The sequence below is a fragment of the Pseudophryne corroboree genome, chromosome 11 (assembly GCF_028390025.1).
Source record: "Pseudophryne corroboree isolate aPseCor3 chromosome 11, aPseCor3.hap2, whole genome shotgun sequence".
NCBI lineage: Eukaryota > Metazoa > Chordata > Amphibia > Anura > Myobatrachidae > Pseudophryne > Pseudophryne corroboree.
In genome coordinates, this window is record NC_086454.1 from 133,103,850 (window position 1) to 133,175,938 (window position 72,089).

Genomic DNA, 72,089 nt, shown 5'->3' on the forward strand with positions numbered 1-72,089 from the left:
ATGCTTTTTGTTTTGTCTGAACCTTTTCAGTTTGCTGTAAAAGCTGGGTAAAGGCTCTGAGAGAGAGATAAGGCGAGTTCTAGACATTGGGCCCAGTTCGGGTCTTTGGCCTCACAGAGGGCTAATCAGGGTTTCAGCTGTGTAAGAGTGATATAGTGCTTCTAACCTGATTAGTATGGGCAGACTGCCTGGGAAGGCTGCAGGATCTGTGTGTGAGAGACACGCTTTCTGATGCAAGTAAGCTATACAGTATGTACTGAAGAACTCTGTGTTTTGTTTAGTGACAGTTAGGAATATCTTATGTTTAGTTAGTGCCGGACAGGCAAGGTATTTTTATTTTGGGGTTTGTTTTATTGTCTGTTTCAATAAAACTGGCCGGGGTCAGTTGTACCAGAAACTGGACTTGTGTTCTTCCTCAGCTGCTGCGTGCCGCCATATTCCCCAGGAAAAGGCACCTTGCACCCCTACAGTGTTACAACTTGGTGGAGAATGCGAGCAGGCCGTTCTGCGCATAAGTGAAAGCAGCAGCTTTGTGAGGCCTGCAGAAAACGGTGGTTTATGCAGATACAGCCCAGTGTGAAGTTACTGAGACTCACCCCTGAGGGTTTGATATATGTCCTGGGTGAAAGCAGCTGCAAAGCCGCCTGAAAAATCTGTTGACATGGAGGATCTGCTTAAAGCCTTGCTGCAAGCTACAGCGGCTCAGCAGGAGGCCAACCGACAGCAGCAGGTGGCAATGGAGGAAAATTGGAGACTACAGCAGGAGGCCAACAGACAGCAGCAGGTGGCAATGGAGGAAAATAAGAGACAACAGCAGGCAGTTGTTGATGAACTTTACAGGCAACAGCGTCAGGATAGAGAGGCCTTAGCAGAAGTGGTGCAGAGACTTGCAGCTCGGGTTGGAGATGTGGCCGTCAGTGCTCCAACCAGCTCTAGTTCTATACGAGCCAGTCACTTCCTGCAGAAAATGACAGAGGCTGATGATGTGGAGGCCTATCTGACCACGTTTGAAAGGACTGCCGAGCGTGAGAACTGGCCGAAAGCACAGTGGGCCAGTCTGCTGGCACCTTTCCTGTCAGGTGAGCCCCAAAAAGCTTACTTTGATTTAAGCCCTGCTGAGGCTCGGGACTATGATAAACTAAAGACTGAGATCCTGACCCGCCTGGGAGTCACGCTGTCAGTACGAGCACAACGGGTGCACCGTTGGCTGTACGCCATGGAGAAGCCTCCGCGCTCCCAGATGCACGACCTTATTCAGCTAACAAAAAAATGGCTGCAGCCAGAGACATTAACTGGTCCCCAGATGGTGGAAAGAGTCGTCATGGACCGCTACTTGAGATCTTTGCCCATGGTCCTGCGCAAGTGGGTGAGCCATGGAAACCCGGGTACTGCTGACCAATTAGTGGACATGGTAGAGAGGTATTTGGCAGCAGAGGAACTACTGATGACCACCCAGCAACCCATAGATCCTCGACAGCGCCCTTCAGTAAAGACTGGTAAGACTGTTCCGTGGGAAAACGTTGCTGGGCGGTTAAGAGAACGCAAGGCTGGAGAGACTGTAAACACTGGCCCTGGAAACAGGCCAATGGGGCTAGAACGGTCTATGCTGCCCAAATGGGTTGATAATCGTGTGGTTAAATGTTTTAGGTGTGGTATGCCAGGTCATGTTATTGCCAATTGCCCAGTCACGCAAGAACCCATGCAATGTGATGCTGCCTTTGAATGTCGCAGAATGTCTTTCTTTGCTAGGTTAGCCTGTACTGTGGTACCTTCACCTGAGCTGGAAAAACAAATGTGTGATGTGTTCTTAGAAGGTAACCGGGTAGAGGCCTTGCTAGATTCAGGAAGTTTAGTTACCCTCGTGAAAGCTGGGTTAGTGAACCCCTTAAAGGTCCAGCAAATACCTATTGGGGTAACTTACATACATGGGGATACCCAATATTATGCCACTGCTGAGGTGAATATAGAAACTTGTTGTGGGTCAGCAATGGTTAAAGTGGGACTGGTCCCTACCTTGGTGCATGAGGCCATAATAGGGAGGGATTTTCCTCATTTTTGGAAACTGTGGGAATCACGGTTATCAACAGATGTGAGAAGTAAAAAGCCAGTTGATAATACCGGTGATTTTTTGGATGTACGTGGGTCTTCGGAACTTTCTGGCCCTTTGCCTTTTGCTAGTTTGGCTGGGGAAGTGACAGATGGGGAGTCCAGTGAGGACCCTCTTGCCGGGAACAGAGACATAGTAGTTAGAACTGAAAGCGTGCCTGACCTGGAGGTAAAGAAGGATCTGTTTGCGTCTGAACAGTTAAAGGATCCTACCTTAATAAAGGCTAGAGAGAATGTTAAGATTGTTAATGGGGAACCTGTGGTACCAGGTGACAGGGTTACGTATCCCCACATGGCCATCTGTAATGAGCTCTTGTACCACATTGTCAAAAGGGGTGAGGATGTGGTGGAACAGCTGGTAGTTCCCCAGCCTTATCGGAGAACGGTACTAGATTTAGCTCATAGTCACGTTACCGCAGGACATTTAGGGGCAGAAAAAACCACTGAAAGAGTTTTACAAAGGTTCTTTTGGCCAGGGGTTTATAAAGAAGTGTCTGAATATTGTTCTTCCTGTCCTGAATGCCAGTATCATGCCCCTAGACCCCATTTCAGGAGCCCACTAGTTCCCATGCCTATTATAGAGGTCCCGTTTGACAGAATAGCCATGGATCTCGTGGGGCCCTTGTTAAAGTCTGCTCGGGGCCATCAGTATATCCTGGTAATTATGGACTATGCCACTCGATATCCTGAGGCTGTCCCTTTACGCACTATCACCACCAAGGCGATAGCTAGGGAGCTGGTGCAGGTATTTAGTAGAGTGGGAATACCAAAAGAAATTTTGACTGACCAAGGTACTCCATTTATGTCAAGGATCATGAAAGAATTATGCAAGTTATTTAAGGTCACTCACCTCAGGACGTCCATCTACCATCCCCAAACTGACGGGTTGGTGGAAAGGTTTAATAAAACATTAAAAAGTATGTTAAAAAAGGTTGTTGAGAGAGATGGGAAAAACTGGGATTGTTTGTTGCCCTACTTGTTAATGGCCATCAGAGAAGTTCCTCAGTCCTCTACGGGGTTTTCTCCATTTGATTTGTTGTATGGTAGACACCCCAGAGGGCTGTTGGATGTTGCCAAAGAGACGTGGGAAGGACAGCCCACTCCTTATAGAAGCGTTATTGAGCATGTAACACAAATGCAGGATAGGATTGCAGCCGTGGTACCTGTTGTCAGAGAGCACATGGAACAGGCCCAAAGTGCTCAACAGAGGGTCTATAACCGGAGTGCCAAGATACGGGAATTTGCTCCTGGAGATAGAGTTCTTGTTTTGGTACCCACTGTGGAAAGCAAATTCCTAGCTAAATGGCAGGGTCCATTTGAGATTAGGGAAAAAGTGAATGAGGTTAATTACAAAGTATACCAGCCGGGAAAGAGAAAACCCGAACAGATCTACCATGTTAACTTAATTAAACCATGGAAAGATAGGTTGTCTCTGTCAGCGGAGCCTTGCCCTTCGGTGTCTTCACCCCGGTTGCTTCCCGCAGTGAAGGTGTCAGAGACATTATCAGCTGATCAGAACAATCAGGTTAAAGAATTTCTCATCCAAAATAGGGAGGTATTTTCAGAGCTGCCTGGCCGAACGACCATAATAAAACATGACATTGTCACAGAACCAGGGGTCAGGGTTCATTTAAAGCCATATAGGATTCCTGAAGCTCAGCGAGAAGCTATTTCTAAGGAAGTTAAAACCATGTTAGAACTTGGAGTCATAGAGGAGTCTAACAGTGAGTGGTCCAGTCCCATAGTGCTCATCCCGAAGCCCGACGGTAGCATACGCTTCTGTAATGACTTTCGTAAGTTAAATGAGGTGTCCAAGTTTGACGCATACCCCATGCCCCGTGTGGATGAGCTTGTAGAAAGGCTGGGAACAGCCAGGTTTCTCACCACATTGGACCTGACCAAAGGTTACTGGCAAATACCTTTATCTGATAGCGCCAAAGAAAAAACAGCCTTTTCGGTTCCGGAGGGGCTGTACCAGTATAAGATGTTACCCTTTGGGTTGCATGGGGCTCCAGCAACCTTTCAACGGGCGATGGATAAAATTTTGAGGCCCCATAAAAAAATATGCAGCTGCCTATTTGGATGATGTGGTAATTCACAGTACAGACTGGGGGTCACATTTGGTTAAAGTACAAGCAGTACTGGACTCAATCAGAGAGGCAGGGTTAACTGCTAACCCAAAGAAGTGCTGCCTCGCAATGGAGGAGGTCAAATACTTGGGCTTCACCATAGGCAGAGGTCTGATTAGGCCCCAATTGAATAAAGTTGATGCTATTCAAAACTGGCCTCGTCCAGTGAATAAAAAACAGGTAAGGGCTTTTTTGGGAATTACTGGGTACTATAGACGGTTTATTCCTAATTTTGCGACCACAGCGGTGCCGTTGTCAGACCTTACCAAAGGGAAGCAGTCAAATGTGGTGAAATGGAACCCTGATGCAGAAAAGGCGTTCCAAGCGTTAAAAGTGGCTTTGTGTTCACAACCGGTGTTGATAACACCAGATTTTTCAAAAGAATTTGTGGTACAGACAGATGCCTCAGAGGTAGGGATAGGTGCTGTGCTGTCCCAAACCAGAGATGGGGACGAACACCCTATCATTTATTTGAGTAGGAAACTCAATGAGCATGAAAAAAGGTATGCCATTGTGGAAAAGGAGGCTTTGGCCATTAAGTGGGCACTAGATACCTTGAGATATTACCTCTTGGGTAGACAATTCAGACTAGTGACAGACCATGCCCCTTTAAAATGGATGTATGTAAATAGAGGCAAGAATGCTCGTGTAACTAGATGGTTTCTAGCGTTGCAGGACTTTAAGTTTACTGTCGAACATAGACCGGGAACACAATTGGCCAACGCAGATGCATTGTCTCGCATCTTCTGTTTGGGGGCTACAAGTGTTCCGGCCCCTAGGTCGAAACAGGGGAGGGGGATATGTGACAAGAACACTGGGATAGTGTTTGAGGGCAGGTATATTTGTCCCAGGTTCTTGTCTTACATGTTTTAGAAAATGTTAACTTCTAGGAAAAATGCTTTTTGTTTTGTCTGAACCTTTTCAGTTTGCTGTAAAAGCTGGGTAAAGGCTCTGAGAGAGAGATAAGGCGAGTTCTAGACATTGGGCCCAGTTCGGGTCTTTGGCCTCACAGAGGGCTAATCAGGGTTTCAGCTGTGTAAGAGTGATATAGTGCTTCTAACCTGATTAGTATGGGCAGACTGCCTGGGAAGGCTGCAGGATCTGTGTGTGAGAGACACGCTTTCTGATGCAAGTAAGCTATACAGTATGTACTGAAGAACTCTGTGTTTTGTTTAGTGACAGTTAGGAATATCTTATGTTTAGTTAGTGCCGGACAGGCAAGGTATTTTTATTTTGGGGTTTGTTTTATTTTCTGTTTCAATAAAACTGGCCGGGGTCAGTTGTACCAGAAACTGGACTTGTGTTCTTCCTCAGCTGCTGCGTGCCGCCATATTCCCCAGGAAAAGGCACCTTGCACCCCTACAGTGTTACAGGTGATAAAGCTAAAAAGAACAGGTGTTTTCCAGTCCATAAGGCATTGAAAGATGTTGTGAGTAAGGAGTGGAAAAACATTGATAAAAGGCTGGGTAATACTAAAAGGCTTGATCGTATGTTCCCAGTAGAGGATGAACAATTTACTAATTGGTGTGCAATCCCCAAAGTTGACGCGGCAGTCGCAGAGATGGTGTCAAAAACCACCATTTTGTTAGAAGACGGTGCGGTCTTGAAAGATGGAATGGATAAGCGCATGGAGAGTGCGTTAAAGAAATTGCATATGTCTTCAGCAATATCGTTAAATCCGGTGTGGCGGTAGCGTCTGTCTCTAGAGCATTGAGAGTCTGGGGGTCGGTGTTGTCGACTGATCTAGAAGAAGGTATTTCGAGGCAGTATCTGCAAAGAAGTCTGAGCATAATGTCTAAAGGGATCGAGTATATCTGTGAAGCCTCTTTGGATGCTCTAGATTTTGCTGCGAAGTCTATGGCAGCAGGTGTGATGGCAAGGAGAGCTTTGTGGCTTCGTTCTTGGTCGGCGGATATGCACTCCAAGAATAGGTTGGTGTCCTTGCCATATGAGGGCTCTCTGCTGTTTGGAAATAAGTTGGAGGCCATCATACAAAAGATGTCAGGAGGAAAATCGGCCAAGTTACCTCAAGACAGGAGGAATAGATTTCCAATACCTTCCTCTAAGCAGCAGTTTAAGGAGGCAAGAGGATATTGACCAGGCCGCATTTACTCAGGGAGGTACTCCTCAGGTACTAGTAGGCAGTCCTTTCGGCAGGCCTATAGGAGAGGTGGTCGAAGAGCATGACCATTACAGGCTTCCGGTATCTTTCCCAGTAGGGGGCAGGCTTCAGGAATTTGTAGGCTGTTGGATGGAGTCTGTACAAGATACGTGGGTAATAGATGTCATATCCCAAGGATACCGGAGAGAATTTTCAAAACTTCCAGTATGGGACAAATTTCTAAGTTCAGAGACACCAACTACAGATCTAGAGTTAAGAGCCATGGAGGACAGTTTAAGGAAACTGGTAGAAGCGAGAGCCGTAGAGACTGTCCCTTTTCTGAAAAGAAAGAGTGGTTTCTATTCAAGACTGTTTCTGGTGAGGAAACCTTCCGGCGAGTTCAGAACTATCTTAGATCTAAGACAGCTCAACAAGTATATAGAAACAAAAAGATTTCGTATGGAGACTTTAAAGTTCATTCTGTTAGGCGTAAGAAAAAAGGACTTTTTGGCCTCTGTAGATCTAAAGGATGCTTATTTTCATGTTCCCATTTGCAAGCGGCACAGGAAATACCTAAGGTTTTGTGTCCTCGGCAAGCACTTTCAGTTCACTTGCCTGCCGTTCGGGCTAAAGACGTCTCCGAGGGTGTTCACCAAAGTTCTGACATCACTGATAGCCATGATAAGAAGTCAAAAAGTAGCAATATGGTCATACCTGGATGACCTGCTGGTGTGCGGAGAGTCAATAGAGAAAGTGGAGATAGCGTTAGGTGTGACGCTACAGATTCTGCAGGAACATGGCTGGCTCATAAACTGGGAAAAGAGCAGACTGTCGCCAAAACAAATAATACAATTTCTAGGGGTGCAAGTAGATACCCTCGACTATACGATAAGCCTTTCAGAAGAGAGGTGTCTAAAACTTCAAAGTCTAGCTACCCTCATAAAGGGGTGCAACATTGTGAAGATTCATCAGGGAATGCATCTTTTGGGGATGATGTCATCCACCATAGATGTAGTTCCTTGGACGAGGTGGAGGATGAGAGATCTTCAAACGGACATCCTGAACTACATCCGAAAAGGGTATTCTCTAAATTACCGTATGAGACTAAGTTGGAAGGCAAAAGAATCTTTGACCTGGTGGACGGACGAATGGCGGGTCAGCAGGAAGACGTCTTTGTCGGACCGTCATTCCCTGATTCTGACAACAGATGCGAGCACAAGAGGTTGGGGTGCACATCTGTTGCACAGAAGCTGTCAGGGTACATGGAGCAAGGAGGAAACACGTTTGTCTTCAAATCACAGAGAGATGAGAGCAGTGTGGAATGCCATACAGCATTTTCAGGAACAGCTGCAGGGAAGGCATCTCAAAGTTTTCTCGGACAACGTATCTGTGGTGGCGTATCTCAATCGCCAAGGGGGCACCAGGAGTCGAGTACTGATGGAGGAGGTGTCGAAGATATTGAAGTGGGCGGAATGCCATCTCAGAACTCTGGCAGCTCTACATGTTCCAGGGGTGAACAATGTGGTGGCAGACTTCCTCAGCCGGCAGGAAGTATTAGCAGGAGAGTGGGAGCTGAACGACGTAGTTTTTCAGCAGATCATACAGAAGTTCGGAAGGCCTCAGGTAGATTTGATGGCTACACACGTCAATGCAAAAGTACCACTCTTTTTCTCCCGATATCATCTCCCAGGAACGGGGGGAGTGGATGCTTTCTTCCTTCCTTGGACATTCAGACTAGCGTATGTGTTCCCTCCGTTCCCCATGATTCCAAGGACTCTCAGGAAGATCAGGGAAGAAAAGGCACAAGTAATAATAATTCTTCCTTACTGGCCGAAGAGGGTTTGGTTTCCTTCGGTGCTCAGGATGGCGGTGCAGGGTCCTTGGTGGTTGCCGTTGAAGAGAGACTTGCTGCGTCAGGGACCGTTGTATCCGAGTCTGCAACAGCTTCATTTGACGGCATGGAAATTGAGCGGCAGTTATTAAGAAATAGAGGCCTATCTGAGCAGGTCCTTAATTTGCTTATTCAGTCAAGGAAAAAAGTGTCCTCTAGTGTTTACTATAGGGTCTGGAAGAAGTTCATCTCGTGGTCTGGATCAAGATTTAATCCATTGGAAGCAGAAACATCTCAAGTCTTACAATTCCTGTTTGAGGGCTTTGAGAAAGGATTGGCAGTGTCCACTATCAAAGTTCAAATATCAGCCCTGAGTATTCTATTAGAACGGAGGTTGGCTGAGGAGGACTTGGTTAAAAAGTTTTTTCAGGCAATTAAAAGAATAAGACCGAGTTAGGTCAACTCTTGCTCCTTGGGACTTAAACTTAGTTCTCAATGCTTTGATGCTGCCTCCGTTTGAACCTATGCAGGATATTTCGCTGAAGTTCCTAACTTGGAAAGTAGTGTTTCTGGTAGCTATCACAACAGCCAGAAGAGTTAGCGAATTACAGGCTCTGTGGTCGGAAGAGCCTTACCTCAACTTTTTTCCGGATAAAATTGTTCTTAGAACTAATCCAGATTTCCTGCCGAAGGTCGTGTCGGAGTTTCATCTCAGTCAGGACATTGTATTACCATCCTTTTATCCAGATCCGCAGAATGAAGAGGAGCAAGCGATGCATAACTTAGATCTAATTAGAGCAGTTTCAATCTATGTGGAAAGAGTTAAGCAGTTTCGCAAAACGAAGCATCTGTTTGTGCTGCACTCGGGTGTAAAGAAAGGTGAAAATCCTACAAAACAGACCATTTCCAGATGGATAACGGAACTTTTGACGTTTATTTACGAAAGGAGTGGACGTAGAGTTCCAGAAGGTTTAAAGGCACACTCTACCAGGGCCGTGGCAACTTCTTGGGCTAAGAAGAGTCAAGTGTCGGCGAAAGACATTTGCGCAGCAGCTACATGGTCTTCAATACACACGTTCTCTAGTCATTATACATTGAATATTGTTGACACCCACTTTGGGAAACAAGTCCTTCAGGGGGCATTAAAATAAATAAGTATTATTGTTCAGCATCGAAACAAGGCTTCTTGTGTGTTTATATTGCCCTCCCTATGATAAGCGTTGGTATATCCCAGTAGTTATGGCTGCCATGAAGTAGCGTAGAAGAAAGAAGCAAATTATACTTACCGATAATTTCATTTCTTCGAGATACTTCATGTTGGCTGCCAAGATATCCTCCCTTAATTGGTTTTTCTCAGAGAGACTTGTCGTAGGAGACACTCAAAAGACTAAGGAGAAAGGGGTGGAGTGCTGTTATGTACCCATAGTGGGTGGTCCTTAGTGTAAAAATACAAAAAATCAACTCCCTGTCTAAAGTTAGGAATGGGATACAATCCCAGTAGTTATGGCTGCCATGAAGTATCTCGAAGAAATGAAATTATTGGTAAGTATAATTTGCTTCTATATTGTAACTGGATACTGTAACATGTAAATTGTCAATCACAGTGAGATGTTTAACTGTGCACTGAAAAGCCTAATATGGTGCATATATCCAGTAGTAAAGTCTCCACAGACCTAGCTAATTTGTTAAATGAGTGCCATTCCTTAAGTGGTTTTGTACACCTTAAATGAATAAAATAGTTCACAAATGCTGGCCAGCAATAAACAACCCCCTCAGTAGGGAAATATCATATAGCTCCAAATATACTTGTCTGCAGCCACCTGGATACCTGTGAGATGGCTCCGTCCATGCTCCAAGTGGTGAATAAAAGCTGTTAGCACAAGACGTCCCGTGGAGCGGCTATCTCCGTGGCCTGGAAATGAAAGCGGATGGCTCAGATCAGGACTTTAGTTTGCACCGTCAGTGACTCATGGAGCCGCGGTCTTCGTATAGTAGGAGAGCCAGTGCAGGCGGCTCAGATGGAAGTGCTGTGACTGCTTGATGGTATTAGATGATCCTGTGTTGCCGTGATCTCCGTCTCGGAAAGGGCCGGTGCGGGCGGCTCCAGAGGAAACTGCTCAAACCACTCGGTAATAGCTGGTGGATCCAATGGGTGTATATATGAAAAAGGGGGGGATTGTGTCCCCGTGTGCTGACGCGTTTCTCGACCAATAAAGCCTGGTCGTGTCTTCGGAGGAAGAATGTGATGATTTCCTATCCGGTATTCCCTTTTATAGGGACAGGGGGCTAATTATCCCAATAATTGAAAGCACCAGAATTTAGATTTATTAAGACCTAATAGTCTCAAAAGTGTGTAGCCATAGAAAATAAAGGCATTTCTATTTACGAACAGTTCTACAATAAAATACAACAAACAATAAATAATGTAAGGCAGATAAAATAAAAGAAGCATACATACATATGGATGTGGCTAATATTAATAAAAAATGAATAATAATAAATGAAAATAAAAAATGTATAAATTCAAATATTATATAAAAAAATTATATAAAAAAAGACCCATATATATATATATATATATATATATACACACACACACACATACTTGTATCATATAAATAATACAATCACATTAGAGAAGACAGCAGTATCATAATAACATATCCACTATAGTTCCTCCTAATATTTCTAACATTTATAAGTGAACCACAGTCCACTGTGTCCATGTCTAGCACTTCTTTCATTAAGTTCACCCTACATCAAGCTATTCTCTTACCTATGGTTCATTCAACTGTATCATGTATTTTATTGATTTATAAAATAATAACAATGCTGCCTGGCAAATTGACAGTATAGAGAGTAAAAAGTTTTTCATTACCATTGCTATAGCTTTCCTAGTAATCTGACATACTGTATATTGGACAGTGAGTTATAGTAAGTTCACAGGTCAAGTTCTAAATGAATTAGTTTGAACTGCTACTATATAACAGAACCTTGATGCATCCAATGCCCGTGACCAGGGTCGGACTGGCCCACAGGGGTACCAGGGAAACCACCGGTAGGCCCCACTGCCTGAGGGCTCACTCCTACTTCTCGGGATCAGGTTCCAGACTGTGCACTTGTATTATACATGGTCAGAGGCGGATTGGCCATAGGGTCTACAGGGAAGATTCCCGGTGGGCCGACGCATAGGGTGTGTGGGGCTTCGTAAGGGGGCGTAGTCATTTACGCCCCCTGTACAGACTACTGTAGCGCTGAAATGTGAGGTGCGCGATTACGTCATCGCGCACCGCACAGTAAAGGACCTCTCCATGAAGGGAAACTAGACGCGTACGCGTCTAGTTTCCCTTCAAAGCGGCCAGCGGCAGCGGGGGGCACAGCAGCAGCGGATCTTGCCCTGGTGCGGTGCCCTCCGGATGGCGCCCTGCGCCCTCCGGGAGGCTGTGCCCCGGGCAAAAGTCCTGCTTGCCCGTGGCAAGATCCGCTACTGCCGACGCACACGCGGGGCCTGTTTTGTTTGAGGACATGTAGTCCTTTTTATAGACATAATGAATAAGATGCAAAATAATTTGCATAAATGAAAATGACTTTGCCACTTAGCCTGTGATTGCAGATGATCTAGTGTATGCTCTGTCTGCCTGCTTGGCTGACATATAAGATTGAGTGAATAGTGATTGGGATACGTGGTTGGTGTAATAAGTAAGAAAATATATCTTTCTAAAGAATGATCTAGTTTCCTAAATTCTGAAGGTGTATCATATAATGTGCTCATAATATTTAATTTTATTTATTTTTAACTTCCCCCTTGATGCGGGACATCCCCACTATCTGGAAAGTCTTGGGGGGGGGGGGGGGGTGCTGCTGCCATGGCCCATGGCTAGACCTTACACCTCTGGTGCTGCCCATGTGGGGCCACTAGTACAAGTTTTTCCAGGGCCGCTTTTTGTTCCCAATCCGCCCCTGTACATGGTAGATATGTTGCATTACACTGCACTAAACTATTGTGTATTTCAAGCCTCTGTGGAGGCTGGCCACACGCCCTTTGTAGGCTGGCCACACCCCTAAGTATGGGCCGCTGTAACTGTATTACCCCGGTGGGCCCTTCATGCCCCAGTTCGACACTGCCCGTGACTGCTACAGTATGGGAGTTGGTGTTACTCCCCCAGCAACTCGCTGACTAGTGTAATGGCTCAGTGACTTTCAGCCAAGCTTATGTCTGATTGGCATGTGCTACAGTTAGTTGGAAGACTGCAGCTGCTCTGATGGAACAGGTTGTATGTATTTTCTTTATAAAACTTGATTATAAATATAATCATATGGTTTTGCTATTAATGCGCTTAATAGGGATGATAGACTAAATTCTGATGATAGAGATTATAATATCAGTTTTACTTCATTTATGTTATATGCACACAAGTAAATGCAAAAACACCTCTTGTTCTGTTTGTATAAATCCTTTTCTGTGAAGATTACTTATTGAGATGTGCTTATTTGTGCCGCTTTTTAGTGCAAGTTAAATTGAGAAATGAAAATAGCTGATGATTATTATGGTTATACATAAAATGTACACACTGCACTTTAATAATAACAAGCTTTTGTTTTTAACACCTAACTGGCAGCCATGATGTTTCTCCTGCTCCCTCACCCTCTTCCTTTACATTCACTAACAAAAAAATGTTCAGAAATCTAAATTGGGTCAGCGTTCCTTTAATTTGTAGTGCTGAGCCCACAATACTACTACAATACGGAATAATGATTTCTCCTGCTAAAAACTTCCACTACACAATAATCATCATATGAGGTATTATATAACTGTACCATGTACACACTTATAGTCCATGGTTAATTGATTAAATGCCAGTTTGAACATTCACAGTCGGCTGCATTTTGTGTTGCTCTTGTTAATGTTATCGATTTTTTTCTTAGTTTAGCTGTGGCTGAAGGTCTATTTTTCTAAACTAGTCAATATATCTCACTGTGTGGAGTTACATTTTCCACCCTTGTGCCTTTATTAAACACACTGTCTACGTCAACAGACTTCAGCACTCTACTCATATTGAGACACTGTAGAGGAGGGGGCACATATTTGGTTTCTGGTGGAGTCACTGTGTATTTGAGAGACCATGAACAATCAGCAAGTAGCCAGAAGGATCAGACTTTCAGAAACCAGGACATCCTGGGAAGATCAAGGCAGTGCTGAAGTAGCAGCTGGGAAGCTTGAGGTTATGGAGAAGTTCTTTACACCACTGCCCCATTCTACTGGCCGTAGAACAATCAAGGATAGAACACAAAAGGAAGCTAGCTGGGAGGGGATTAGAGATAAGTACTATAAAGAGTGTATATCCTCTTCATCACGCTCAACTACTTCATCTCCATGGTCATCAGAATCTAATTTTGGGGTCCGTGAGCGGTTTTCTGGTTACCATGCTCATGCGACGCATTCTCGCTCATGTAATGATCTATCTGTTGCAAAGGGGAGAGGAACAGATGAGAAAGGGGATTTCCCTACTAAGCAAAAGAATACTTCACATATTAAAAAAGCCATTAGAGATAGCTCAGAGCGATTGTCTCCAGGAATATACAAAGGAGGATCAAGCAAGAAGAGTCACTCTGGACTTGTGAGGGATGTGGGGCCTAACAGTAAGAGTGAAAGAGAGGATGAAAGAAGCTTAAAAAATGGAAGTCGGCGAGCCAAATCCATGGAAGCCCTAGCTGAAAAGGAAACAAGGAAGAGACAAGGTAATGGGCGAAGAGTCACTGAGGAGAAGAAAATGTTCTCTCGTTTTCTAGATGAAATAACTGTCCAGGTGTTAAGTCCTTCAAGCCTGAATTCTTTAGGAGTTAAAGAAAAACAGAACATAGGCAACCGAGAGCAGTGGAAGAACTCCAGTACAGATAGCTCAGGTTCCAGAGGGAAGAGAAGTCAGCCTAGCTCTGCCATGGAGCAGCAAGAGGTTAGACGGAAAGGAAGAGCTCTATCGGCTACAAGGGCAAAGGCAAATGTAGAAACTCCAGGAATTCGGAGAAATAGAGACATGAGTACCAGTCCTGACTCTTTATCTTCCTCAACCTGGCATAGAGGAGAAAGAGAGGATACAAATCTTAGTGTATCATCCCTGAGCCATGAGCCAAGAAGAACAAGCCACAACAGGCTGTCACGTGAAAGAGAAATAAAAAGTAGAAGTCTATATGAGCAGATGGGGATGGAGAAGAAACAACTTTTTGGTGGTGGAGGAGTTATAAAGGGAAAGGTGGGTTGATACTCCGTATGCTCTAGCATTTTTTCTAATTACATGCTATAACAGCTGTTTTGCCTAAAGTATACTACTTATAATATCTACTGTAGAAAGACTCATGTTTTAAGGATTTTGCAAGCTACTGAGGAACTCTATATACAAGAGCAGTCAATTACTTTGATATACTTTTATCATGTAAAAAGAACATTCTAAATATACTTGACTTTTACTATGTTGATAGAACTCCTCATGTAACACAGCCTAATATCATCTGCATATTAAAAGTATATGTGCATACTCCTGTTAAATGTATTTGCATACACAGTGAGTTATAATGTTATCACATACTGTATACTCATTGTCACCTGGTGCCATTACTTAAAAATCTTATTAGAATTCACCTTGGATTTCTGTGCCAGGCATAACATATATTGACCATTACATGGGTAGGGCCCTGTGACTTTCTATAATCATTGAAATACTTTGTGTTTTCTAAACTCTTTATAATGGATCTATAATGGGTGCATTATCCCATATGCAGTGGCTATTAAAGTATTCTATAACTTGTCATTTTGGCAAATTTTCTTATATAATGGAATCACAATGAATTGGTTTCTGCAGTTTTATTACAACTGAACAACACAAAATAATCTGCAATTTTAAATGTGAAAAACAAAAGTTTTTTTCTCATTTTAATAAAATATATAAACAATAGTAAATACCATTTTGCAAATACACCTTAATAAATCCTATTACAACTGTCTTCAGAGGTCAGTCATATCATTAATCAATTGGAGTAGATCTGGAGCACTGTCAAGTTTATAAAATAAAATAAAACACCTGTCTGTACAATATTCCACAGCTGGTCAGTCCAAGAGCTTCATTGTGTAGGTAAAAGCACATTAAAAAACAATTCAAATAAAGGAGGAGTCTGATAAATACTGACCAGGAGCATTTTCATGTTAGATCCTGATTACGATCCCATCAAACCCTAGGCAAAATACTGCTTTGGGACCCCTCAATTTGTCAAGCAAATACACTTTTCTCTAACGTCCTAGTGGATGCTGGGGACTCCGTAAGGACCATGGGGAACAGACGGGCCCCGCAGGAGACATGGGCACTTCAAGAAAGAATTTAGATTCTGGTGTGCTCTGGCTCCTCCCTCTATGTCCCTCCTCCAGACCTCAGTTTGAATCTGTGCCCGGACGAGCTGGGTGCTTTTCAGTAAGCTCTCCTGAGCTTGCTGTGAGAAAGTATTTTGTTAGGTTTTTTTTATTTTCAGGGAGCTCTGCTGGCAACAGACTCCCTGCATCGTGGGACAGAGGGGAGAGAAGCAGCCCTACTCTCTGAAGATAGGTCCTGCTTCTTAGGCTACTGGACACCATTAGCTCCAGAGGGATCGTACACAGGATCTCACCCTCGTCGTCCGATCCCAGAGCCGCGCCGCCGCCCCCCTCGCAGAGCCGGAAGACAGAAGCCGGGTGAGCATGAGAAGCAAGAAGACTTTGAAATCGGCGACAGAAGACTCCGGTCTTCACTGAGGTAACGCACAGCACTGCAGCTGTGCGCCATTGCTCCCACACACCTCACATACTCCGGTCACTGTAAGGGTGCAGGGCGCAGGGCGCAGGGGGGGGCGCCCTGGGCAGCATTTGGACCTCTTGTTGGCAAAAGTGAACATATATACAGTTGGGCACTGTATATATGTATGAGCCCCCGCCAAGAAAATACATATTTAAGCGGGACAGAAGCCCGCCGTCGAGGGGGCGGGGCTTCTTCCTCAGCACTCACCAGCGCCATTTTTTCTCCACAGCTCCGCTGAGAGGAAGCTCCCCAGGCTATCCCCTGCAGATACATGGTAGAAGAGGGTAAAAAGAGAGGGGGGGGGGCACATAATTAGGCGCAAAAATCAATATAAACAGCAGCTACTGGGTTAACATTAAGTTACTGTGTTATTCCTGGGTTTATAGCGCTGGGGTGTGTGCTGGCATACTCTCTCTCTGTCTCTCCAAAGGGCCTTGTGGGGGAACTGTCTTCAAAAAGGGCATTCCCTGTGTGTGTGGTGTGTCGGTACGCTTGTGTCGACATGTTTGACGAGGAAGGCTATGTGGAAGCAGAGCGGGAGCAAATGAATGTGGTGTCTCCGCCGACGGCGCCGACACCTGATTGGATGGATATGTGGAAGGTTTTAAATGATAATGTTAATTCCTTGCATAAAAGGTTGGAAAAAGCTGAAGCCTCAGGACAGTCAGGGTCTCAGCCCGTGCCTGATCCTATGTCGCAGAGGCCGTCAGGGTCTCAGAAGCGCCCACTATCCCAAATTGTTGACATAGATACCGACATGGATTCTGATTCCAGTGTCGATTACAATGAAGCAAAGTTACAGCCAAAATTGGCTAAATCCATCCGTTATATGATTATAGCAATTAAGGATGTGTTGCACATCACAGAGGAAACCCCAGTCCCTGACAAGAGGGTTCATATGTATGGGGAAAAGAGGCAGGTGGTGACCTTTCCCCCTTCACACGAGCTAAATGAGTTATGTGAAAAGGCTTGGGAATCTCCAGATAAAAAAAACTGCAGATTTCCAAACGGATTCTTATGGCATATCCTTTCCCGCCAACGGACAGGTTACGCTGGGAATCCTCCCCTAGGGTGGACAAAGCTTTAACAAGCTTATCCAAGAAGGTAGCCCTGCCGTCACAGGATACGGCTACCCTCAAAGATGCTGCGGATAGAATGCAAGAGGGTACCCTGAAGTCCATTTATACACATTCAGGTACCTTACTGAGGCCAGCGATCGCGTCGGCCTGGGTGTGTAGTGCTGTAGCAGCATGGACGGACACCCTGTCTGAGGAACTTGATACCTTAGACAAGGATACTATATTAATGACCCTGGGGCATATAAAAGACGCTGTCCTATATATGAGAGATGCTCAAAGAGACATTAGTCTACTGGGTTCTAGAATAAATGCTATGTCGAGTTCTGCCAGAAGGGTCCTGTGGACTCGGCAATTGACAGGTGATGCCGACTCAAAAAGGCACATGGAGGTTTTACCTTACAAGGGTGAGGAATTGTTTGGGGAGGGTCTCTCGGACCTGGTCTCCACAGCTACTGCTGGAAAGTCAAATTTTTTGCCATATGTTTCCTCACAACCTAAGAAAGCACCGTATTACCAAATGCAGTCCTTTCAATCACAGAAAAGCAAGAAAGTCCGAGGTGCGTCCTTTCTTGGCAGGGGCAGGGGCAGAGGAAAGAAGCTGCACAATACAGCTAGTTCCCAGGAACAGAAGTCCTCCCCGGCTTCCACAAAATCCACCACATGACGCTGGGGCTCCACAGGCGGAGCTAGGCCCGGTGGGGGCGCGTTTCCAAAATTTCAGCCACAAGTGGGTTCACTCCCAGTTGGATCCCTGGGCAATAGATATTGTGTCTCAGGGATACAAGCTGGAATTCGAAGAGATGCCCCCTCACCGAAACCTCAAATCGGCCCTGCCAGCTTCCCCCCTCGAGAGGGAAATAGTGTTAACTGCAATTCACAAATTGTATCTTCAACAGGTGGTGGTCAAGGTTCCCCTCCTCCAACAAGGAAGGGGTTATTATTCGACCATGTTTGTAGTACCGAAACCGGACGGTTCGGTCGGACCCATATTGAATTTAAAATCCCTGAACATGTACCTGAAAAGGTTCCGGTTCAAGATGGAATCGCTGAGAGTGGTCATCGCAAGCCTGGAAGGGGGGGATTTTATGGTGTCTCTGGACATAAAGGATGCATACCTTCATGTCCCCATTTATCCACCTCATCAGGCGTACCTCAGATTTGTGGTACAGGATTGTCATTACCAATTGCAGACCAGAAAAGGGTTTATCTCCCGATAGAGAAAGCTCAGGAATTCATGACACTGGTCAGAAACCTATTAAAACCGAAACAGGTGTCAGTGCATCACTGCACTCGAGTCCTGGGAAAGATGGTGGCATCATACGAGGCCATTCCCTTCGGCAGGTTCCAAGCGAGGACCTTTCATTGGGACTTACTGGACAAATGGTCCGGATCACATCTTCAGATGCATCGGTTAATCACCCTATCCCCCAGGGCCAGGGTGTCTTTCCTGTGGTGGCTGCAGAGTGCTCACCTTCTCGAGGGCCGCAGATTCGGCATTCAGGACTGGGTCCTGGTGACCACGGATGCAAGCCTCCGAGGGTGGGGGGCAGTCACACAGGGAAGAAATTTCCAAGGTCTGTGGTCAAGTCAGGAGACTTGCCTTCACATCAACATTCTGGAACTAAGGGCCATATACAACGCCCTACCTCAAGCGGAGACCCTGCTTCGCGACCAACCGGTTCTGATTCAGTCAGACAACATCACCGCTGTGGCTCATGTAAACCGACAAGGCGGCACAAGGAGCAGGGTGGCAATGGCGGAAGCCACCAGAATTCTTCGCTGGGCGGAGAATCACGTAAGCGCACTGTCAGCAGTGTTCATCCCGGGAGTGGACAACTGGGAAGCAGACTTCCTCAGCAGGCACGACCTCCACCCGGGAGAGTGGGGACTTCATCAAGAAGTCTTCACGCAGATTGCAAGTCGGTGGGAACTGCCACAGGTGGACATGATGGCATCCCGCCTCAACAAAAAGCTACAGCGGTATTGCGTCAGGTCAAGAGACCCTCAGGCGATAGCTGTGGACGCACTGGTGACACCGTGGGTGTTCCAGTCGGTCTATGTATTTCCTCCTCTTCCTCTCATACCCAAGGTGCTGAGAATCATAAGAAAAAGAGGAGTGAGAGCAATACTCATTGTTCCGGATTGGCCAAGAAGGACTTGGTATCCAGATCTGCAAGAAATGCTCACAGAGGACCCGTGGCCTCTGCCTCTAAGACAGGACTTGTTGCAACAGGGGCCCTGTCTGTTCCAAGACTTACCGCGGCTGCATTTGACGGCATGGCGGTTGAACGCCGGATCCTAGCAGAGAAAGGCATTCCGGATGAGGTTATTCCTACGCTGATAAAGGCTAGGAAGAACGTGACAGCTCAACATTATCACCGTATATGGCGAAAATATGTTGCTTGGTGTGATGCCAGGAATGTCCCTACGGAGGAATTCCAGCTGGGCCGTTTCCTTCACTTCCTGCAGTCAGGAGTGACTTTGGGCCTAAAATTGGGTTCCATTAAGGTCCAGATTTCGGCCCTATCCATTTTCTTTCAAAAAGAGCTGGCTTCTCTACCTGAAGTTCAGACGTTTGTAAAGGGAGTGCTGCATATTCAGCCCCCCTTTTGTGCCTCCAGTGGCACCTTGGGATCTTAACGTGGTGTTGAGTTTCCTGAAATCCCACTGGTTTGAACCACTCAAAACGGTGGAATTGAAATATCTCACGTGGAAGGTGGTCATGCTACTAGCCTTGGCTTCGGCTAGGCGTGTGTCAGAATTGGCGGCTTTGTCACATAAAAGCCTCTATCTGGTTTTCCATGCGGATAGAGCAGAATTGAGGACCCGTCCACAATTCCTGCCGAAAGTGGTTTCATCTTTTCATATAAACCAACCTATTGTGGTGCCTGTGGCTACTACTGACTTGGAGGATTCCGAGTTGCTTGATGTGGTCAGGGCTTTGAAGGTTTATGTAGCCAGAACGGCTAGGGTCTGGAAAACAGAGTCTTTGTTTATCCTGTATGCTTCCAAGAAGATTGGTGCTCCTGCTTCAAAGCAAACTATTGCTCGCTGGATCTGTAACACGATTCAGCAGGCTTATTCTGCGGCTGGATTGCCGCTGCCAAAATCAGTTAAGGCTCATTCCACTAGGAAGGTGGGCTCTTCTTGGGCGACTGCCCGAGGGGTCTCGGCATTACAGCTGTGCTGAGCGGCTACTTGGTCAGGTTCAAACACTTTGCAAAGTTCTATAAGTTTGATACCCTGGCTGAGGAGGACCTTGTGTTTGCTCAATCGGTGCTGCAGAGTCATCCGCACTCTCCCGCCCGTTTGGGAGCTTTGGTATAATCCCCATGGTCCTTACGGAGTCCCCAGCATCCACTAGGACGTTAGAGAAAATAAGATTTTACTTACCGGTAAATCTATTTCTCGTAGTCCGTAGTGAATGCTGGGCGCCCGTCCCAAGTGCGGACTTCTTCTGCAATGCTTGTATATAGTTATTGCTTAAATAAGGGTGATGTTATAGTTGCATCAGGGTTGAACTGATGCTCTGTTGTTGTTCATACTGTTAACTGGGTAAGTTTATCACAAGTTATAAGGTGTGATTGGTGTGGCTGGTATGTATCTTGCCCTGGATTACCAAAATCCTTTCCTTGTACTGTCAGCTCTTCCGGGCACAGTTTCTCTAACTGAGGTCTGGAGGAGGGACATAGAGGGAGGAGCCAGAGCACACCAGAATCTAAATTCTTTTTTGAAGTGCCCATGTCTCCTGCGGGGCCCGTCTGTTCCCCATGGTCCTTACGGAGTCCCCAGCATCCACTACGGACTACGAGAAATAGATTTACCGGTAAGTAAAATCTTATTTTTTTTTTGTTACACTAACCTAGGCCCATTTAAGCACACTTGGTCCCTAGGTGGGAGCCTAGTTTAATTAATGAATAATCCAGCTCTGTGCCATTTCCACCACAGAAAGAAACTGAGCTTTTCTGCGGAAAGAAAAATAATCAGCCAATCAGCTCCTAACTGCCATGTTACAGGCTGTATTTGAAAACTATATGGGAGCGCTAGGTCTACACAACCTAATTCAAATTAATAAGAGGGTCTACCTTGCTGAGACTTGTAGTTCTTCACAGAAACTAAAATGCAGGTGCACACCCTAAATAATACACTGCAATGTCTGGATACTAGATAATGCTAATCAGAATAATTATAATAAACTCTGCAATATAACAGAGTCAATTTGAGGTGCTTAGCATAATTTTGGTCAAAAATATGGGCCCACCAACCGCAACCAGGTGACCTTATCTCATGGGTCCTTAAAACTAAGGTTCAAGTCCAGGGCACCCCCCTTCCCCTTCCCCCGGCCCAGCACAAGCCAACTGCCACAGTAGTTAGAGGTTTAAGTGTGAAAAAGTGTTACATCAGTGTCACGATCGTAGGCAAGGCGATTCCCCAGATACGCCAATCTGTGAATCCCTGCCGCGTGACACCATTACTGGATACCTGAGTGCATGCGTTAATTTCAACACGGTCACTGCCACCAGCCAAAGTACAAACGTTTAGGGTATGACCCAAGGCAAACATGGCTTTTGCCTGCACCCAGTATTATTAATATTTTGGTAACGCCTCTTTCAGAGAGTTGGGTTGGATACACAACAGAAAAACAGAACTAAAATTAGATTTTAATTTAAGTAAAACACTACAAAGCTTATGTTACAGAAAAGAAAGTTACTAGATATAATGATAAAAAGTCAAAGTCACATGAGTAAAGACAATTTCAAGAGAAATAAAAATAGAGAGATAAAACCCACTGATCCAAACACATGCAGAGTTGAACTATGGGATGAAGTGAAGCCTCTTCAGATATTCGGGACATTACAGAGCCAGGATGCTTCTCCTTACTCACTTACTTGATAATGCACACTTTGCAGTCTGTTTCTCCTATTTAAAACTCAGGCTGCCCCTTCAGCCCCCCTCCCTCTGGAGAGTTTGTTTTTAACCCTTCCAAAGCCAGAGAAGGTATTGAGTGTCAGCTCATAATGGGCTTCCCAGCCACTCACTCAGGGGTGAATGGCCTTATCTTCTAATCAGGGACATGCGGTGAGCTAAATGGCTCAGGAGGCACTAGCTAGCACCAGAGCCAGATTTACACACACTATATGAGCCAAAGGGTACATCTGGGCATTATACACAGGTGCAGCAGTATAAATCCCTGGAAATTTTGTGAGTTTTGATCTGAGAGGTGCAGAAAAGATTGCAAGGTGAGGCACTGCCTCACCTGCCATAGACTTTTTACTGCAGAGTTTTGGCTATAAAAATGATTAGAATAATACAAAAAAGATATTTCAAATATATTCTTTGTATGTTACATATACTTTATACAGTAAAAATTCTGGTGCAAACGTTAGTATGACAGGAAAGGCTCTGCCTCACCCCACCGCACGTCACTGCTTGTAATAGCCTTTGAAGCTAAGGCCATGGTTCTTGTGTAAACACAACTGTGACATGGGGTCTCTTGGTCATATACACAGGGGCTGGCTAATTATTTTACCCATTCCTGTTATAGCTAGCTGAATTAAGTTTTTATCACCTTCCCTAGCCAGCATGTCTTTCTGGTCTCTCTGGTGACCCCCCCGGGGTCATTAAACAACCTGTTGGGAGATACACAAGCCAGTTGAGAAAATACATTTCAGGCCTGATTCTGGGTTAATTAAACTAGCTCTGCCAGGAGGAATTTCACACCTGAGTAGCCAGTGTGTCTCCAGGTTCTGTGGCTATAATGAAATGCCAGCAGATTAATAAAGCTTCAACCATTTGACATGCAAAGACAGTTATCACACACTGGTACATTGATACATCGATCAGAATATTGATATCACATCCATTGATTTTAACAGGCCTATTTCTACTTGAAATAGCCTGGATCATGACACCTCCCCCTTTAAGATCAGCATGGGAGCAGTGGCACGTCAGGCCAGTATTATTCTTCCATTTATATAAAGAAAATGAAAGAATTTTGTCGTGCGCAAGAAGCAGCCTGTCACTGGTTAACTCCTAGAGGTGTCCTTAACCCCTCACCAATAGTGAAAACATAAACAAGAAATTGAGAAAACCACTTAACCAGCACTTCTGTTTGTTCAGAGGTTCACTTATTCTTCTCAGACCATCTCCATCGTATTGCATATATAACAAAGAGGTAGGAAAGAGAATATAGTGTAATACAATTTTTTAATAGCAAACAACATAAAAACAATAAAATCCAGCGGTCTGTGCAAAAGGCATATTAGACAGGTAGGCTTCTCAGTCAGAATAGATACAATGGAGGTTTACCAGATTTGGTGGAACTGTGGTTTAGACAGTTCAAAAGCAGCATATAGGTATGGTGGGAATCCCAGAAACGTCACTCATAATTGTCCCAACTGCTGTTTCTATGCAGGTTCTCCTTCAGAGTATTAAAGCTGAGATGCCTCCTTCACCTGTCCTGAGAAGACATTTACAACACATACAATACAATAGATCACATACTGTACTTAATATAGTTTTTATGGATACAGAGAGGAAGGGGATACAATATGCTTCCCTTAAGCATACTCTGCCTGACTTATCAAAGAGCTTGGGTACCTTGACACATAGCAGAGTTCCTGCTGTGAATGGGGATGTTAGAATTACCTTTTCACACAGGATTTATACATAACCATACAAAGGGCATTTACAGAGACTGATCAATACAATAGTATATGCAGTTATGCACATTCTGGCATCAGAATGGCATCCAATCATGAAAATCAGTGATAAGCAGCAGCTATGTGCAGAGAGTGTTACACAGGTGAGAGATAATAATTATAGTGTTAAACAGTGTTACATTAGTGAAAAATACTGGGTGCTAAAAAAGTACTAGATTAAGTGTAATAATATGATACCACAAAGCAGCCAGGCCACACCAACCCAGGGAGCCTCATGCCCCAGACTCATCCTGAAAAGTGACAAATTGTATAAATGTATTCAGCACTTACCATTAATAGTGCCTTTTCCAATATGTACATGTCAGAGATCCATGCTAATTAAAAACACCCTTGGGCAGGTGGGTAGGGTGCAAATCCAAGCTGAAGGAGTCTGTTTTCAAATGTACACAATATAAAATATATTGTGGATGGGGTTTGGACTGCACACTCTAATTCTAAACATAATGAGGTCACCTGGGCACGGTTGGTGGGACCATATTTTTGGCCAAAATTATGCTAAACACCTCAAATGTACTCTGTTATATTGCAGTTTATTATAATTATTCTGATTAGCATTGTTTAGTATTTAGAGTGTGCAGCTGCAATTGTTTTCTGTGTTTGAAAAGTGACAGGAGCTGGTTGGTTGGTTGGTTGGTACTTTATCTCCATACACTTTTATCCCTCTCTAGTACTTAGTACATACAGTAGGCCCCAAGGTTACACCTGCTTGATCAAAATGCCTTCAGATGGGATGCCAGCAGTCAGGATACTGACCGCAGCATCCTGATGATCAGAATACCAACAGGGGAAGGTAGTATACCTAAAACTCCCTTCTAGCAGCCCAACCCTAATCTCCCACCTGCAGCTTAACTCGAAACCCTCCCTCCCCTCAGCCTAAACCTAACACCCCCTGCAGTCTAACCCTCCCTGGGGGGTACCTATACCTAACCCCCCTCCCTGCAGCCTAAACCTAACCCCCCATGTGACTTACCTCTCAGACTGCCAGGCGGCTGCTTTTATGGGATCTCAGTGGTTGGGATTCTTGCGCCAGCTTAGTGACCCTATTCAGGATGCTGGCCTTGGTATTCTGACTGCCGGGATTCCGTAACAACTTTGTAGGCACTAGCAAGCTTATTACTAAGCATCATCCAAAGAAGACTCTCCTTACTTACTTAGTAAGACTACAGTATTTTCCATAAGGACATTAACCCCAAAAATACAGCAAAAAAACATTGAAGTGACTTACAAATTTCAATGTCATATAGTGGCCTAATTAAAATTTTATAAGTACATCCAATATTGTGATGTAAGAAAATATACATATATAAGCGTCTTTTAAAAAAAAAAACAAATTCCACAGTATATTCTACATTTGTAAAGAAAAAAAAAAGTACCTCCTATAAGACTTTTGAATTATAGAGATGTCTATCATAATTACATAGTATAACGTCACAACTGAGGGCTGAGGCTGACCTAGGGAAGCCTCAGGCATAGGGGCGGATATGTATTTGAACCGAGATGGTTGAATACGGTTCTTAGACATGCGAAGGATTAGGCACCGAAGCCCGAAGGCGTGACAAAGACAACGTGGTAAAATAAAGTCTGTTTATTAAACACACAGTTCGTATACACCTAGGCAGTTCAGGTAATTCAACGGTAGATTGTGCAATGATAACAACAGTATAGTTCCTTTAGCGCAGTGGTAGAAAGATTCTGTGGCAATGTAGAATGAGTTGGTAATAAAGTTTCTGTAAGACCCGGAGATGTAATGTCCGTTGGCCAAAGCTAACCACTGTAGAGGGGAATGAGCAGGTACTGACCAGCAGATGATACTTTGAAAGCTGGAGTTGTAATAGTTGCACAGAGGTTGAGAAGAACACAGGAGAACTGCCGGGGATGCCGGATGGAACCAGTCCAGACAGAAAGGTGTAGCGGAACTCACAGATGATGTTAGAGTTCCATGGTGAGCACCGATGGTGAACTGTGGTTCGATTTTGAGAAATAGCTGACAGATGGAATGACGCTAGAACAACGCAAGGAACGGATAGTGATACTGGAGCACCGCTGAGAGCTGGAGGTGATGCAGGAACACTGCTGAGAGCTGTAGTGACACACGAGCACCGCTGGAAGCTAGAAGCGATACTGGGAAGCCGCTGAGAGCTGGAAGCCGGTAAAGAATCACTGTAGCTTACAGGGAGCGATGTGGATACACCAATGATAATTAGGAGTGATGCTGGAACACCACTGGAAGCGATACTGGACAACGCTGGAAGCTGGAAGCCGGTGATGAATCACTGCAGATCACAAGGGACAGTGTAGGAACACTTCTAGAGTCAGGCAGCACCGCAGGATGGAAACTGGTTGCGGGATCTCTTTAAATGGAGCAAGGTCACAGGAGTTGGAATACCTGGAAGCACAAGCTGGAACAACCACAGACAGAAGAGACATGTATCACTGGGAAAGACAACCAAAGCACTGATGATTAAACAGCTTTGATGCAGGATATTTATACCAGCTGGAAAGCAGCTATGGCTGAGCAATCAGGCAGAGTCCAGAGCGCAGCGGATGGGCTGTGAAGTAACATGTGATGATTACAAACATGGCTGCGTCCATGTTTGGTTCTGGAGGGAAAGTCTGTTTGAACTAACATGTGGGAATCCGTAGTAATGGCGGCGGAGGGCATTCACTATGACAGAGGGAACTTGCTGTGTAGTTGCCTTGACAGCGCTGCCGGGATCACTGAGGGGAGACTGAGGCAATGTTGTACAGCGCGCTGCACGCAGACAGCGCAGGTGGAATCCAGGCTTGGAACGCTGGGCCAGTCTCATGAGGCACTTAGAAGGTAAAAAGTGGTGACTAATTACCAGGATCGTGACATATAAAAGAAGTTACTAGCACATAATTATATGCAGTAATGTATGGGAATAGTACAGGTTGTCTTGGTGTTGAAGCAATACATAGTAAGTAAAGTTTTCCATAAATTAGAGTTATTTCATGAATCATGATATCTACTTAGTACAGCACTAAAATTGTGAATTTAGGCAGTGAAAGAATCGGGGATTATAAGTATATTGCTACAAACAAGAATCTACTAACTAACATAAGCTAAGGCAGTAGTATTCAAGGTACTGTATACATACAGCTAGTGGATTGCCTGTATTTTTGATGTTTCGAAGTGAATAACAAAAAAATTGGCTTGGAACATCTGCTTATAGTAATACAATTAAGGCCATTTACCCATTAATACATTGTGAATCCTTTTAGTGTACTTACATACACCAATAGTAATCTAGCCCTGAGGATGCATGTTCTTCCCAAATTTTTGTTTTATTTTAAACATTTTAGAACTAAATAAATTGTGTCAACAAATGTTGGCAAAGGTTTTCAATGATGTTACTGTAAAATACAATAATAATGATGTAATGCATTAATTGCTATGTTACAATTATTTTTTTCAGACTCAATATACTGACAAACTACAAAACAAGTAAGTTTATTTAGAACTTTGTGTATGTGCTCCTCACTGTTAACATACCTGTAACTTATATTAAAATATAGAAATAAATTCACCATCTAGAAACTCATTAACAAGGTCAGCATCTACATCTTGGTTCATAAATTCCACAGTGTTTAACATATTTTTATATTTGCATCCCCGACCCCAGCGAGCTTGTTTCAAATTCCACTACTACAGTATTTCTCACACCTCCTACCACCTGGTGGGGAGAGATTGGTGGTACGATTGCATTTCTGCACTTACTTGGAGAGCCTCACAGATCCACCCAGGAAGTGACATAGCTATCATTTACACCAGATAACTGAGGGCGATGTCACGTAACTCATTTTTCAGTTATCTGCGAGATTTAATTAAAACACCATATCATAGGCAATAAAACCTATTTTCTGAAATGGTTTTGTTTGTATCATTTAATCTTCCACATATGTCATTAGATCAGTGGTTCTCAAACTCGGTCCTCAGGACCCCACACAGTGCATGTTTTGCAGGTAACCCAGCAGGTGCACAGGTGTATTAATTAATCACTGACACATTTTAAAAGGTCCACAGGTGGAGCTAATTATGTCACTTGTGATTCTGTGAGGAGACCTGCAAAACATGCACTGTGTGGGGTCCTGAGGACCGAGTTTGAGAACCTGTGCACTAGATCCAGCAAGTCTACCTTTCTTCATCTTCTATAGGCTGTTAAATTGAAAAAAAAATTTAGCTTTTGATTATGGTGTTATATGAACAACATCTGTTGTTTTTGCATTCACTTTTAGATTAACAATACATCGTATTTTTACCAGGAAAATATGTGCTCACAGACAGGATCATACACGAGAAAGTATCTACCTCCCACTTTGCCATGTCTACGCATGCATAGCTAGGTACAAACCTTGGGTCCATAGAGATTCCCTGTCTGTAGTGTTGGCCTTTGAACCAAAAAGAATTATGGTTGAGGATAAATTGTATATCCTTTATTATAGACTATTTGGGTATCCAAAAGGTCAGACAGACTTGTGAGCACATACTTCACCTCAGTCTGTTCTGTGATCTAAACAACTATACAAAGCTTTAACAACCCAGCTAGCTAACATTTAGCCACATGTGCTAGGTAGTAAAAGTGGGAGTTCTAGTTTGACAGGTTACATTTGCCATCTGACTGTATACCTTTTATGTAGAAGGGCTGATAGTGTGCCACCAACAGTTATATAAATAAACATAGATAATATGAATTAGAATTTTGCATTTGCATGCCTGGATAAAATGTTGTTGTTTTTTTATTTGTGTTCATCAGTTTTTATTCATTTTTATTTACATTGCAATACGAATATTTTTTCTCTACTTTATTTGGTACCCATTTATTATCCTCATAGGGGGGAAGGGGGGGGGGATTTATTCAGTATATTCAGTAGAGTGTATTAATTGGGTCTCATCCTAAATGGCATGGAATCTAATGCTTGGAGTAGGGTATTAGGAATTCAGCTAGTAGCGCCTACTAACTGACAGTTACTAGTAACTGCTCTTGATAATTGTACAATATAAAAACCAGAAGAAGAAAGTATTCCCTATAATGGGCACACTCAGACAATTGTGTTTGTTATATACTATAAGTCACATATAATTTATGATAGATGACCAGTAATTATAAAATATAACTTTTATTTGGTATTCATTATGTAAATTAACAGTTAGGATCTGATTGGCTGGTGCCTTTATCACCTTGCACATATCACTGGTTTATCACTTCCTTATGCCTTCTCCAGGTTAATACATCTGCCCCTATATGTTCTATCTAAGTGGTTTAATTCTTATATGATGGACAGAGAGGTTTATATATTATACATTGGTGACATTTCAAAGATTTACCTGCCCATGACGATGTTCTGTTGTTATTTAGACTCCTTATTTGGCCCCATATTTGCAGAGTTGCACACACCTGATTGTGTGTGTATTAGTTTTGCCCTTTTAACATTCAGCTCTCAAAGTCGCAGAGAATGATCTTTAGCAGTATACAAGTTAATAGCTTGTGTCAAACGCTCCTGCTCAATCGAAATTATCATCAAGTATTTTATGTTATAATACTTTCTTATAGTAATCTTACTTGTACCGACATTGACATTAAAAAACGAAAGGATTGATGTATAAAGTAGTGAAAACAGTGGAGAAGTGGATCAATGAAGAAGTTGCCTATAACAGCCAATCGCCTTTGAGGTAGCATTTATCAAGTCAATTTGAAAAAAATGATAGCTAGAAGCTGATTAGTTGCTATGAGCAACTTATCCACTGGTCTACTCTTTACACTGCTTGCTAAATTCTCTCAATGATCTGTTTAACTGAGATCTCTCTTTTTGTGTTACATCTGACTCTGTTGACTTACTGTAATTAAAGAAATAATTGTATTAAAAAAATAATAATTTAGAAATGTTTACTGTGTGACATTTTCATTTCCTGTAAGAAAATATTTTCCATTTATGCTGTTATTTATTGGCTCAGGACTTATTTTCTCTCTCTTCAGGACAACAGATACATTTTCTGGGACTGAGTCAAACAACGAGAATCAAGATACTGGTCTTCATTCCTCTGTACGTCCTTATTTGTGTTGAACTTTACCTTGCTGCATTGTGTTGGCTGCTGTTTTGTCTTTTCTTCATTATACAGAGCTTGTATTGTTCTCTCCTGAAATGCAATATCTGTATATTAAAATTAGAGATGTGCGGGTTCAGATTCACCCGGATCTCAAAATGGCATTTTATTGGCTCTCGGATGTCACATGTTTTGGATAGCCAATAAGAAAAAATCTGGATAAATCCGAACTTGCATTTATTTTGGCGTTAAGAACCGAGTAAATCAGAATGCGCACATCACTAATTAAAATATACAGTGCAAGCCTACTTATTATTATATTTATTATGATCTTTACCCAACTGTTTTCCAATAACCATTCCTTAGTGCAGTCACACACTGAGGCTGAAAAAGATTTGTATGTAAAATTAACATATTATATGCCAGAAAAATGCATATGCAAAAATAGTATGTATGTTCCCATATGCAGAGCCACATGAATCCTTGAGATCCATATGGCTCAGCCTACAAGAACACATGTACATTTATGTGTTTCAATAAAGCATGCTAATGTGCTATTTTGCATATCATAAGGCTTTAACGGGGGTGGATCGTTGGGTCGACAGTAAATAGGTTTACTATTGGTCAACATACAAAAGGTTGACATGGAAAAAAGGTCGACATGAGGTTTTTTTTTAAAGTTTTTTTGGTGTCGTTGTCTTCGTAAAGTGACTGGGAACCCCAATAAGTGCACCATGTCCCCTCGCATGGCTCGCTTCGCTCGCCATGCTTCGGGCAAGGTGCCTCGCTCCTCTACCGCTGCGTTCGGCACAGGTTACTATTCCCAATCGTAGTCCATGTGGATCGTAAAGTGTGAAAAAGTCCCCAAAATGTGAAAAGCTCATGTCGACCTTTTCATGTGTCGACCTTTGCCACGTCGATCTAGTGACCATGTCAACCTAATGCATGTCGACCAATAGTGGTTGACCTAGTGAGTGTTGACCTAAGTGTTGTCGACCTAAAGACCGGATACCGCTTTGATACACTAGTCAACATCATCTAGAAGACCAGGCCTGTTTTACTGTAAAAAAACAAAACAAAACTGGACCCAGGACTGAAAACTGGCAACAGAGGTCTCACTGTCATAATATCCACCAGCCCGTGTCAGTATATTGTTATGGTAATCAGGAATGTAAAAAGAAAATGCAGAAGAAATCCATCAAATCTTCTTTAGGCCCATCCTCTGCCCCAGATAATAGATACTAATATCCCATTATTTGATGGACTTGCTTTCACTCTTCGGTACTATCATAACTCAGCATGTCTATTTTATGAAATTACGTATTATACTTGAATGAAATGTTGTATTACAATTTTATATGTAACTTACTTTAGAGCAATATTTTCTGTATTTACTGAATGTTAGTTACTTTGGAAACCAGTTGTGTATTTCTTCCTTTTGAGACTCCTGAAACAATCATTAATGATAATGACTTCTCACGTGCTTACTACACTACTTTTCCTTCATTACCTATTACGTAAATAGACTCAGAGTGAGAATGTGGAGCAAGATCCTTTGAACTGGAAGATCACTGAGCTCCTTGACCATCTTGTACGGGCACAAAGCACAATCTGTGCCCTGGAGAAACTTAATGTAAGATCTTTTCTTTATCTGCAATGAATGAATGCATTATCTTATCTTTGTTTCTACACTTGCCATAGTCATATGGATTAAAGGGCCTAATTCAGATCTGTTTGCTCGCTAGCTATTTTTTGCAGAGCAGCGAACAGATAGACGTCGCCTACAGGGGAGTGCATTTTAGCTTTGCAAGTGTGCGAACGCATGTGCAGCTGAGCAGTACAAAAACAGCTTGCGCAGTTTCTGAGTAGCTCTGACCTTACTCAGCTGCTGCGATCACTTCAGCCTATTCAAGCCCGGAATTGACATCAGACACCCGCCCTGCAAACGCCTCGACACGCCTGCGTTTTTCAACACACTCCCAGAAAACGGTCAGTTGCCACCCACAAATACCCTCTTTCTGTCAATCACCTTGCGTTCGGCTGTGCGAATGGATTCTTCGCTAGAACCAGTGCACAGCAACGATCCGCTTTGTACAAGTACGACGTGCCTGCGCATTATGGTGCATGCGCAGTAGTTACCTGATCGCTGCGCAGCGAAAAACGCTAGCGAGCGAACAGATCTGAATTAGGCCCAAAGAGTGTATAATGATACAGAAAATAAGCAACATATGTACATACACTCACACCTAGAAAAACCTGTGCTTCCTTGTGTAATAGACATTTCACGAGAAATTACAAAGGTCAGTGGAATTCTATCAGAATTATTCCATTAACAAGTATTGATCCCATGAAAGAGGAGATTCAATTAACTGTGAGTTTCCATCAGAACATAGGGGGAAATTTACTAAGCAGTGATAAGAGCGGAGAAGTGAGCCAGGGAAGTTGCCCCATCAACCAATCAGCAGCTCTGTATAATTTTATAGTATGCAAATTATAGATGTTACTTCAGTGCTGATTGGTTGACATCGGCAACTTCTCCACTGGCTCACTTCTCCGCTCTTATCGCTGCTTAGTAAATGTCCCCCTTAATGTGCTAATACTTTATAATATGAGTTTCTGTAATCTTTACTCACTTCTGCTTGCACCCTTTAGGGGTTTTGTACCTATAATTACCCACTATGTACACAGCGCAGTGTTTATTAAATCTCCCCCCTCATTCAAAGCCCAAACCCACAGTAACACATTCTTTCTCTAGGAGCTGGTAACATCCTTAGAGTTTTCATTCAGTTTATGTGTCATTCATGAGCACAGCATATAGTTGTCTACACTGTCTATAGGCAATCGGTGATCCCTAAATTATAAGTGGCTATGATACTGCCCGTTAGTAAAATTGAGCCCTCAACATTACAACTGTATTACAATTTTTATTTATTTTACATATGCAAAAGTTTTGCCATTCCACAGTTTTAAATACTAAAGCTGGCCATACACTAGGTCGATATTGTGTACAAATACATGATTTTGATGCCTCATACACTGCATTGTGTGCACATCATGCATGTTTCGGGGTACGATTACAATGTGCGGTCCCGTGGGTTGAACATAGCATGCTCAGATCATACGTGCAGCCCATATTATCTGTCGTAATCGTATGCACATTGTACCATGGGCCTAATTCAGACCTGATCGCAAAAAGCAAAATCTTTCTCTAATGGGCAAAACCATGTACACTGCTGGCGGGGCAGATATAACGTGCAGAGAGAGTTAGATTTGGATGGGTTATTTTGTTTCTGTGCAGGGTAAATACTGGCTGCTTTATTTTTACACTGCAATTTAGATTTAAGTTTGACCATACCCCACCCAAACCTAACTCTCTCTGCACATGTTATATCTGCCCCACCTGCAATGCATATGGTTTTGCTCATTAAAGAAAAAAGTTTGCTGTTGCAATCAGGTCTGAATTAGGCACCATGTGTTATGCACACACGATGCATCGTACGATTTTGAGCCGAATTTCCCTGGACTTTTTTTTTTTGTGAGTCACACGATTGATCGTTTAACGACGGTTCGTTAGCACAATTTGTGTCACTCGTGTTGTCCGGGACTGACAGGGAGCTGCCAGGAGCATGAAGGGAAATAGTGATACGACACGCATATATGGGGGGTAATTCAGAGCTGATCGCAGCAGCAAATTTGTTAGCAGTTGAGCAAAACCATGTGCACTGCAGGGGGGGGGGGGGCAGATGTAACATGTGCAGAGAGAGTTAGATTTGGGTGGGCTGTGTTCAAAATGAAATCTAAATTGCAGTATAAAAATAAAGTAGCCAGTATTTACCCTGCACAGAAACAAAATAACCCACCCAAATCTAACTCTCTCTGCAAATGTTATATCTGCCCCCACCCCCTTGCAGTGCACATAGGCCCTCATTCCGAGTTGTTCGCTCGCTAGCCGCTTTTCGCAGCATTGCACACGCTAAATCGCCGCCCTCTGGGAGTAAATCTTAGCTTAGCAGAATTGCGAACGAAGTATTTGCAATATTGCGAAAAGATTTTTCTTTGCAGTTTCTGAGTAGCTCGAGACTTACTCTTCCAGTGCGATCAGTTCAGTGTTTGTCGTTCCTGGTTTGACGTCACAAACACACCCAGCGTTCGCCCAGACACTCCCCCGTTTCTCCGGCCACTCCCGCGTTTTTCCCAGAAACGGCAGCGTTTTTTCACACACACCCATAAAACGGCCAGTTTCCGCCCAGAAACACCCACTTCCTGTCAATCACACTCCGATCACCAGAACGAAGAAAAAACCTTGTAATGCCGTGAGTAAAATACCAAACTTCTTAGCAAATTTACTTGACGCAGCCGCAGTGCGAACATTGCGCATGCGCAGTTAGCGGAAAAACGCACCGATGCGAAGGAAAAGAACGAGAGAACAACTCGGAATGAGGGCCATAGTTTTGCCCAACTGCTAACAAATTTGCTGCTACGATCAACTCTGAATTCCCCCCATGATGCGGGTCGTGCTGATGTATGGCCAGCATAACTGTAAATGATACATTTTAAAAACAAAAAATACAACAACAACTACTATAAATATACACATATACTGTGTCATTGTAATTATTGTTCTTAAAAAACAAACAACTTTGATTTTGGTATGACCTGGGGCAGCAACTGCCACCCTTCTCATTCCTTATGCAGCCAACTGTGTAAATAATTGGCTTGAACTTTAAAACACAATTATTGTAAAGTTGCCCATACACTAGACGACCTGTTAGGGATGATTTATCTTTAACGATTTCCCTTGAACTTCCCCGGCAGCTCCCCGGCAGTCTTGGGCAAACAATTTGGTACAATGCACATAAGATATATCTGTAAGATATATCTAAAGGTGGGTACACACTAGAGCAACAGGGGATTTGTTCCGATGTCGGAACGAATCCCCGTCAGCCCTAGATTGTGTGTACACACTGGGGTGATGCTAATGAAGATTGGAACAAACATGTTCCGTCCTTCATTAGCATAATACAGGACGCTAGCTACATCGCTTGGTTTTATGTGCAGCACATAGAATCAAGCTTCCATCACTAGCATCCGCGGGAGCATGCAATCCCACGTACACACTGAGCGATGTAGGTAATATGTCAGCCCTAGATTGTGTGTACACACCGGGGCGATGCTAATGAAGATTGGAACAAACATGTTCCGTCCTTCATTAGCATAATACAGGACGCTAGCTACATCGCTTGGTTTTATGTGCAGCACATAGAATCAAGCGTCCATCGCTAGCGTCCGTGGGAGCACGCAAGCCCACGTACACACTGAGCGATGTAGGTAATATGTCATTACGAAATGGCATATTGTGCCAACATCGCTGTAGTGTGTACCGAGCTTTAGGCTACATCCAAGAGCATGCTGTCATTGACTATAGCCTCAGATCTTCCCTGCAGCAGGGAAGATCAGTAGCTTTGACCAACGACCAGTGGGACCGCGCATTGTGAACATTATCATTCATGGACACTGAACAATCTGCACTATTATGAACGATTTGCCGTTCTGATCTGTCAAAAATGACCAAATCCTTCATAATATCGTCTAGCGTATGGGCACCTTTACCATTTCAGTATTATTAGATTCAATATGCAGTTTAAATCAGCGCCGTAACTACCTATGTGCCAGGTGTGCCTGGCACACAGCGCAGTTACACTGAGGGCGCACGGCGAGCGGCATGTAATGAGTCAAATTGACTCATTACATGCTGCCTCTGCTGGGTGCCGTGCGCCGCGCTGGAGGGAGAGCAGCGCCGGAGGCAGAGAAGGAGGAGGAGGGATGGGGACTTGAGCAGCAGCAGCGCTATGTCATTGGTAGCGGCACCGCTGCAGCACTCCCTTCTCCTTCAGTATTGGCTGCCCGGCGCTGCTGTGAATGCTGGGATGCGGTTCCCTCATCCCAGCATTCTCAGCAGCGGCCAGCCAATACGGAAGGAGAGGGGAGTGCTGCAGTGGCGCCGCTACCAATTACATAGCGCTGCTGCTGCTCAAGTTCCCCTCCCTCCTCCTCCTTTTCACCTGCGGCTGCCCGGGATCTCTGCCAGCACGAGGAGCCTGAGAGATGGTAAGTATATCTCTCTCTCTCTCTCTTTCTGTCTCTCTCTCTTTCTCTCTCTCTCTCTCTCTCTCTCTCTCTCTCTGGTGTCTGTCTGCCGCAATGTGTAAAAAGGGGGACTGGCTGCTGCAATGTGTAAAAAGGGGGACTGGCTGCCGTAATGTGTAAAAAGGGGGATGCTGTCTGCCATAATGTGTACAAAAAGGGGACGCTGTCTGCCGTAATGTGTAATAAGGGGGACACTGTCTGCCGTAATGTGTAATAAGGGGGACATTGTCTGCCGTAATGTGTAAAAAAGGGGATGCCATCTGTCGTAATGTTAATAAGGGGGACGCTGTCTGCCGTAATGTGTAAAAAAGGGGATGCCATCTGCCGTAGTGTGTAATAAGGGGGACTCTGTCTGCCGTAATGTGTAAAAAAGGGGATGCCATCTGTCGTAATGTTAATAAGGGGGACGCTGTCTGCCGTAATGTGTAAAAAAGGGGATGCCATCTGCCGTAATGTGTAATAAGGGGGACGTTGTCTGCCGTAATGTGTAAAAAAGGGGATGCCGTCTGCCGTAATGTGTAATAAGGGGGACGCTGTCTGCCGTAATGTGTAAAAAGGCACGCCGTCTGCCGTAATGTGTAATAAGGGGGACTGTCTGCCGTAATTTGTAAAAAGGGGGACGCTGTCTGCCGCAATGTGTAATAAGGGGGACGCTGTCTGCCGTAATGTGTAATAAGGGGGACGCTGTCTGCCGTAATGTGTAATAAGGGGGACATTGTCTGCCGTAATGTGTAAAAAAGGGTATTCCATCTGCCGTAATGTGTAATAAGGGGGACTCTGTCTGCCGTAATGTGTAAAAAAGGGGATGCCATCTGCCGTAATGTTAATAAGGGGGACGCTGTCTGCCGTAATGTGTAAAAAAGGGGATGCCATCTGCCGTAATGTGTAATAAGGGGGACGTTGTCTGCCGTAATGTGTAAAAAAGGGGATGCCATCTGCCGTAATGTGTAATAAGGGGGATGCTGTCTGCCGTCTGCCATAATGTGTAATAAGGGGGACTGTCTGCCGTAATGTGTAAAAAGGGGGACGCTGTCTGCCGTAATGTGTAATAAGGGGGACGCTGTCTGCCGTAATGTGTAATAAGGGGGATGCTGTCTGCCGTAATGTGTAATAAGGGGGACGATGTCTGCCGTAATGTGTAAAAAGGCACGCCGTCTGCCGTAATGTGTAAAAAGGGGCTCTACCTGGTGTAGTGGCTCTACTGTGCAGCGTAATTTGAATAATGGAGACGACTATGCACCGTAGTATAAATTGGCATTATTTTGTGGCCACGCCCCTTCCCCATGAAGCCACACCCCTATATATTTTTTGCGCGCCTGCGGCGCACACTGCTCCTTTCTTGCGTGGGGGGGCGCCAATGCCGTTTCTTGCACACAGCGCTAAAATACCTAGTTACGGCACTGGTTTAAATACTTTGGCTTTCATGTATTTTAATACTGTAATGACATTTTTTTAAAGGTGTATTTATTGTTTATTGCGATAGAAAATTGCTATTTAGAGATGTTTAAAATATTGCTGTATAAAGATTTCTCATATGCAGAGAGGTCACATTCTCCTTCATGCAAACCATCCACTGGGAGTTCTGCTCAAATGATGCCTGCTGAGGAAAATGAACCTTTTAATATAACTGTAATAGTTATGTTATGGCAGTTCTGTGGCTAACAGTAACTGCTACATCATATCTCTAGCAGATACCAGATCCATATGTATTAGCTTACATGTTTACCTCAGGGATGTAGCGGTGTGAGGTCAGCCCTCCCACATAGTGCACAAGGCCAAAGGAACCTGTACTGTCGCTGCCCCAGTGGTATCTGCATCAGGATGGTAGGGCTCATGGCCCCTTCTGCTGCTGGGGACATCGGAGCGTCCTGCTGTGACACCGGTGTATGTAGCAGTCTAGTAAATGCCTGTAATCTCTGTTCATATAATCTATATTTTACTCATTTTCTGTGTTGGCCAATCCCTGTGCTATATGAGAATACATGTGGCATTGGCCCATAAGATTATGCATCCTGGTATCATTTCCTTTTTTTCTTGTTCAGATTCCTTTCGCTCTTAGGGGGAGATGTATCAAACTGTGGAGATTGGTTGGTACTTTAACAATCAGCTTCTAACTGTCCTTTTATGGCAGCGTTTGAAAAATGACAGGCGCTAATTGTTTGATACTGTAACTCTCTCCAAAGGTTGATACATATGCCCCTTTGTTCTGCACATTGACGGTCAGTTGCTTCTGTGTTCTAGTTATGAATGGTTTTAGCTGTGTTTGCTGGGGTTAGGGGCGATCGAGAAGTAATTGGGGAAAGCCCCCATCCACAGCGAACTCCATAGAAAGCAGTAGTTACTGGTACATGGGAAGAATGATTGCCGTACGTAGTATAGTGACTTAGGTTAGGGCCCCACGTAGCGGCCAAGTGGGACCCGCATAGCCGGGAGGGGGGTTCTGTGTGCACATGGATCCTGCCAGTGACACACAGGATTTCAGTAGAACACAGTGCGGCACTGCCGCACTATGTGAACACATACATTGAAATGTATGTGTTCATACTGAAATCCCGCCGTCCTGTCATCCGGCCCGACCGCCCGGATCCGGCGGGATTACCGCACAAGTATGGGCGGCTGCATGGGCGACCATGTGCAGTCTCCTTGTGGCCAAGCAGGTCCTGCTGAACGGGACCCGCTTGGCCGCTATGTGTGGTCCGACACTTACAGCAGTGAAGTAGGGGTTAATGCAGGGACTTGGTGGAGATAGTGAAGGTCAATCTCTAAGTACACTACAGTATGTGTGAGAAAAATACATAGTAAAAAAGTTTAGATTTTTTGAAAAGTCTTAAAAGCAAAAATACACCTAAATAAAAATACACACTGAATAAATAGATAAATAAATAAATAAATGAAACCCATCCCCCAAATTTAGTACAACATATTAGTCTTGGCATCATATATGGCTATACACATTTGTCTTAACACCAGCTATGGATGTGTAAACTCCGCTTGGTCTTAGACCTTGACACACCTTTGCTTAATTGGCTCACCTTGACAAATTAAAAAGGTTTACTACTACTTGCCATAGACTTGCCTTATAACTACACCTCATTCACATTTACCGCCATGCAATAAACAGTTCTGTATTAAAATCAGTTGTATTTCGTACCTATTTTGGTTTTAAATTAAGTCTTTCACACTCGCGTGAAAAATGTCACTACATCAGAGCTGCGCTTCATGGGTACAGGAGGACATACAAATTAGTCTATGGAGGCTGGTCCTAAAAAGAAGAAACAATAAACAACATCATGTCCACAATCTGGCAGTCAGACAACCCTGGATTCCACAATTACAAAATTTTCATATTTATTATTTTTTTTACTTTGTAGTTTGAATGCTGCTATTTAAATTGCAGGTTTCCTCCCTTCTACGCCATTTACCTGCTGATATGTTGGAGTCAATAAAGGTCTCCCACCAAGGACCAGATGGCACCATTCACCCAGAAGACACACCAGACCTCAAATCGAGTGTCATCTCTTCAGAGACCAGCAATCTAGACATCTGTGGTGGTAACTTGAGGTATACTGGAGAGGAGAGCAAGCTGGAGGACCAGCCTGTACAGCGAATGACTGCTTTTACCCCATGGAGTCCTAAGAGGCAAAGGTCCTTTCCTGCTCTTCACACACTCTACAACTCCACCGAGAGTGACTGCAGCTTAGAAGATGTGCTGCCTACCTTCAGACTTCTCTCTCCGAGGTTTCCTAACCTGGGGGAGAGTTTTTCTGATGACAGAAAAGATAAAGGGAACTCTGATGTAAGTGAATACAATTTTAAATGATCTTGGCATTGTAGGTGAATTAAAGAACACTGGTCACATGGTCTACAGTAGTAACTATGTTAAAATTCATAATGTTGACAGACTGTCCACATGGTTCAATATGTCAACTCACACCATGTCAAAATCCTCAGAATGTCGACATGTTCACAATGCTGACATCTGAAATATTGGCATGTAAAATGTCAGCATTCTGAGGATGCTGAGTGGGAGAGTTAGGCTGCATGTCGACAGTTTGACCATGTCGAAATTCTCATGTCAACTTGATAAATGTGCCCATGATAACTGTCGACCAAACATGCCACACCCTATAGAGCACCAGCAGCTTGTAGTAGTAATGAATAGTAATGGCTATAATACAGTAGCATGGTGACTTCTTGCCTCACTGAGATTTACCAGAACTAACTGCATAGTCATATATAACTAAAGAGAAAGCAGATTACTATCATTACTTCTACAACTTCTGTATGTAATGCTAGGAGAAGATAAATGACTGACTACGTCTGAATATGACAAATTCTTGGTAACAGGACAACAGAAGCATTAAAGTGCTCTCATCTGCAGCGCAATGCTTAAGTTCTAAGGCAAAAGTATTTATTATTAACTGTTATTATGCAGCACAATACAGAGAATATTTCAGTCACTCACTCGGCCCTGCCCCAGAGGAGTTTACAATCTGTATTCCCTCTCACATTGACACACATACACACTAGCCATTTTTGCTAGAAGCCAATTAGCTTACCTATATGTGTTTGGAGTTTGGGAGCAACCGGGATCAATCCAAGCAAACACAGCAGAACATAGAAATTGCACACGGCTAGTTCCTTGGTCAGGAATTGAACTCATGACTTCAGGACTGTGGCGGTTATACAGGTTGCATTGCTAAGCGATGCGACTGCAATAACCCCATCAGTGGCGCTGTCGCCCTGCATGTGAGCTGTCGCCATATGCGATCGGAACGCAATGAGTGTGGGCAGCGACGGAGCATTGCGGGGGGTGGCGCAGGGGAAAATGGGGGAGGATCGATGGCTTTTTCAGGGCGGCTGCGTGTGATGGCTCGATGAGAAAAATGACAGCTGCAAGGGGTCATCCACAGTTGCTGTGACCACAATTAAATTGCAGTCGCAGCCGCTGGCCAGGCCATTCTGCATGCTAGGCGGTCTTACCCTGTGGTGGACGGCCACCAGCACGCAAAAGCAAGGATTGCAGATTCAACTTTTTAGCAGAATCTGCAATACGACCGTACTGAATAACTCCCTGTGGGGCAGTATTGCCAATAAGTATACCAACAGTGCTGCCCATAATAGTTTTATCTATTTACATAGACTTATAAACAATAGCTCCAGTGGGGATGAGGTTCCTGTAAAACATCGCTGAAATGGAGTTCCCTAAGTACTGTAACAAAGGATTAAATTACAGATGCAATAATCAGAAACCTCCACACAAGCGCTTTCAACAGCTACAGCTGTGGCTCTCTAAGCAGCTCAACAAACCACTCCAAATGTATATATTAAGTATATGAGATTATCACAGAGCTGTGTCCTGATATTCTAAAACATGGGAAAATATAATCAACTGTGATGTAGCGCTGTATCCAAAAACAGAACAAAACTGTATCAATGTGTTCCTTTAGTAAATCAAAATGAATAGTCATTATTATTATTATTATCCTTTATTTATATGGCGCCACATGGGATCCGCAGTGCCCAATTACATAGTAAACAAATAAGCAAAACATGAAGACAGTGACTTACAGTTCAATACAATATAGGACAAGTACAGGGTATATAAACATAGCTGCATCAGTAAACAGCATTGGAATAAGTATTAGGGTGGCAGAAAACCGAAGGATTTGGTGCCATCAAAGGGAGTATTGAAAAGAAGATAAGTTAAGTAAGAGACGTAAAAGCACATGAGGAAAGAGGACCCTGCTCTTGAGAGCTTACATTCTAAAGGGGAGGGGCACACAGACAGGGGTAACACAGATGGGGTAGAAAGTGAGCGTGGGCCACAGAAGGCTTAGGATGAGAGACGGATGGGTTTGGTGAAGAAGTGTGTCTTGAGAGCCCGCTTGAAGTTTTGTAGAGAGGTGGAAAGTCTGAGGGGGAAAGGTAGAGAATTCCAGAAAAAGGGGGCAGCACGTGCAAAATCTTGGAGGTAGAAGTGGGAGGAGGTAATCAGAAGGCAGGAGAGGCGGCATGCATTAGCAGAGTGAAGAGGATGGGCGGGAGTGTAAAGGGAGATAAGGTCAAAGATGTAACTTGGAGAGGAGTGAGTGAGGGCTGTGTGAGAAGCTTGAAATGGATTCTGAAGGGGAAGGGGAGCCAGTGAAGGGCTTGTAAGAGAGGTGAGGTGGATGTAGTGCATTTGGTGAGGAAGATGATCGGGGCAGCAGCATTGAGGATAGATTGGAGTGGAGAAATGTATGTGTTAGGGATGACAGTCAGGAGGAGATTACAGTAGTCCAGTCTGGAGATGACCAGTGAGTGGATAAGGGTCTTAGTGGCAACCTGGGTGAGAAAGGGTCTGATTCTGGAAATATTTTTGAGATGAAATGACAGGTTTGTGATAGGTGCTGAATGTGTGGTTTGAAGGAGAGGGAGGAGTCAAGGATTAATCCAAGACAGCGCACTTGGAGGCTAAAGGAGATAGATCTATAGATAGTAAAATTGTGGAAGGTGAGGTTGTGCGGGAGGGTGGCAAGATGATCAGCTCAGTCTTAGACATGTTAAGTTTAAGAAAGTGCTGGGACATCCAAGAAGAGATACTAGAGAGACAGTTGGATACACGAGTGTGGAGTGCAGGAGAAAGGTCAGGAGGGGAAAGGTAGATTTGAGTATCATCAGCATAGAGATGATATTGTAAATCAAAAGAGCTAATGAGATCTCCTAAGGAGGATGTATAGAGAGAGAAAAGGAGAGAACCAAGAACAGAGCCTTGGGGGACACCTACAGTTAGTGGAAGTGGGGGGGGGGGGGGGAATGGAGCCACGAGAGGAGACAGAGAAGGAATGGTCAGAGAGGTAGGAGGACAGCCAGGAGAGGGCAGTATCATGCAGACCAAGGGAGTGAAGGATTTGCAGAAGGAGAGGGTGGTCCACAGTTTCAAAAGCAGCAGAGAGGTCAAGAAGAATAAGCAAAGAGTAGTGACCCTTGGATTTAGCAGATAGGAGGTCATTGCAGACTTTTGTGAGGGCAGTTTCAGTAGAGAGGAGAGGACGGAAGCCAGACTGGAATGGGTCAAGTAGTGAGTGGGAGAAAAGAAAGGCAGTCAGGCGGTTATAGACCATACGCTAAAGGAGTTTGGAGGCAAAGGGGAGGAGAGAGATGGGTCGATAGTTGGAGAGAGTGTGTGAGTCAAGAGTAGGTTTTTTAAGAATAGGCAAAATGAGTGCATGCTTGAAGGAAGAGGGGTCAGTGCCTGATGAGAGGAAGAGATTGAGGAGGTGGGCAAGATGGGAGCAGGCAGAGAGAGAGAGGTAGCGGAGGAGGCGGGAGGGGATAGAGTCAAGTGGGGAGGTGGAGGGGGTGAGGAACGAATGAGGGCCAAGACTTCCTCACCAGATACATGGGAGAAAGATGTCAGAGTTGGTAAGAGGGAAGGAGAGGGGTGGTAAGGGATAGGAGGTGGCAGGTTGCTGATTTTTGGGTGGGATGCAATGTCCTGACGTATGGAGTCAATTTTGGATGTGAAGTAAGTGGCAAAGTCAAGAGCAGAGAGTGAGGGGGGGGGACGAGGTGGGGGTGGGCAGAGGAGGGAGTTGTGAGTGGCAAAGAGGTGCTGGGGGTTGGAAGACTGGGAGGATATGAGGTTCTTGAAGTATGACTGTTTAGCGAGGGAAAGGGCAGCACTGAATGATGAGAGCATAAGTTTGAAATGGGGAAAGTCTGCCTTAGAGCGCGATTTCCTCCACTGTCGCTCAGCAGTACGTGAGCATTTTTGCAAATATCTGGTGCATAGTCATAACGAGATGCAGACAATTTACCTACAATCAAAATCCCGATAGTCAAAATACCGACAATTGACCAATGGTCAAAATACCGACATGGTCAAAATATAGACATTACAAATGTTGACACAGTCAAAATACCAACATTTAAAATGTCAACAGGTCAAAAATCAAAATGAGTTTTTCATTGAAACTGAGTTGTTCATACTTTACCATCCTAGTGGACGTGGAGGAGGAATATAATAGTGTGCCGAGCTTAGCGAGGCACCGTGCCCGAAGGGGATGTGGTACACTTATACGGTGTTCATGTCAACCTATGTCGACATACACACCCATCCCCCACAAAAATCTTGTGTCGACTTTTTGATCTGTCGACATTTTAAATGTCGGAATTTTGACCGTATCAACATTATAAATGTTGACATTTTGACCATGTCGGTATTTTGGCATTCTCAGTATTTTGACCATCGGTCAATTGTTGTCAGTCTGTTGACAGTTGGGATTTTGATTGTAGGTAAATCATACTGATCCCGTCATAACACCTTCAAAAAGACTTTCATATGTGAAAAATACAAATATTTATTCCAAAAAACAAAAAATGATTAATTAAAAATTGCATAGAATTCCAGAGTACCCGATGCACATAGTCACATTAGAAGCACTCATACAGATTTACAGCAGATTAAATAAAGGGGAGCTCACCAACCTTTGGGAGTCCTATACACAGTGTAGTCCACACTCTGCAGAAGGATCTTATTCCTGGGATCCCTGTTGGGTTACATGGCTGGTTTTCCAGTTTTCAGTTGTTCAGCGCATAGTCGCACTCTTGACTGCTTTCTCACAGCAGTTTTTAAACATGGCTGTGCCGGCGGCTGATGTCTCCTTATACAGCTGTACTGTTGACTACTCTCTCATAGCAATTTATAGACACAACTGTACTGACGGCTAATACCTCTCCACACAGCTGTGCTGTCGGCTGCTATCTCACAACGCCTGTGAGAGAGAGCAGCCAATGTTAGAGAGCAGCCTACAGGACATTGGTCCACTGGTAAGTAGCACATGTACTGTACAATAAGGTATAAATAATAGTGATGAGCGAGGTTCGGTTTTACTCGGTTTTACTCGGTTTTACTCGGTTCTCAAAACGGCATCTTATTGGCTATCCAAAACACGTGACATCCGAGAGCCAATAAGATGCTGTTTTGAGAACCGAGTAAAACCGAGTAAAACCGAATCCGCTCATCACTAATAAATAATGCGCTTATCTATCCAGTATGAGTACAGGCATTGATAATATCCCAACGTGTTTTGTCTTTCTTTCAAACTTCATCAAGTGGATAACTGAGACTGACATAGGGGTAACAATGAGCCAAGGAAGAACTTTGCACAGCGTCACTTCCGGTGACTTCAGATGGTCTTTATGTATTTGCAAATAAACACATCCTATAAATAAAATACAGGAGCCTAAGAACAATCTGTAAAAAGGGCAGTGCAAGCTGTAAAGATCCTAGTCTCTTTTTTACTGTGCTGATGTCATCATTTCCATAATTATTGAGCAAGCAGGAAGAGAGGCCTGTATCCATTTCCTGTTCAGCAATGGAATCCATGGTTGAACGCATAGGCTAGTACATTTCCGGCATCGCTGTATCTTGATGCGCAAGTGAGTCTGTCATTGGAGCGCATACTTCACTTCCGGTTGCATTGTTAGTATGGAGTGCAAATAAAATCTAGCAGAGGAATGCACATCTCATTTCAGCCATTTTGTAGAGCATGAGTGCTGTATTGATGGTAGTTTGTGTTTGTGCAATGGATTGGTACAGTTCAGACATTGCACATGTAGGCCAATAGTTACTTGGCAACAAGAGAGGAAATAGGGTCAGCAATGAAGTAAACTATTTTAAAATAAGCATAAATAAGAAATTAAATATTTCAGTTAAATTAAAAATGACAAATCCTTAAAAAGATAAATAAAACAGTGTTGAGGGCACTTACAATATGTGTATTAAAAACGTATTACAATCTTTTTGGTGCTTATGACATAAATACACAAATTATATCTGGAATTATTTGTTTGGTCTGAAAACCACATATATAATTAAAAACATTTATAAAAAGGAGACTATTTCATAGCTTTCCTTAAAAACCAAGTGAGAACCAGTTCGTAGCTCAAAAATACAGTACATTTCTCTTCTGGGAGGGTGAGTTCGCTGTATACTCTCACTTTCACGTTTTTCAATAGCTTTGAAAGTAAGAACTTCTGGATTACAGTTATGATGATCAATAAAATGTTTAGATACTGCGTGGCTTTCTATTCTACTTTTAATGTTCTGAATATGTTCCTGGATTCTGAGCTTCAGAGATTGTTTAGTTTTACCAACATATTTGATTCCACAGGAAGTTCATGAAGTTTTTAATCTTATATTGCTAGAAATAATCAAAATTTGAGAACTTCTTTCTATTTGGGTGTACATATGGGCATATATTACATTTTCCACATTTGTAAAATACTTTACATAGTGGATATTGTTGTTCGTTGTAAGATGTATCTTTGAAAAGATTAGGGACTAGACGATCTTTAAAGTTTCTATCTTTCTTGAAGACAAATTGGGGTTTGGATGTCTTTTAGGATGGAGTTCGTAGACTACCCCAGTGTTTAACAAAGGGATTTCTAATCAAATTCTCGAGTGCATTGTAAGTGGTGATACAGTAAATGGAATGCGTTCCTGTTGTCATATTACCATCCAAACCCCAGTTTGCCTTCAAGAAGGCTAGAAACTGCACCGTTTTTTTGTTTTTGTTTTTTATCTCTAACATCTTTTTAGATTTTCTTCCCTGTCCAATTGGACTCACAGAATATCCAGGAATTGAAGGATATAAAGATAAGCAATTTATTTATTTGCACCTTTTGTTGCAGAATTTGAAGCACTTTTAGGTGCTGTTTGTTTCTCATTTTTGCACATTTTCATTCACAAATGTGGTTCACCATGAGCAATACTGAAATTCTGCTGCCACCTACTAAAGTACTATTGCCCATCAAATTACAGTAAATTGTATTAGGAGTAGTGATTGTTGTAGGAGTCAGGTGTATCTCCTCTCTGTATATTGAGTTCTAAAATACTGTTCATAACATGATGATGGAATTGAAAAGCAAACTTTCCAGGGCAAGATATTGCAGTTCTGATATATTTAAATCACGCAGTATTTGTTACAAATCCTTGATTAGTGCTTCTTCCTTTGTCTCAGTTTTTTTCCTGAGGATAAATCTGGAATGCATAAAGAAACCAGGGCACACAATAGTGAAGGCACTTCACAACTTTTATTTCTCACACACCAGATTAAAAATCATGTACAAGATAAACATCTTTGATAAAGTGCATGATTTGCACGCATGTATACTTAGTCACCAGTGCTAACCGGTTTCCACAGTATTCATGCTTTCAGGTGTCCCAATCGTACTCTCGTGAGATTAAACCATCCACCCAATTCAAGCCTTGTTCTGGCGTCAGGGAACTGCGTGTGCCTCACCAGTTTAGCCACCTCCGTCCGTTTTTTGTTGTCATAAACTTTGTCAGGGCTTTTGGTGCAAACACTGAGAGGGCGCTCCTATTAAATTCTGATAGCATCTATCTTTCACAGTCAGTGCTCAAAGCAGTCTGGTAATGAATGGTGTACAAAATGAAGGATAACTATTCTAAATTGCACCAAGCTATTGGGACCTGGGAGTCCTGAAATTGTCACAACACTTCTGTATAATGCAGTGCTTCCCAACCTCGATTTAGGAAGGCCAATCCCGGCCTGTTTTTTCAATCCCGGGACTTAGAATTGAAAAGCGGTCAATATGGGGATTCCCGTGATACCCAGAATTGGCTAGGGTTAAATAAAAAAAAATTACCCTCCTCAGGTCCGGCAGTCGGCGAGTCCAGTCAGCAGGCGCCAGGTACAGCAGGCGGCGAGTATGAGCGGCAGGAGGTGGGTGCAATCATTCTGGGCTGGCTGTGAGGCTTGCGCTGTGCAGCGTGAACTCTAACACCATCTCAATCTGCGCAGTCGCACAGCTATGGGCAGAGGGAGCCGGGCTGTGTCTGAGCCATATGCTGAATCGGCTCAGACGATGCCCAGCATTCAAAAAAAGCATTGGCAAGAATCCCGGGATTGGAAGCTTCAATCCCAGGATTCAATCCCGGACAATTTTATCCCGGGATTGCCCACCATGCCTCGATCCTCAAGGCACACTAACAGTCCAGGTTTTAGGGATAGCCATACTGGAGCACAGGCAATTTAATTAGTACCTCAGATATTTTGTTTGACCCATCTGCGTTTAAGCATAGATATCCTTAAAACCTAGACTGTTCGTGTGCCTTGAGGACCATGGATGGTAAACACTGGTATAATGTAATGATAATACAATATGTGGGACTCCCTAATCCTGGTGCGTCAATACAAGACAAATGTCACAAATAAAACAACCTATATGGATTCCTTATCTATTTGTAGGTAAGGGGACAATTCAGTCACTTGTAGTATCTGATGAAAGATTTCCCACGAACGTACATATGCAAAGTAATAGCAAAAAGAAAACCAATCTGGTGTAGAACCTCAACACAATTATAGTATAACAAATATCCCCAGTGTTCAAAACAACAATGATGACATTGTCCATAAGTCTTCTTTAGTATCAGGTCCAAATAATAAGAGTCCACAAGTTAGGTGTAGATCAACAAGGAGCCCCTGCTCCAATGCGTTTTAACTTTGACAAAAGACTGAGAAGTTGAAACGTGTTGGGTTAAGAGGGAAGAAAATCTGCTTGCAACCATAACATAAAGAAATTATCTATACTTTACAATATACAGGAGCATGTTCTGCTTTTGGTACTATTCATGTTTCTTTTCATAAGTGAATATAAACTATTTATGCCAACAGGGATGTGAAACAAGAATGGAACAGATAATTTCTGGGGACTCAAAGTCTTCATTACCTCTTCCTAGCCTTCTACCCACTCATCGCATACCACATCTTAACCATCATTCCAGGGCCAGCAGTTCTGAAAGCTCTGGGGATGACCAACTCATACATTTTGGAGAAATATCTCAGGAGCCACCATTGGATTACATCTCTGCCCAGAAGATACTGGATAGTCTTCTTGGTCTGACCACACCTACTGACAAAACAAATATTCTGAAGCCTGAAAAAGTTGGTGAAATTTCAAGAACTGATTCAAATTATATGTCCAATGCAATTATTGGTAAAAATGACTTTCACCCTTCTGAGAGGCGTTCTCAACCTAAGAACTCCCTTTGTAGTGTTCATAGTACTTTGCACAATCCTGCTGATGACTCAATTCGAAGAATGCACCCTACAGAATCCAAAATACCTCTAATTCCAGCCAGAGAAGTTTCATTTCCAGGAAGTTTTGCTAATGCCTGTCCTCTTCGAAGCCCTGTGGGAGAAGTTAGGTTTCGTCCTGTGGGTAAAAATGAGAGCTCAACCCAACATAAATCAGAGGATCCTCTACCACCAAGTTCTTTACCCATATCTGGGCAATCTGTAGTTCCCCATACTCCCCACTCCATTCCATTTGTTCTCAGAAGCCCATCAGGAAGTGAATTAATTATGGGAACCTGGGACAGCCAAAATCAGTGTCAGGAAGGGGTAAGAGAAAGGAAGCCTAGAAAAGCGAGAACAGTGACATTCAACACAATGGACAATGATAATCAACTAAATCAAGGTCAGGTAACAGTAAGGTCAAAGTTCATGTCCAACAGAGTTGAAGATCAAGGGCAAAGGGATAACCCATCAGTGGATTCAACCCTGCTCTGAGGAGTTTGAAAATGTAATTACATTGCAAATTTCAGGTTTTCATAGCATTTCTGCTCTTGAAACTACTCGTTGCTGAAAAATAACATTATAAGTTACAATGCTCTTATACTGTACCAAGACAACTACGTTCATTGCTCTAGTTACATCACATATTCTGAATAATGGCAAATCAGATGTACAGCAATTTAAAAAAAGTTTCATTGAAGCGAAAAGCATCCATAAAAAAATGGAAACAATAACAGTAAGCACATAAACCATAAATTCAAACATATAGATAAGGCATACAGAATATGTAGCATATGAGCATGGACCTTGACTACATGTTAGAAACAGCTAGGATATACATAACAATCAGAGTAAATCTGGCACTCACTCAGTTTGAAGGTGATTGGGGCATAATCCATCAAAAAACACATTTCTTACAGGTAGTCACTAGCACTCTATTGTGAATTTGACTTTGCATGGGCTGTGGAACAGTAGATATATGGCTTTCTCAAGTATCACAGAACACCTCAACTCTCATTTCCTTTGTAAACATAGTTTCCACAAGTCCATAGAGAACACAAAGAACATTTTTTTCTCATACATTTGGAAAATAAGAATTTACTTACCGATAATTCTATTTCTCGTAGTCCGTAGTGGATGCTGGGGACTCCGTCAGGACCATGGGGAATAGCGGCTCCGCAGGAGACAGGGCACAAAAGTAAAATCTTTAGGATCAGGTGGTGTGCACTGGCTCCTCCCCCTATGACCCTCCTCCAAGCCTCAGTTAGGATACTGTGCCCGGACGAGCGTACACAATAAGGAAGGATTTTGAATCCCGGGTAAGACTCATACCAGCCACACCAATCACACTGTACAACCTGTGATCTGAACCCAGTTAACAGCATGATAACAGCGGAGCCTCTGAAAAGATGGCTCACAACAATAATAACCCGATTTTTGTAACAATAACTATGTACAAGTATTGCAGACAATCCGCACTTGGGATGGGCGCCCAGCATCCACTACGGACTAAGAGAAATAGAATTATCGGTAAGTAAATTCTTATTTTCTCTGACGTCCTAAGTGGATGCTGGGGACTCCGTCAGGACCATGGGGATTATACCAAAGCTCCCAAACGGGCGGGAGAGTGCGGATGACTCTGCAGCACCGAATGAGAGAACTCCAGGTCCTCCTCAGCCAGGGTATCAAATTTGTAGAATTTTTCAAACGTGTTTGCCCCTGACCAAGTAGCAGCTCGGCAAAGTTGTAAAGCCGAGACCCCTCGGGCAGCCGCCCAAGATGAGCCCACCTTCCTTGTGGAATGGGCATTTACATATTTTGGCTGTGGCAGGCCTGCCACAGAATGTGCAAGCTGAATTGTACTACACATCCAACTAGCAATCGTCTGCTTAGAAGCAAGAGCACCCATTTTGTTGGGTGCATACAGGATAAACAGTGAGTCATTTTTCCTGACTCCAGCCGTCCTGGAAACCTATATTTTCAGGGCCCTGACAACATCTAGCAACTTGGAGTCCTCCAAGTCCCTAGTAGCCGCAAGTACCACAATAAGCTGGTTCAGGTGAAACGCTGACACCACCTTAGGGAGAAACTGGGGACGAGTCCGCAGCTCTGCCCTCTCCGAATGGACAATCAGATATGGGCTTTTGTGAGACAAAGCCGCCAATTCTGACACTCGCCTGGCCGAGGCCAGGGCCAACAGCATGGTCACTTTCCATGTGAGATATTTCAAATCCACAGATTTGAGCGGTTTAAACCAATGTGATTTGAGGAATCCCAGAACTACGTTGAGATCCCACAGTGCCACTGGAGGCACAAAAGGGGGTTGTATATGCAGTACTCCCTTGACAAACATCTGGACTTCAGGAACTGAAGCCAATTCTTTCTGGAAGAAAATCGACAGGGCCGAAATTTGAACCTTAATGGACCCCAATTTGAGGCCCATAGACACTCCTGTTTGTAGGAAATGCAGGAATCGACCGAGTTGAAATTCCTCCGTGGGGGCCTTCCTGGCCTCACACCATGCAACATATTTTCGCCAATGCGGTGATAATGTTGTGCGGTCACCTCCTTCCTGGCTCTGACCAGGGTAGGGATGACCTCTTCCGGAATGCCTTTTTCCCTTAGGATCCGGCGTTCAACCGCCATGCCGTCAAACGCAGCCGCGGTAAGTCTTGGAACAGACATGATCCTTGCTGATCTGTTTACGTGGGCGACTGCCGTGATGTTGTCCCACTGGATCAATACCGGCTGACCTTGAAGCAGAGGTCTTGCTAAGCTTAGAGCATTGTAAATTGCCCTTAGCTCCAGTATATTTATGTGGAGAGAAGTCTCCAGACTATATCACACTCCCTGGAAATTTTTTCCCTGTGTGACTGCTCCCCAGCCTCTCAGGCTGGCATCCGTGGTCACCAGGACCCAGTCCTGAATGCCGAATCTGCGGCCATTTAATAGATGAGCACTCTGCAGCCACCGCAGAAGAAACACCCTTGTCCTTGGAGACAGGGTTATCCGCTGATGCATCTGAAGATGCGATCCGGACCATTTTTCCAGCAGATCCCACTGAAAAGTTCTTGCGTGAAATCTGCCGAATGGAATCGCTTCGTAAGAAGCCACCATTTTTCCCAGGACCCTTGTGCAATAATGCACTGACACTTTTCCTGGTTTTAGGAGGTTCCTGACTAGCTCGGATAACTCCCTGGCTTTCTTCTCCGGGAGAAACACCCTTTTCTGGACTGTGTCCAGAATCATCCCTAGGAACAGCAGACGTGTCGTCGGAAACAGCTGCGATTTTGGAATATTTAGAATCCACCCGTGCTGTCGTAGAACTACTTGAGATAGTGCTACTCCGACCTCCAACTGTTCTCTGGACCTTGCCCTTATCAGGAGATCGTCCATTTTCTTTGAAGAAGAATCATCATTTCGGTCATTACCTTGGTAAAGACCCGGGGTGCCGTGGACAATCCAAACGGCAGCGTCTGAAACTGATAGTGACAGTTCTGTACCACGAACCTGAGGTACCCTTGGTGAGAAGGGCAAATTTGGACATGGAGGTAAGCATCCCTGATGTCCAGGGACACCATATAGTCCCCTTCTTCCTGGTTCGCTATCACTGCTCTGAGTGACTCCATCTTGATTTGAACCTTTGTATGTAAGTGTTCAAATATTTCAGATTTAGAATAGGTCTCACCGAGCCGTCTGGCTTCAGTACCACAATATAGTGTGGAATAATACCCCTTTCCTTGTTGTAGGAGGGGTACTTTGATTATCACCTGCTGGGAATACAGCTTGTGAATTGTTTCCAATACTGCCTCCCTGTCGGAGGGAGACGTTGGTAAAGCAGACTTCAGGAACCTGCGAGGGGGAGACGTCTCGAATTTCCAATCTGTACCCCTGGGATACTACTTGTAAGCTCCAGGGGTCCACTTGCGAGTGAGCCCACTGCGTGCTGAAACTCTTGAGACGACCCCCCACCGCACCTGAGTCCGCTTGTACGGCCCCAGCGTCATGCTGAGGACTTGGTAGAAGCGGTGGAGGGCTTCTGTTCCTGGGAATGGGCTGCCTGCTGCAGTCTACTTCCCTTTCCTCTATCCCTGGGCAGATATGACTGGCCTTTTGCCCGCTTGCCCTTATGGGGACGAAAGGACTGAGGCTGAAAAGACGGTGTCTTTTTCTGCTGAGATGTGACTTGGGGTAAAAAAGGTGGATTTTCCAGCTGTTGCCGTGGCCACCAGGTCCGATGGACCGACCCCAAATAACTCCTCCCCTTTATACGGCAATACTTCCATGTGCCGTTTGGAATCTGCATCACCTGACCACTGTCGTGTCCATAAACATCTTCTGGCAGATATGGACATCGCACTTACTCTTGATGCCAGAGTGCAAATATCCCTCTGTGCATCTCGCATATATAGAAATGCATCCTTTAAATGCTCTATAGTCAATAAAATACTGTCCCTGTCAAGGGTATCAATATTTTCAGTCAGGGAATCCGACCAAGCCACCCCAGCGCTGCACATCCAGGCTGAGGCGATCGCTGGTCGCAGTATAACACCAGTATGTGTGTATATACTTTTTAGGATATTTTCCAGCCTCCTATCAGCTGGCTCCTTGAGGGCGGCCGTATCTGGAGACGGTAACGCCACTTGTGATAAGCGTGTGAGCGCCTTCATTTAATTTATCTGATTCAGGAAAAACTACAGGTAGTTTTTTCACACCCCACATAATACCCTTTTTTGTGGTACTTGTAGTATCAGAAATATGTAACACCTCCTTCATTGCCCTTAACATGTAACGTGTGGCCCTAAAGGAAAATACGTTTGTTTCTTCACCGTCGACACTGGAGTCAGTGTCCGTGTCTGTCTCTGTGTCGACCGACTGAGGTAAATGGGCGTTTTAAAGCCCCTGACGGTGTTTGAGACGCCTGGACAGGTACTAATTTGTTTGCCGGCCGTCTCATGTCGTCAACCGACCTTGCAGCGTGTTGACATTATCACGTAATTCCCTAATTAAGCCATCCATTCCGGTGTCGACTCCCTAGAGAGTGACATCACCATTACAGGCAATTGCTCCGCCTCCTCACCAACATCGTCCTCATACATGTCGACACACACGTACCGACACACAGAACACACACAGGGAATGCTCTGATAGAGGACAGGACCCCACTAGCCCTTTGGGGAGACAGAGGGAGAGTTTGCCAGCACACACCAAAACGCTATAATTATACAGGGACAACCTTTATATAAGTGTTTTCCCTTATAGCATCTTAATATATAATCATATCGCCAAATAAGTGCCCCCCCTCTCTGTTTTAACCCTGTTTCTGTAGTGCAGTGCAGGGGAGAGCCTGGGAGCCTTCCCTCCAGCAGTTCTGTGAGGGAAAATGGCGCTGTGTGCTGAGGAGAATAGGCCCCGCCCCCTTTTCGGCGGGCTTCTTCTCCCGTTTTTCTGACAACCTGGCAGGGGTTAAATACATCCATATAGCCCCAGAGGCTATATGTGATGTATTTTTAGCCAGTATAGGTACTTTCATTGCTGCCCAGGGCGCCCCCCCCAGCGCCCTGCACCCTCAGTGACCGTTGGTGTGAAGTGTGCTGAGAGCAATGGCGCACAGCTGCAGTGCTGTGCGCTACCTCATGAAGACTGAGAAGTCTTCAGCCGCCGATTTCTGGACCTCTTCTCTCTTCAGCATCTGCAAGGGGGTCGGCGGCGCGGCTCCGGTGACCCATCCAGGCTGTACCTGTGATCGTCCCTCTGGAGCTAGTGTCCAGTAGCCTAAGAAGCCAATCCATCCTGCACGCAGGTGAGTTCACTTCTTCTCCCCTAAGTCCCTCGTTGCAGTGAGCCTGTTGCCAGCAGGACTCACTGAAAATAAAAAACCTAATAAAACTTTTACTCTAAGCAGCTCTTTAGGAGAGCCACCTAGATTGCACCCTTCTCGGCCGGGCACAAAAACCTAACTGAGGCTTGGAGGAGGGTCATAGGGGGATGAGCCAGTGCACACCACCTGATCCTAAAGCTTTTACTTTTGTGCCCTGTCTCCTGCGGAGCCGCTATTCCCCATGGTCCTGACGGAGTCCCCAGCATCCACTTAGGACGTCAGAGAAATTGGTAGTATCACAATGAATGTTGAATGTATGTTGCAAAATACTTTTGCCTGCTGCACCTATGCCACACCAGCAGCTTTCTGTAGTCTCTGGTGATGCTTTGACCTCAGAGAATACCTAGTATTGTCCATCCAGGAGTGGAATGGAACAAAGTTTATAAAGCAAGACTCTGCCTCCAACTGCACCTGGAGCCAAAAGGCCAGTGCTGGGGAACACCAGTGGGCACTCACACAAAAAGAGTGGTAAAAGTTGGCCTTGGTATGTTAACACCTGGGACAATTGTGAGAGTCCGTTAATCCCTAAGGAATAGTCTATGGGGAAAGAGATATGTTCTATGAAAGACTGAGAAATAATTTGTTAAAGTAATGTATGAGCCATTTCTTCAACCCAATACTGATTATGTCATGGTCCATTACCTCCCTTGGGAAATGTGGGTAATGTAACCTGTAGGAAGAGCCATTCTAGTGGATTCTTCAAATCAGAATCTGAATATACTTTCACAGATGAATGTGTATAATGTCCCTGCAGATGGGCAAGTGGAAAAGTTGCAAAGTTTTGTTCTTCTCATATGGTCAGAGAAAGTGAGGAGCCATTTCATTAGGCAACTAAGAAAATTAGTATTTAATATACAAGTTAAAATTGTTTTTCTAAAAAGGTATTATGGTTGGCGTCACGTTCATGAAGCCAGACAACTGAATTTCACATCAATGCCACATGGTTGTAATTGATGACATTGAGAAAGCTGATGCCATCATTCAGTTTTGGTTGATACAGTTTCAACAAGCTTATCCGTACTCTTTTATACAGGTTGAGTATCCCATATCCAAATATTCCGAAATACGGAATATTCCGAAATACGGACTTTTTTGAGTGAGAGTGAGATAGTTTGTTTTTTGATGGCTCAATGTATACAAACTTTGTTTAATACACAAAGTTATTAAAAATATTGTATTAAATGACCTTCAGGCTGTGTGTATAAGGTGTATATGAAACGTAAATGAATTGTGTGAATGTAGACACACTTTGTTTAATGCACAAAGTTATAAAAAATATTGGCTAAAATTATCTTCAGGCTGTGTGTATAAGGTGTATATGTAACATAAATGTATTCTGTGCTTAGACTTAGGTCCCAACACCATGATATCTCATTATGGTATGCAATTATTCCAAAATACGGAAAAATCCGATATCCAAACTACCTCTGGTCCCAAGCATTTTGGATATGGGATACTCAACCTGCCATATAAACATGTGAAAGCATATACAGCAATCTATAATGAAAATCTACCTTGCGTTTGAATCCAACCAAAGTAGACTTTGTATCTTCAACAAAGCTTTATTCATATGAACATAAAACATTTAGCATTGATAGAAAAAAAAATCCAGGATTATTGCAAATGACTGCAAACTGGTACAAGTGGAAATATGCAATTGTGTATATTAGCTATTGAAGAAGTTCTGTGATTGGGAAAAAAAAATCACTTTATTTCAGAATCAAGAAAATGTATTACCAGATTGCTGCAAATAAGTGCACATACAATATAGATAAAAAGCTTAACACTTTGTTTAAATAGATAATATTGTATTTGTTCTAGGGCGATATTATTCTTTCCTGAGATTTTTTTTAATTATTGGCATCTAAATGTATGATATGATATTGATGACCAACATTATTTGCTAGAAGTCTCTTCTATGTAAAATAAAATGTAGGAAATTTGGCTTTATGTAAAACATTTTATGTGAAAAATGTATGTGAAAAATTTTCACTAGATACCTGCAATATAATTGTGGTAGAGAATGTATTCTGTTTTATTCCTGGATAACTCACCTATAATTTATGCTGTAATTTGTAATAGTACCAAAAAGTTAGCAAATATCTTTTAATACGAAGGTCAAAAAAACATACCTCCCAACCAGTGGCGTAACTACCGTGGGTGTTTGGGATGCGGCTGCTATGGAGCCCTGTCTGCCTCTAGGACCTGCCACTCCCCCTGCACCCTGGCACACACAGATTGGGCCACCAGGGTTCAGTCTTCCACATGAGGCCCTGGGTCCGGTATGATATACCAGCAGACGGGATACCGACTGTCAGTATACCGACAGCGGCATCCCATCTGCCGGAATACCATCAGCGAGTGCCCTTGAATGCTCGCTGCACTCGCCACAGATTCTATTCCCACTCGGTTGTTGGCGTGGATGCACCAACTGAGTGGGAATTAGGGGCCGGTGTTGGTATGTTGGCTGTTGGAAAAATGCCAGCTGCCGGGATTCTGATATCGGTCTCCTGAACACTGGGATCCTGACCGCCGGCATATAGACTGGATCCCGAGCCCCAAGTCAGTCCCAGTCAGCCTGAGACTTAAGAACGCAGCCAGCCAGAGAAGGAAGAATAGGGGCACATGGGATTTGTAGTTTATCCTTCACTGCTCAGACTCTGAACAGTTAAAGAGAAACTACAAATCCCATTAGGTCATTGAGCCCTCCACAAAGATAGCCGCCACTGGAGTCATCCATCAGATTGTGGGCTGTACATGCTACCACTGCAGGGTTCAGAACATTAGGAGACAGGAAGCATACACCACATAGTGGGACCACCGAGCGCCCATAGCTAGACATATGCTGCCTGCCAGGAGGACCATGGAGGATTGGAGGGACCACAGTCTGAATGGGACAGTGCACAGCCCCATGCCCACTTCCCTCCAGGACAGAGGACAGTAGCCCATGGCACACCAAAACCTGCCACTCCCCCTGCACCCTGTCACACACAGATTGGGCCGCCGGGATTTAGCCTGCCACCTGAGCCCCCGGGTCTGGTATGATATACCGGCAGATGGGATACTGGCTGTCAGTATACCAACAGCCGCATCCCATCTGTCGGAATACCGGCAGCGAGTGCCCTTGCGGGCTCGTGGTGCTCGCCACAGATTGTATTCCCACTCGGTTGGTGGCGTGGACCTGCTAACTGAGTGGAAATTAGGGGCGAGTGTCTGTATGCCAGCCGTTGGAAAAATGCATTTTCACTGCATCCCGCCTCTGAGCAGATAAAGAGAAACCACAAATCTCATGAGGCCATTGAGCCCTCCACAAAGATAGCTGCCACTGGAGACGGCCAGCAGATGGGCTGTACATGCTGCTTCTGCAGGGTTTGGAACATTAGGAGACAGGAAGCATACACCACAGTGGAATCGTTGAGTGCCCATAGCCAGAAATTTGCTGCCTGCCACGAGGACCATTGAGGATTGGGAGGGACCACAGCCCCATGCCTGGACAGAGGACAGCAGCCCATGGCACACCAGGACCAGGTACAACAGACAGGGACAGTCTATGACAGCTGCCTGGAAGCACTCTCCTGCCAGAGGGGCTGGCGCTGTATTTGTATGGTCCCAGTTTCTCAGCACAAAACAGGCACAGAGGCGTGCAGAGCAGTTCAGAGGGAAACAGGAGAAAATAAGTCTGTAGAGAAGTACAAAGGGATGCAAAGCAGTACTGGTGGGGCACAGAGGGTTATAGAGAATAGAGGGAATGAGCCTGCATTGCTGAGTATGTCTTATTCTTTATGTGGGGGCAAATGCATGTTTTCTTTTACCTCTTGGTACCAATGGGGTGGGGAGAGGGGGGCTTTCAAGATTTTGCTATGGGACCCACAAAGTTCTAATTACGTCCATGCTCCCAACATTCCTAAATAAAGACTTAGGACAATACTGACCAGACCTGATCTGGTCAGATCACACCCTCAGTCCAAAACATAACATCCATTTTACCCACCACAAACAATGGTGTTATGCTAAATTAATAGGGAAAAATAGATCTCTTAATGATATCACATTATGGGGTTGATGAAAAGAGTGGAGAAGTGGACCAGTGGGGAAGCTACCAAAAGCAACCAATCAGATTCTACCTATCATTTTACAAAATGTACTTGATAAATGTTACCTTAAAGCTGACTGGTTGCTATGGGTAACTTCTCCACTGGACCACTTCTCTATTCTTTTCACTGCTTGATGCATATACTCTTGTTTTTTTTTTTTTGTTTTTTTATCTTTACGGAACTTATTGTACGTAGTGATATAGGTATGCAGTGTATTGGAGCATGTAGTGTATTGATATAGTGCAACATATAGGGCATGTAGTGATGTAGTGCAGTGTACAGGGGCATGTACTGTAGTGATGTAGTGAAATGTATGTATGTATGTATGTGGGGAACACGCTGCATGCATGAGGCTATATGACAGAAGCTTGGGGCACACAGGGGGCAATATCGTCCAATAGTATCCCCTTTTTTCTAAATATTTGACAATCTAATTTTAGGGGTGGGGCGCCAAATTACTGCCTTGTCCCTAGTTTTGTTTTATTATAGTTATAAGGAGTCACTGCTATTCTTCAGTGAAGTTCGTATCATCTAGCTCACACATATGGCAAATTTCAATGTACCAAGCTACTGTGATGGGTCCCGGCTGTACTGTATCTTAGCGGAGGCATCCCTAGCAGCTTATATAATGAACACTTGTCCTATAAATCCCTGTTCTGGAAGTGTCATTGCTATATTCACTTTCATTCAATGCTTAGATTCACACTGACTTTCATTCATCATTATTACAATAGGTACATTTGTGTAATATATATATATAATAATTCTCAACGTCTGTCCTGTCTCCTACATGTATGTGCGGTGGGAGAACGAGCATGCTCTGCTTCTCCATCAGCTTTAGGGAGAAGGGACAGACCCTAGCAGGAGAGGAGGAAGACCCACCAGGAGGAAAGAATGCACCTGGAGGGAATGGGGCAGAGTGGGATAGGGCGGAGAAGCGGACAAAGAGGGGGCAGGGCTGGACAGAGTGGAGCAGCAGAGGGGGGTGAAACAAAGTAGAGGGCAGGACCATGCTGATATACTAGTAACAGTTATTTCTGCAACAGCGGGGTGCGTGCCAATGTGCATTTTCCCATATAACATTGTCAACTGCAGAGACTCAAACTTCGCAGTTTTAAGGTACATATGAAGGACAAATCCCACTCGTCCTTCACAGCGATAGGGTTAAACTATAGCATCATTTTTATGCAGGGAACTGTACATTTAATTTGATCATTTTTAATATTGTGTACAATGCAATATAATAAAACTTTACAAAGTATTTCATTATACAGCGAGATGCATATGAATCAAGCAACGGTCATTCAGCGTAGCATTTTGTTACATTATATATTATGTATTTACTATTCTTTTCTATGGAGAGATTTTGATGCTTCACTCACAAATGAATGTTGCTGCTGGTTTTTCTCTAAATTTTCAATTCTAAACTTCCTAAAAAGTTTCCATCCTTGTGTGACCTAGTCCTAAAATGGTTTTACTCCTATTTAAATTGTACAAATCACTAGAGAGAATATGAAACATTAATGTAATATATTCAAATAACATACATAACTTAAAATATGCCACATGATCAGTATTGTCCTCTTCTGTCCATAGGCATTCATTTTTGATAATAAAGAAGATGTAATTATAGAATTCAATGCTTAAAATTTGAGAATGTTTTAAATTAGTTTGCAGATTTTGCTTTATTATATTGAAAATTTGTGAGATGCAGCATTCTGTTCATATCTCCCTGCCTCTGTAATACAATTATTCTGACAACAAATCAATTTCACTAGATAAATACTTACTTTTTTTCTACAAATTATGGTAAGTATGATCATCAGTAAAAGGGAATATTCATTTCATTGTTCTATTTTTCTTTTGGAAGAGCATTGTGCCATCAATTTTACCAAATGAGATAAAATAGCTACATTTGATAGAAAGGATGGAACAAGTAATGTAGCCTGTGATTTTTGGGCATCGGCGCTATTTCCGAGAGAATACTACTCGATTTAAAGTGGCAATTCATTTTACGAAAACAAATCCTACTTAACTAAGATTCTGTATTAATTAATAATAATAGGGTGTTGGTGGTGCGGGTAGTCGTACCTGTTTCTTAAGCTGGAATTACCTGTCTCGCCGGACCTCACAGCTGAAACCCCAGGCAGAAGGACAGAGAAAACCCCAAAGACCCCCCCAAAAATGTCACCACATGTGAGGATGGTGACGTAAAATAGGATTTTAATTACCTACAGGTAAATCCTTTTCTCGTAGTCCATAAGGCATATTGGGGAGACTTAGTACGATAGGGTATAGACGGGGTCCAAAGGAGGCGGTGCACTTTAAATTTCTTCACTGGGTGTGCTGGCTCCTCCCCTCAGGCAGTTATAGGTAAAACAGTGCCCGAAGGAGAAAGGACATACATGAGAGAAGGAACATAACAACAGTGAGTGGTGAGATTTCTACACCAGCACACCACTAACATACAACAACAACCAGCAATGGCTGGTAACCAAACAGCAACAGCTGAACAGATAACCATAGAGAAGATAACCAGCAGAAAAGTCAACGCACAGATGTGGGCACCCAATATGCCTTATGGACTACGAGAAAAGGATTTACCGGTAGGTAATTAAAATCCTATTTCTCTAGCATCCATAAGGGATATTGGGGAGACTTAGTACAATGGGGACGTCCCAAAGCTTCCAGAATGGCCGGGAATGTGCGGAGACTGCTGCAGCACCGCCTGCCCAAACTGGGCATCCTCTTTGGCCAGGGAATAAAACCTGTAGAACTTCACAAAGGTGTTCTTCCCCGACCAGGTAGCAGCTCGGCTTAGTTGTAAGGCCGAGACTCCACAAGCAGCTGCCCAGGAAGACCCCACCGATCTTGTTGAGTGGACCTTCAGAGACTGTGGAACAGATAAGGCTGCCTACACATAGGCCTGTTGGATAGTAAGCCTAAGCCAACGAGCAATGGACTGCTTTGTAGCAGGGCAACCCTGTTTCTGTGAATCATATAGCACGAACAAAGAATCCGTCTTTCTGATCCGAGCCGTTCTCTTGACACAGATCTTCAAGGCTCGCACAGCACCCAAAGCCTCCGGAGGAGCAGAGGTGCCATAACCTGACTGAAACACAATAGGTTGATTCAAGTGGAATGTAGAGATGACTTTCGGCAGGAACTGCTGCCTAGTCCTGAGCTCCGCTCTGTCCTCATAAAAGACCAAGTGGGGACTTTTACACAATAAGGCCCCCAATTCTGAGATACGCCTAGCAGAAGCCAGGGCCAGTAACATCATCGTCTTCCACGTGAGGTGCTTGTTTTCTACTCTCAGCAGTGGTTCAAACCAGGAGGACTGTACAAACTCCAACACTACATTCAAAACCCAGGGTGCCGTGGCACAAATGGAGGTTGTATGTGAAGTACCCCTTGCAAAAAGGTCTGAACTTCTGGCAACACTGCCAATTTATTCTGGAAGAAGATGGAGAGAGCTGAAATCTGGACCTTAATGGAACCCAGATGTAAGCCCTTCTCCACACCAGCCTGTAGGAAACGTCCAAAGTTGAACTCCACAGGCGGGTACGTGCGGTCCTCACACCAAGAGACATATCTTCTCCAGATATGATGATAGTGTTTTGACGTCACAGGTTTCCTGGACTGAACCATGGTAGCAATGACCTTTCTAGAAAGGCCCTTGTGAGCTAGGATGTTCAGCTCAACCTTCATGCCGTCAAATGAAGTCGCCGTAAGTCCGGGTAGATGAATGGTCCTTGTTGAAGAAGATCTCTTCTTAGTGGTAGAGGCCAAGGGTCTTCGACGGACATGTCCAGAAGATCCGCGTACCACGCCCTCCGAGGTCAATCCGGGGCAATCAGAATTGCCTGGACTCCTTGATTTCTGATTCACTTTAGCACCCTTGGGAGCAACAGAATCGGAGGAAACAGGTAGACCAGCCGGTAAGGCCAAGGCGATGTCAGTGCATCCACTGCCCTCGCCTGAGGGTCCCCGGTTCAGGAGGAATACCAAAGAAGCTTCTTGTTGAGTCGAGAAGCCATCATGTCTATCAGTGTGCAGCCCCACCGGTCGATGATCTGCTGAAACACCTGATGGTGGAGCCCCCACTCTCCCGGGTGGAGATCGTGACGACTCAGTAAGTCCGTTGCCCGGAATGAATATTGCTGACATTGCTCTTGCATTTCTTTCTTTACACCTCTCGCATGCAGGCCCTGCTTTTTGTCCCCTGCTTTTTGTCCCTCCTTGCCAAATGATGTATGCCACTGCCATGTCGTTATCCGACTGTACCTGGATCGCGCGATCCCTGAGTAGAGGAGAGGCCTGAAGCAAAGCATTGTAGATCTCCAGAAGTTCCAGAATGTTGATCGGAAGGAGGGCTTCGTGGGCTGACCACCTGCCCTGGAACTGAGCCTTGGGTGACAGCTACCCATCCTCTCAGACTCGCATCCATTGTGAGGAGGATCCAATACCCATCCTCTCAGACTCGCATCCGTCGTGAGGAGGATCCAATCCTGAATCCCGAAACACCAGCCTTCCAGGAGATTGGAAGACTGCAGCCACCACAGGAGGGAAATCCTGGACTGAGGTGACAGCTGTATCATCTGGTGCATCTGAAGGTGTGATCCGGACCACTTGCTCAGGAGATCCAATTGAAATGTTCTGGCATGGAACCTCCCATAATGGATCGCCTCATATGATGCAACCATCTTCCCCAACAATCTTATGCAAAGATGGATGGACATTCGAGCAGGTCGGAGAACCATGCGGACCATCTCCTGAAGTGTTTTCACCTTGTCCTCTGGGAGGAACACCTTCTGGGCCACAGTATCCAGTAACATCCCCAGGAACAGGAGCCACTGAGTTGGCTCCAGGTTGGACTTCTGGAAATTGAGAATCCTCCCATGGTGTGACAGAAGCTGGATAGTGTGATCGATATGGAGCAAAAAAAGCTCCCTGGATCTTGCTTTTATCAGGAGATTGTCCAGGTAAGGGACAACATTGACCCCCTGGACCCGGAGCATCATCTCCGCCATCTCCTTTGTGAACACCCTTGGAGCTGTGGACAGGCCGAAGGGTAGCGCCTGGAACTAGTAGTGATCGTCCAGTAGGGCAAACCTCAGATAAGCCTGATGAGGTAGCCAAATCGGAATATGGAGCTAGGCGTCCTTGATATCCAGGGAGACCATGAATTCCTGTTCTTCCAGGCCGGCAATCACCGCTCGTAAGGATTCCATTTTGAACTTAAAACCTTTAGGTAAGGGTTCAAGGACTTTAGATTCAAAATGGGCCTTACCGAACCGCCCGGCTTCAGTACCACAAACAGGTTGGAGTAATAACCTGTTCCTCGTTGTTGTATTGGTACTGGAACAATGACGTGGGACTGGACCAACTTTTGGATGGCCTGTTGCAACGTAACACGCATATCCTCCAAAGCTGGTAAGCTGGATTTGAAAAATCGTTGGGGAGGAGCACCGTCGAACTCAAGCTTGTAGCCCTGAGAAATAAGGTCCTTGACCTAGGTATCCTGGCACGAACTCTCCCAGATGCGGCTGAAATGACGCAGTCGAGCTCCCACCTTGAGATCCCCTTGGGATGGGTGGGCACCGTCATGCTGAGCACTTAGTGGAAGCAGAACTGGTGTTCTGTTCCTGAGAACCGGTGTTTGTAGGTCTTCTTGTCTTACCTCTGGTGCCTCTAGCTGCATTGGAGGCACCTCTGGCCCTAGATCGAAATCTATTAGGCCGAAAGGACTGAACAGACGGCCTCGGGTAGGAACGCCTAGCAGGCGGGGCCCTAGAGGGGAGAAACGTGGATTTCCCTGCAGTAACCTTAGAAATCCACGTATCCAACTCAACCCCGAAGAGCCATTCCACAGAAAAGGGGAGAGATTCCACACTGCGCTTGGACTCTGCATCCACTATCCATTGACACAAGCACAAGGCCCTGCGCACCGACACTGCCATGGCAGAGGTCCTAGCATTAATATTGCCCATCTCCTTGAGCGAGTCACACAGTACGCGTGCAGTGTCCTGAATGTGCTTCCCAAGAGTCACCGTAGAGACAAGAGGCATATCCCTGGAGAGGCCCTTCTGAATTTGAGAAGCCCACGTATGAATGGCATGGGTCATCCAGCAACCCGCTATGACCGGCCTTTGCGATACACCTGCTTCTGTGTAGATAGACTTTAGTGTAGTCTCCATCTTTCTGTTCCCAGGGTCCTTTATGGTAAAGGAGCCCGGGGCAGGCAGCACCTCCTTTTTAGACAGTCGAGAGACTGATTCGTCAACCCCGTGGGTTCTTCACAGAATTTCCTGCCTTCAGGAGCAAATGGGAAAGTGTGCAAAAATCTTTTTGACACTTGGTATTTTTTGTCTGGATTTTTCCAGGCTAACTTAAACAGGTCATCTAACTCTGCAGAATCAGGGAAAGTGACATTAGGCTTGTTCTGTGAAAAGAAAAATGACTGCTGTGACGCAGTGTCCTCTAGAGGGAGTTTTAACACGTCCCGTATAGCCAGAATGAGGGGTTCAATACCCTGAGCAGAAGTGGAATCCCCACTAACGGAATCCAAGTCCTCCCCATCCTCCTGTATTTCCTCATCTGAATCAGAGAGTAGAGCAGGTAAACCACACTTTTGTGGTCCTGAGTTAGAGAGGGGGCTGTGTAACATCTGCCCTAGCAGCTAAATCTGCAACAGCCTGCTGTAGTAGCTAAATTTTTTGAGCAGTAGCAGTGAGTTGTGATGACATATTAGACATCATAGTTTTAATGGCACCTAGCCAAGAAGGTTCTTGGCCCTCTCCCCAAGCCTCCTCACTGAGTTGGGAAGATTTGCTGCATTGTTCACATGATACAGAATCAGATGATAAGGGAGAGAATCTGGTGTGGCATACACTGCATAGTTTGTGTTTACCCATGTTCACAGTAAAGCACAATTACATACACATACACACAGACAAGTAATAACTTAGCAAGCCTGCCCTTATTGTATGTGAGAGAGAGATAAAGAGGAGACCAGCACACCCCAGCTACACAGCCCCAGTGAGGCTGTAAGCTGTTATATTACCATGAAACACCTATGATTACTGTCCTTTATAGGACACAGATTGTGTACAATAGCGGCTCTCCTTCTTTGCTACACCCTGTACCAGTTTTCCAGCATTTTCTGAGTGTCAGGAGGAGCTGTGTGTGCCTGCTGCTGCTGTACGCAGAGGAAGGCCCCAAAATACCGCTGGTCCCGCTCTGAGGTAGCTCCGCCCCCCCCTACCCCCTACCCCTATGGTGCCCGAGCTATAGTGTTTTTTATACTGGCAATGTCTCGCAAATAGCTTAAAAACATCACAAAAGTGCTAGATTAAGCCACCCCTAGCCAGTGTACACAGGGGGCTATAACGGGTCCCCCCCCAGGAGGGTCCTGTATGCCTCCCCTGCGTGCCAGCTGCACTTTGAACCGGGATCCCCGGTTTGTACTCACCACTATCGTCACCTTCAGGCTATAGTTAGTGGTGTGCTGCGATTGCGACAGATAAGGTGCAGTGCACCGCTGTACAAACAACCTTTCAGGATGGTGGTCCTACAGCGGGGAAGCGGCTCTGATACCTCGCAAGGCCGGTTACCGCACCCCCACCTAACTCCCACGGTGCAGGTATGCTGTTGCCCAAACAGCATACCGAAAATAATGAAGATTGTAAAGAAACTGAAGAAAACTCTTTGGAGCTGCAGAGATGTGCATCCTCTCCTGAGGGCACTTTTTTCTAAACTGCCTGTGGGAGGGGGCATAGAGGGGAGGAGCCAGCACACCCAGTGAAGAAATTTAAAGTACACCGGCTCCTTTGGACCCCGTCTATACCCTATCGTACTAAGTCTCCCCAATATCCCTTATGGATGCTAGAGAAAGTTTATTTAGGTGGAAAAGGGTCTAGTCACTGCTAAAATTCAACTTTGGTTAGGCTGGGAAATAAGTGAAATTTCCGGTTCACAATCAATTACATTCACTTCAAATGTCAAGCTGAACAGAATATTCACAAATAAGGCATAACATAAGAGATAAGCAGTTCAGGTAGCATAACACAGGGTAACAGTATACTGCATGACCAACTACAGACCGGTATCAAACCTTCATTTTCTAGGAAAGGTTATTGAGAAAGTGGTTGCAAATCAAATGGAAACCCACCTGACAACCCATGATATTTATGATCCATTCCAATCAGTATTCAGGAGAAGACATGGCACTGAAACAGCCCTGGTGTGTGTGTTAAATGATCGTCTGATGGCAAGAGACAGAGGCGACTGTTCAATCTTAATCCTTCTAGATCTCTCTGCAGCATTTGATACTGTGGACCATGGGCTTCTGATTGAGCGCCTGATAAATGTTCTGTGGACTGGATGGCACAGTCTTAAACTGGTTCAAATCATTTCTCACAGGCAGGTCACCGAGAGTTTCATCTGGAGTATACTCAGCACCAGGGGCGGATTGGGAACAATAAGCGGCCCTGGAAAAAATTTGTACTAGTGGCCCCACTTGGGTAGCACCAGAGGTGTAAGGTCTAGCCATGGGCCATGGCTGCAGCACCCTCCCCCCAAAACTTTCCAGATAGTGGGCATGTCCAGCATCAAGGGGAAGTTAAAAGGAAATAAAATTAAATGTTATGAGCACATTATATGAAACACCTTTAGAATTTAGGAAACTATATAATTCTTTAGAAAGATATATTTTCTTGCTTTTTACACCAACCATATCCCAATCACTATCCACTCAATCTTATATGTCAGCCAAGCAGGCAGACAGAGCATACATTAGATCATCTGCAATCACAGGCTAAGTGGCAAAGTAATTTTCATATATGCAAATTGTTTGGCATCTTATTCATTATGTCTATAAATAGGACCACATGTCCTCAAACAAAACAAGTTCTACGAGTGCGTCGGCCCACCGGGAATCTTCCCTGTAGACCCTATGGCCAATCCGCCTCTGCTCATCACCAGTGCCATTGCCATGTGGTGTCCCACAAGATTCTGTACTATCCCCCATGCTTTTTGCAGTATATATGCTATCACCCCACCCCGTACTAGCCACATAACACCCATTCTCTACTCCCTTCACAGGTTGCCTGTAAGATGGCGAATCATCTGCAAGATTGGCTTATCGAGTTTCAAAGCACTACATGACCAGGACCCTGAAGCAGCTTCTGATCCCACACTGCCCCACTCAATTACTGCGATTTGTAGATGAAGGACTTTTAGCAGTAATTTCTCTGGGGGTCGAGCTTTTAGTCATACGGCTCTGACTCTGTGGAACTCACTTACCCGTACAGTTCGAGAGGCCCCACTTTTGAATCCTTCAAAAACAGACTCAAGACTTTCCTATTTACTCAATCATTTCCATAATGTCCCTTTTGTCTCTCCATGCTCTCTGTATTTTATTAAAAGCTTTTCTGTACTATATTATGTTCATTCTATCTGTTAAGCGCCTTGAGTCCTATTGGAGAAAGAGCGCTATATAAATAAAATTATTGTAATTATAATTCATGGTAAGATTTGGACAGTGATAATCCTCAATAACTTCAAGTGTCCACAAGGTGGCAGTCTGAACCTCCATACAGCTCAGTGTCTACTCCTGTATGCATGCAGTCAGTGATGAAAGGCAGACAGTGGGTGAGTAGATAAGCAGTAAGCAGTGTACAAGTTTCTTCCTATGCAGGCATATGCAAGTAACTAGAAGCCGGAGGGCACAGAATAATACAGTTCAGTCACTTGATGAATAGCAAAGCTGGCAGAGAGTAGCAATAAGGTATCACCATACTTACCGACATTCTGGCTACTCTCTGCGGGAGAGAGCAGCCAGGTCAGCTCAGCAGGGGGGCAGGGGAGGGCTGTGACGTAAGGAGGTGGTGGACCGGAGGCAGGATAGGGGCGGGGTTACAGCGGCACCTCCTTTAAGCCAGGCCCCCACTCTGTAATGCCGCGATCACCGACATTACACTGAAGGGGGCGTGGCTATGATGACGCAATTCAGCAAGAATCGCGTCATCGACTGCCCGGACCACCCACTTTACACACTAAGTGGGCAGCCAGGCAGGGGGACCCCGGAAATCGGGGGACTTGCCTACTCTTCCGGGGGCCGGGAGGGTCACCCGATTTTCGGGAGCCTCCCGGCCATTCCGGGAGAGTAGGCAATTATGGGTATCACTGAAGCGACAGATAATGTCAGAAGCTCTTATTTTAAGCAAAGGCTGAAATTAGCATGAAGACTCCTAGCACAATTTGGAAAGCAATGACAGCAATGAATTATATTCCCTCAGCGTGGCAAAGATGAATGAGCAGTTCTACAAGCAACGTTATAAAAGCAACACAGTTCCTGAAGCAATGAGGAAAGTAATAAGGATGCTCTCTCCATGGTACTAGTTTTGTTTGCATCTCACTGTAGTTCCTTACACACAGCTCCCTATCACTCACAACTAGGTGAAGGTGGTGAAGTTGCTGCCCTGAATCAAATGCGCTAGTGTCTCTACTTTTTCCTCACTCTCTCTCCCTATGTGACTCCAACAACTGAAGCAATAGCTGACAGGCTGGACCTGAATAACTGTCGTTGGCTGTTGACAACGATGTGAGGGACCGGGTTTATGAAGTGGCTGAGTCTTTCACCCAAAGTACTATATATTATAAATAGAGTGTCTTAAACCATACCTCCCAACATGACCCTCTCCAGGAGGGACACAATGCTCTGCTTCTGGACTTTTCTCTTAATTTATGATTGCCATTACCTGTGCTGAAACACCTTTATCCATTAACCCGTGCAAAATAGGTGTCGGCAATCATAAATTAAGAGGAAAGTCCAGGAGCAGAGCATTGTGACCCTACTGGAGAGGGTCATGTTAAGAGGCGTGCAAACACAACATTGAGGCATTCACTCAAAATTCCAAGAATAATCGCATCTCTTATGCATCGATGTCAGCACAAAACTGTGATGGTTTGTTTCTTGTTCTGTTCTGTCAGAATAATGGGGGTCATTCCGAGTTGTTCGCTCGCAAGCTGCTTTTAGCAGCTTTGCACACGCTACGCCGCCGCCTACTGGGAGTGAATCTTAGCATATTAAAATTGCGAACGAAAGATTAGCAGAATTGCGAATAGACACTTCTTAGCAGTTTCTGAGTAGCTCCAGACTTACTCGGCATCTGCGATCAGTTCAGTGCTTGTCGTTCCTGGTTTGACGTCACAAACACACCCAGCGTTCGCCCAGACACTCCTCCGTTTCTCCAGCCACTCCCGCGTTTTTCCCAGAAACGGTAGCGTTTTTTCGCACACACCCATAAAACGGCCTGTTTCCGCCCAGAAACACCCACTTCCTGTCAATCACATTACGATCACCAGAACGAAGAAAAAAACCTCGTAATGCCGTGAGTAAAATTCCTAACTGCATAGCAAATTTACTTGGCGCAGTCGCACAGCGGACATTGCGCATGCGCATTAGCGACTATTCGCTACGTTGCGACAAAAAAATAACGAGCGAACAACTCGGAATGACCCCCAATGGTGGTCATTCCGAGTTGTTCGCTAGCTGCATTCGTTCGCTGTGCAGCATTGAGGCAAAAAAATGGCACTGCAGCGTAATATTACAACGAACGATGTAGTTTTACACAGGGTCTAGCAATGCTTTTCAGTCGCACTGGCAGCCGCAAAGTGATTGACAGGAAGAGGGTGTTTCTGGGTGTCAACTGACCGTTTTCAGGGAGTGTTTGGAAGAATGCAGGCGTGCCAGGAAAAATGCAGGCGTGGCTGGGCGAACGCAGGGCGTGTTTGTGACGTCAAATCAGGAACTGAATGGTCTGCAGTGATTGCAAGCGCTGAGTAGGTTTGAAGCTACTCTGAAACTGCACAAAAATATTTTGTAGCCGCTCTGCGATCCCTTCGTTCGCACTTCTGCTAAGCTAAAATACACTCCCAGTGGGATGCGGCATAGCGTTTGCACGGCTGCTAAAAACTGCTAGCAAGCGAACAACTCGGAATCACCACCAATGTTAGGCTGGCATTAAGGGTCATGCATACTTCCCAACATGACCCTCTCCAGGAGGGACAAAATGCTCTGCTTGTGGACTTTTCTCTTAATTTGTGATAGCCATCACCTGTTTTGAACAAGTTTATGGATAAGAAAGGTGTTTCTGCACAGGTGATGGCAATCATAGATTAAGAGGGGAGTCCACGAGCAGAGCAATTTGTCCCTCCTGGAAAGGGTCATGTTGAGAGGTATGTTAAATTGGATTTCCTTTATATAGCAATCAGGGCTCACATGCTGGCCAAAACCATGTGCACTGTAGGGGGGGAAGATATAACCTGTGCAGAGTTAGATTTGCGTGGGTTATATTGTTTCTGTGCAGGGTAAATACTGGCTGCTTTATTTTTACACTACAGTTTAGATTTCAGTTTGAACACACCCCACCCAAATCTAACTCTATCTATCTGCCACCCAAACCCCCCGCAGTGCACATGGTTTTGCCCATTTGCGATCAGGATTGAATTGGGCCCATAGCTATAAATTCCAGTCAGGCTCTCGCAGCTAAGTTTGCCAGGATTGCCAGGATGTTATGCAGATTTTGCGGATGTGTTCTCCAAAAAAGTTGCGAAGGTACTACCTCCCCATCGCCCCTATGACTGTGCCATTGATTTGTTGCCGGATGCTAAGCTTCCCAAGAGCAGGTTGTACTCCCTGTCACGTCCTGAGACTCAGCAGTGATCGCGCTGATCCCAAAAAAAAGTGGGTCCCAGGGACCCCTCACTTTAAAAAATTGGGGTCCTACCGTTCTTTTTCTGGGTCCCATCGGAATGAAGGTTCTTATTAATCTTAATCTTGTTCAGACACTACAAAAGTGTTGCAAGGTGGGGGGATGGGGTGACAATGCTGCTGGGCTGTGTAGCATGTAGGACACATTGCACCAGAGCTGTAACTAGACATTTTGGTGCCCTAGGCATAAAGTGAATTGATGTTCCACCTGCTAGACCGGAAAGCATAGGCAGTGCGCGCCGAAGGCGC

The 72,089-nt window shown here is 44.4% G+C and overlaps 1 protein-coding gene across 1 annotated transcript; it reads left to right on the forward strand.

Moving 5' to 3' along the window:
- Positions 1 to 5,321: 5,321 nt before the first annotated feature.
- LOC134970016 (uncharacterized) lies at positions 5,322 to 39,838 on the forward strand. Its single transcript, XM_063946131.1, has 5 exons — positions 5,322 to 5,367; positions 27,226 to 27,254; positions 29,785 to 29,851; positions 31,378 to 31,485; positions 39,397 to 39,838. The coding sequence occupies exons 1-5, from the start codon at positions 5,362 to 5,364 to the stop codon at positions 39,817 to 39,819; spliced, it is 633 nt and encodes a 210-aa protein (XP_063802201.1). The 5' UTR covers positions 5,322 to 5,361; the 3' UTR covers positions 39,820 to 39,838.
- The last annotated feature ends 32,251 nt before the right edge of the window (positions 39,839 to 72,089 follow it).

Excerpts from the sequence above, each read along its gene's own strand:
- LOC134970016 (XM_063946131.1), top strand. Across the intron at positions 27,255-29,784 it reads ACTGACAAACTACAAAACAA|GACAACAGATACATTTTCTG; the intron begins GTAAGTTTATTT and ends CTCTCTCTTCAG. Across the intron at positions 31,486-39,396 it reads GTGCCCTGGAGAAACTTAAT|GTTTCCTCCCTTCTACGCCA; the intron begins GTAAGATCTTTT and ends TTTAAATTGCAG.